The sequence below is a fragment of the Melospiza georgiana genome, chromosome 12 (assembly GCF_028018845.1).
Source record: "Melospiza georgiana isolate bMelGeo1 chromosome 12, bMelGeo1.pri, whole genome shotgun sequence".
Taxonomy (NCBI): Eukaryota; Metazoa; Chordata; class Aves; order Passeriformes; family Passerellidae; genus Melospiza; species Melospiza georgiana.
The window spans coordinates 9,090,965-9,162,397 of record NC_080441.1 but is presented as its reverse complement, the minus strand read 5'-3'; the positions used below and the strand labels follow the sequence as shown (position 1 = coordinate 9,162,397).

Here is a 71,433-nt window from a genome sequence, read left to right as displayed (position 1 = left end):
AGGGACATATGGCTACCCTAAAAGGCATTTCACTGTTTTACTACCACCCTGAAATCAAATTACTCTCCATTACCATCAAATCAAGAAGAGTCCAGAAATTTCCAATACCACATTTTCTTCATAAAAATAGCTCTGTCCTACAAAAACCTATGCATTTGCAACATTGTCCATGCCAACACTACCGGCAGGATATTCACAAGGGCCTGTAAGCTAAAATGGTCCCAAAAATTCACAACTGCCTTCTCCCCCAGCAGACTAACAGAGGCAGCAAAGTCCTAGAGGCTTGGATAATGACTAAACAAAGAACTTTTTTTAAAAGGCTTAGAGATCTTTTTTTCTTTCAGAATTTTCTAGACAACTACTGAAGTCGGCAATGGCCAGGAAATAATTAAATGCCTGTGGTGTGATAAAAGCTGGATTTGTAGGCACAGCAAGGTGGAGAGAAGATGCCCAGATTGAGCATTAATCCACTGGGAGCCCCAGTTTAAATCCTTATGTCACTGGTGGTGTCATTTGGGGGAGACAAGAGCTGCTGTGTGCAGCACTGCCCACTCCTGGGGACTGCCCTGCACCTGCAGAGCACGAAGCAGAAATATTCTGGACACTGAAGAAATTCAATAGTGTCCATAGGGCACAGGAGCCCTCACAGGGATGAATGCTGGAACAAGTCAGGAGGTGGTGTTTCATAAGGCAGCCCTTTATCTGAAGTCAGAAGACAGCTGAAGCCACAGCTGACAATATTTACCCTTTTTTTAACCTTTTTATTGTGCCCACACTGAGTCATTCCCACACCAGCTTCTCAGCATGCAAGGTTTGCAGCAGAGAGCAGTTTGTCCCAAAAGTTTATGGAGGTACAGTGGATGATGAAAAGGTAGCTCCTTGCAAGTTGTATTTCTGCTCTACAAGTATGGCCACCCCTGGGTGCCAGAAGGGCAAGTTTGCTCTGGACTTTCAGGTACTTAACAAGAGGCACAGGATGAAGCCCTTCCAGCCCAGCTCACAGACACCACAGCTCCCCACTGCCTCTGGGTGCCCATGTTTCCCAAAGCCCAGTAATAATTGTCATTTGCAAACCAAAATATTGCTGGGCACTGTCCACCTGTCTTGAACAGCATCTGTGACATGAAACTGTTAGTTAAAGTGGTCGTGTCTGAAGAAGTGACAACATTTTGCCTTATTTTCCTTCCCAAAATTCAGATAGCAAAGTCAGGGACCAGTAACATAAACCCTGCTCTTACCATTTAAAAACATTCCACTAACATTGTTCTGTGAAAGATTACTTAGGCAAACTGCACAGCCAGTAAACAGCACCTTTATTTTTTGCTCACTGGTAAAATACCTGCCTTGGAGAAGGCTCTGAATGCAGATCAAACTGAGGGAGCTGCAGGCAGGTCTCACCTATGAGCTGTAGCAGAGGGGGAAGGACTGGCTGAACACTCAGACACTCAGTAAACACCACACAGCAAACTCCTTCCACCCCTCAGCACAGGCAGGGTTGAAAAGAAAAGGCTTTTATAAAAAAAATACAACCAGCTGAGACTAGTAATGCATTCCTTTGATATTTAAGTGCATAATCTCCACAAATTAGGCTTTTTACTTTAACACCTGCTAAGGGCAGAGCTGTTAAGCACCAGCAAAGCTACTCTCAATTGTCTCTGCCACATGTGACTTTCTCAGGTCTCGGGATGGTTTCCAAGGACTAAGGATGGATATGGAAGTTACATGAAAACATTATTTATTTCTTCTCTGCAGCTTCACAGTAACATCCTAGATTCAAACCCCACTTATTGGCAAAAATAAATATACCAAAACATTTAAATTGTCAAAAAAATTCTCAAAAAAAGCTGAAAACTGAAGAGACAATCCATTAGAAGGACAGGTTTTTAGGATTTTCACTTTGGCATGGAACAAAACTCTCCTATCTCAAGATAGTGTGAAAAGATTCTACTCTTCTGCTCAGCCTCCAGAACTCCAGTTACTCACAGTGCCTGTGATGGAGGCTGGCACTGCAGGCTGCCTCTCCCAAGGCCCAGCCTCCAACAAGCCATTGCTCACGCTCTACTGCCAAAACCTGTTCTTTGTGGCTGGCAAATAAAGCAGAGAATCTCTAGAGAGAATTACTGTGCTGGTGACCTGGTGAGTTCATAACTCCCGCTCTTGCACACCATGTTGATTAACAGCTCAGTCATGCCTAAACTGGGCTGGTCTGCATGCACATCATCCTGCAGCCTGATTATATCAGCATTTGTTCCATCATGGCAGCACTCATTGGAATATTAATGCATTCTGACACATACCACATCTATTGCCAACTACAACTGCAGAAGAAAACAGGTAATGTTACCACTCTTTGGAAAGAAATGGATGGTGAGACAACATTTGCATTATCTGAGCAAAAAGCTTTCCTGTACAGAACTTCTCATTTTATATCATTCCAAATATGACTGTATAACAGAAGGTGCAAACTTCAATCTGTTTTAATTAACAGTTGCAGGGTTTTATAATGGGCATACCACATTTGGGATGACTATCCTTCAAAAAAAGCACTTTAGTAGGAAACTGTTATTGATCTAATGGAAAGAATGACTATCCCTAAGGATTACTGCAAGCAAATCTAATAATATTATATCAAATATACATCCAACACAGTAAGAAAAAAGTCTGAAGTACCTAGGAGCAAGCCACAAGAAATTGCTAAGTTACATTATTTCAAATTAACAATTCTTTTAATGAAAATCAGCATCATATCTCTGAAGTTATCCACTGGCTTAACTTTTAAAGTTATTGTTCCAGTTTTTTAGAGAGATGATGAGATTGTATGCAAGTATTTCAAGAGTTCTTGTCCAGCCTTCGCCAAGACAAAAATGTTATGTAAGGTCAAGTCAGCACTGATTTGCATCATACTGTCCTGCTTACCAGGGAGTTGACCCAGCAACATAAGTCAGGTTACAGCTGCATTTCAAGCCTGTCCCTATCACTTGATAAGGGCAAACTTCCTTGGGATTCAGAGGGAATAATTCCAGAAGCAAGTTCTTCACCCTGCTAACAAGATTTCAGGGTGAGGATGAACCAAACAAGGGCACAATTTCTTTACTGCAGATAAACTACCTGAAAACAGGCATCTATTGAGCCACCCAGAGGGCAGAGGTGCCTAGAAGAGAAAGCTTTGAACAGCCAGCCTGCCACTCTTACTGTCACCTGCCCAGGATGAAGCCCTTCACTACAGGAGCAGCTCAGCCCTGGCACAGAATGTGCCAAGAGATTTGAGTGTACTTGTTGCAACAGACAGTACCTGAGCACAAAGGGAAAAGAGCACAACCAGTCCAGAGGTGTTTCTGCCTGCCTTTGGGACTGGTTATAACCCAGCAGATGATTGGAAAAGTCAAAATATCTTCTGAGTTCTGAGCAACCCTAAGAATCCAGCAGATGAGATCCTGTTTCAGCTGAATCACAGCCATGCAGATTGTGCCAATGAAAGCCTGACCAGGTGTGATTGTAGGAGGTACTGAATCACAACCAGCTCTCACAGATGATTCACAAATGCAGAACAAATTCCTCAATGCAAACAGGATGCAATTAGTGTTTAGGGATCATGATATCTCTTCCAGCAATACAGTTAACTCAGCAATGTTTTTGAAAGGGAAAAGATCATTCCATAAGGTGCTGAAGTACACATGATCTTCAGGCTAAAATTAAATTTTAATTCAACATGGACACATTCGACATATCCTTCCTACAGGGAAGGATCTACAGTGGTCCAAAGCTTGGATATAACTCACAAAGTCTTTCCAGAGAGAGGAATTTTCCCTTTATTTTTCTCTTTGTTGTGAAGCATCTTCCCAGGGAGTTGCTCTATACAGATCAATTGAAAGGGGCTCCTGGAGACAGAATCGTGGCCCAGGCAGAGTTCAGTGTCTGTGTGCAGATACACTCACAGGGCAAAGACACTCCACTTAAATTATTGGCAATTAGCGGCATGGAAAGAGAGCAGCCTCTGCACAGGGGCTTTCCCATGGTCCATTTTGCACCTGCTTTAGAAATCCTTGAGCTGCCCATGTTGAGACAGCAAGACAGGACCCTACAAGTGTATTCCATTTGTCAAAGACAAAAAGGTCCTTGTGCATCATAGCCAGCCTGGTCAAAGGGCTGGTCTGACCCTGCCCTGAAAGCTGCTCTAAAGGACCAGAGGCCCCTTCATTTGCCAGTCCTTTGCTGACTGATCTCCACCTTCACCACTGTGGTTCATGTGCCACCACTGCCCTTGGACAGCAGCACTGGGCTTTTGCTTCCACAGCCAGCAGAGCAATGGGGGTTTTATACCCCTGCAGAGGCAATAGCCTTTCCTTACCAAGGAACTAAGCTTCAGCTGGTCCCCAGCTGGAGCCTTCCCCCGCCTGATATTTATCTCCTAGATATATTTACAGGCAAACATATCCCTCTCTTGGCCTTTGCAATACCATGCTAAGCAAACAAGCCAAGCTCTCCTAGTCTCCTCTCATAAAGCAAGCTCTCTGTTTTCCTTATCACACTAGCAAGCTTTCTTTGCACCAGTTTATTTCCTTGGACATGGGTCATCGGATCTGTACACAATATTCCAGGAGAAATCAATTCAGGTCCTTCTTAAGTAGCATTTATGCTCCCCACTGGAAGCAAATTCCAACCACTCAGTCTCCTGCAGCCAGTCCATTCCCATTTTCTGCACTCTTGTCCCCACAAGTGCAGAGCCCAGCCACCATTTCCATACCCAAGGCACAAGCCTCCAGAGAGCAAAGTGAGGATCTCAGGGAAGGCAACACCCAGCTGACATTCCCCACTCTGCAATAGTCAGGGACATTAGGACACAGATGCTAAAGTGTTGTCATCTTATTGCAGGGGTTCCATACTGCTGTCTCCTATCACAAAAGTTCCATACCTTCTTGGTGTTTCTCGTGGGCACCTCCTCAGAGCACTGACTCTTTCTCCTTCACAAAGCAGGCAATGACTGCAGTTCCCTTCTCACCCAGCTACCCAACTCTTTTATAGCACTCTTCTTCTCATTGCTTACACCTGTGGCCTGTTAAAGTCAGGCCTGCTCCTAATCTTTGATAATTAACCCAGCTGCAACTCCTTAGGGGTGAGATTACTTTCTACACTCTCTTTATTTTCTTATATTCTATCCCTCTACAGTAAAGTCCTGTCCCAGCTGGAATTTTGCAGCGTTTGAGAGCTCAGTCTGGCCAAATCTTCCCCAACTAGGAACCGTGACATAAAAACTGCAACCAGATGAATTTGGTTTTTTAACATTTCCTCCACACCAGATATAGAAATAGCAAGACAAGTTAAAGGGCTGCCCTACCTATCTCACCTATAGCATTTTCAGAGTTTCTTATGGATAAAAATATTACCAACACCTTTCTTTCACAAGAAAACTTCTCTATAATATTTTTACTGGAATTCCTCATCTTTTTGAGTTACAACTGACAATATTATTAACCTGTTTTTTAAATTTTAACTAGAATGCTGGAAAAAAAAACCACTGAAGTGAGTATGCAGCAACAAGCACTCTGCAAGGTTTTACTTCTGGCACTGGGCAGCCAGAGCATGTTGCATTCAAGTCCTATTTACACCTTATTCCATTGACTGAAAGATTTCACTGGGTGGATGCAGTTGCCTGGAAGACCAGAAAAAAATGCAATGCCTGCTATCTAGAAAAAAATTAGACACAGGAGTATCAATTAACTGTGTTTTACATTGTAATACACACAGCATACCTATTATTGAAAGAATATGTACATGTTACATATTTTATATTTTAACCAGTAGCCGTCGCATAATTCATTTCTACAATTGATCATATGCTCCAAAACTTGATGATTCTAACCCACTTTCATTTTCAAAACAAAATTTGGGTTTGGCAAAGGAGAATCTAATTAGAATGCTCAGTGCCCTTCAAATCAGACTTTAAAAAAAAAATCAGCACTTAATGAGACTATACAATTAAATACATATATTGTTCAAAAAATTAATGTATTGTTCATCATGTTCTACAGTCATAGCCTTTTGCTATTAACAGGAGCCTTCTTTGACCTTCAGTTATCTCATAAAGAAACATTAATTGAACTATACAAATCCTTGGTCAAAATACTATTTATAAACTCAGGAAACACTAAAAGCATGCAGAGCTATTCTGTGCTTTTCGTGAATAAAATATGGCAATACAGTATGGCCACAAGTCAAAAAGAACCATATATAGCAGGTATTTACAAGCCTGTAATTGAATTTGGAGGGTTTTTTGGTGGGAAGATACAAGGTCACAGAGGGAATTTTGTTAAGAATGAGGAAAAAACTTGCTATTGAATCAAGCACTACTCCTCTGAAGTATACAAGATGTCTCTTTTCAGGCACCAAGTCCCAATTTGGAAAGCACATTTCTCCCCTTGCAGTGAAAAGCCAGAATCAAACTTTGACTGAAGCTCTCAGCAGAACAGTCAGCAGCGCTGTGCTAGTTAAACACTGACATCTACAGTCGTGTCTTGGGAAAAGTCTGGAGTAGGATCCAACAAAATCATCGCCCCTACTCACCCTCAGCAGGCACCTCCCATCCACCACTGCCGGGTGTGAAACTGTGCCCAGGGCGAGGTCACTGTGACATCAGCCCTGCCACTGTCACTGTTGGTGGCAACAGTGGAAGGACAGACTCGCACAACACCCGCAGGAGGCAGGAAAAACACACACGGATCAAAGCCAGCCTTTAAAAACCTGATGCTCCTTGTGTGCTGGCACTACCGAGAGGAGGAAACACCTTGCTCCAAATGTGGGGTGAGGGTTAACCATACTATTGATTAGACCAGTAATTGCAATTAAAGGGAAAAATAGTCAATTTGATCAATTATATAGAAGCAGAATCCCATATGTATACACATATATAGAAGCAGAATCCCATATATATATATATGTATTCATATACTGCCAGCATATACCACTGTTGGCAATATACGAACACATACTGCCAACAGACCTGTATGAGAGGTACAAGTTTAATAATATTTCATACTGAAAAAAGAAAAAAACAACATTCACAGCCAGACTGCATCATTAAATTAGGTAACTAATACTGGCTTGACCTTGAATTTTCCTCAGGTGAGGCCAGATGCCTGGATCCACACAAACCCTTCCCAGATACATGTCTTTTGTTCTAACTGCTACAGAACAAGCTCTCAGCTTTTTTAAATATCAAGGAAAAATAAAGCTCTAAGAATTCCAGAGCAACAGTTATTCCCAGGCTCTCTTCATCCCATGCCATATTTTCACTCCACTGTCAGCTCACCATTCCTTGCTTTGTCACTCCAGCAACACCACTGGAAGGATCACAGAAGCATCTCAGATGTTCACTCCCGATAAATTCTGGTAGCTGAAAAAGTTGTTTTAAATATCTCTAAAAGCCAGAAAATAATGCTGGATAAAGGACTATTCTTGATGTTATCTTACTACATCATGTCAGAGGCCATGCTATTTAAACAAAAATTCATAAGATAAGAAAAACTTATCACAAATGATGTAGGATCCAGGGGAGCCAGCTTAGAAACCATTACTCTCTGAGCAAGTCTCCAGATGTATGAGGGGGCCAGGCACTTATGTTCAGTTCCTGACTGATGAAATTGGTATGCACTGCAAACCCACAAGACAAACTATAGGCAAAGTTCTAATTGCCCTGATTACATTGCTCTACAAGAAGCTTCCAACAGAATAACACACAGCAGTTTTCCTTTATTTATATCCGACACTGAAGAACATCACAGGCAATCCATTTTTAAAATCTCCCCTGAAGAAGCTATCAGCAGAAGCAAAGAGTAATAAAAACAGGAGATGAGAAAGCAGTGATCTAGTAACTACCTTGAAGTATATCCTGTCTGCTTTAATGCTGCTATTTTGCTTTATTTATGAATGTGTAGGTTTCCTAAAAAAATGCATAACAGTTTTAATGACAAAATAGCAATTTGTTATAATTTTTCGATGACATAATGTAGCATGAAAATCTTTCTTGAGATATAAAGAAATGTTTTCTCTCACTAAATAGGCTCACAAAGCAGGTGTGCTGAACAAACATTACTTCTAACTTGAGCTGAATTTCCCCCACTACTTCTGACATAAATATCAACTTATTCAAAAGCTTATACTGAACTGTCAAAGTCTTTTCCACCCTTACTTTTCCTTCCTGAACAATTGAAGAGCAAGAAATCATATGAGCTACCTAAGCCAACATAAAGCCAAATATTAGAGAGAAGGGTAGGAGGGGAAAAGGTCCTTCTAGAACCTTCAGAGATGAAATTCTCTCCTAGCTCTCTTCATGCTGCTGTGCAAAGGAGAGGTGGGCAGGGCAGCAACACTTTGACCCCAGTCCCACAGGCATCCAGCAAAAGCAGGACACAATGTTATGTCTTGCACTAAGGAAACCCTTCCTCTGTCACAAAGGCCTGTTTCACCCCTGGTTCACAAGGTGTCTGCATGAAGAAATTCATATGTGCACATGGACCAGAACAAGTACATAGAAAGCACTGACACTTTTAAATTTTAAAAACTATTATTCATATACTCCATTTGCCAGGTATCCTACAGCACAAATGGCAATGTATTGTCCTAAGAGTCAGTCTTGTCCTAAGAGTCAGTCTTGTCCTGCCACTTCAGAAGCTTCAAGTACTGACCACTCCTCTCACCAATAACAATGGGTGGACATCTTTCAGGTATTTGTGATCTTCATATTGAATTATGTATCATACTCACCAACAGCATCACTTGGCCTATGTAACCAATCTTCATTAAACACCATCACTTTTACCACTTTAACAAACTGACCAGTGAAATATAGCCTGACACATGCTAATCGTTTGGAAGCAAATAAAAGCCTAAAAGAGACCTTGATCAATATGCAAATTATGACCCCAAATTAGCAAGCCAGAGCTGGCACAGCCTGGCCTCCAAATGGAGGAAGTCCCCAGCTGGAACACAGAAATCTAGATGGAAATTCCTGCTCCATTCCAGATTCTGTGTGATTTGGAAAAATGCACCTAGCCCATAGATGATTTTCCCAAATAGTACTTGGTACTTCTTGCAGCTTTCAGGCAGGTCACTCACTCCCAAAGGAAAACACAACTTCCTTAGCCATTTGTAAATCCACATGGGTATTGATCTGCATAAATAAGTGTCTGAAAACAGCTTCGTTTCCCTGTCTTGACTGTCTCCCACTGAAATGAGACAGAGAGACTGAATCAGAAGCTCTGCTGGCATAAGTCTGGCACACATTTATTTGGCATAAACTTAGTCCAGCAGATTTGTTGTCTCAAAGTTTAAAATAAACTAAAAACAAAGCTGCTGAGTCAAAGCTTCATACTTCATTCTTGGAAGCCTAAGATAGTTCTGGAGAATTACTGTGAAAAATACAAATGGCAATAATACATTTTTAATAAAATTGCTGGCTTAAATCACTTGCTTTTAACATCTATTTTGCAAGTCTCAGAGGAAACCAAAAGCAATTTTGTGGCAGCTTCCTCATTTTTATATATTATGAAAAATCTCCAGCTATAAATATATGTTATGAATGGAGTTTGGTACTGAGGACAATAGCTGGAAAATAATGCCTGGGGGAATGAAAAATATACCGAGGCTTTGATATAATGCTGACAGGAAAAGGCCCAATGCATTATTTCAACATCAAGGTAAATTTTCTATTCCAAGGACAATATTTTACACAGTGATTGCTTAAAAAAACCACCAATATTTCTTTTATTACACTTGTCAGTATTTTTCTCCCCCACACATGCATATTGAAATCACTATAAATCCTATTTGCTCTGGGGAGCATTACCCATTTTCATTCATTTGAAATGTTATTCATTTGAATATTTTTTTCCACTCTTCTGCCCAAGTTTTCAAGAAAAATCTGCATATTGAGCTGGTTTAGCCAGTTAAGTACAGGGGGGAGAAATAAGTTGTTCTCCACACAGTTTTAGTGATCCTGACCAATTCTGCCTGTGATATAGATCCTGTGCAAATTGCCAGCTGCAAACATTGTGCAGCACAGACTCAAGACACAGGCAGGAATTCTTGTCTTTCAGGAGACACCAGGAAAAAAAAAAATACTTTACATACTCTTTAAGCACACCCCCTCAGCAGTGCTGTGATTCCCCACAACACCAGGCCATGACACCACTAAGAGCAGCTTGCTCTGTGCCCCAGAAGGAAACTTTTCAGACACATGCGAGGAGTCCCTCCTGCAAGGCTGCTCGTTGAACAGCTCCAACAGCTTTTGCACAATTCTCCAAATGCAAGAGGCATTGAGGGAAGGCCGGTCAGCAGAGGATTTCTGCCAAGAAAGCAGAGATCACACTGGAACCCAGAGCCAGCTGGACACAAGCTGTACCCTGCACTCTCCAGCTGCACAGCAGAAGGCTCCTGGGCTCAACCCCATTCCCCTCTCACCCTTTCTCAGTTCAGGAGCTGCAAACAACCTTGGAACGTTTTCATCTTGTGATATTTCCATACATGAAGACTTTTCCTAACCGAGCACTTTTCTAACTATAAACCCATTTTCTCCAATTCCCTTTTGCTAACACTGAAACATGCACACATGAAGAACACACAGCAGGTCTAAGGGGCAATTTCAGAGCCACAGTTCCTCTGAAAGGAGGTTAGAGAATTTATATTTGCCAATGTTTGTTTAAATTCTGACTGTACTCCAGTCAGGAAGTACAAACTCCCTTGACTACATTTCTCAAATTTGCTCCATCTTGAGTTTTAGTCATTGTCATCTGTGGGTCTTTTCCATTTCCATCACCTGCAGAGTAACATCTGTCTGAACAGGCAGAAATGACAGCAGCCCTGGGAAATGCCACTGAAACTTTCCTGCTTCAATCCAGGAGGAAATTCCCACACTCACTGTTGCTTGCACTGGCACAGTGGCCAATAAAACAAATTGGGACAAGGAAGATTGAGTGCTTTTTGTGATCAAATTACAAAAAACAAAGTCAACAGTAGCTGAAGGGAACACAGGAGATACAATATCTTGACTTTCATCGAGCATCCACTACAATGCCTCGCAAATTGCTTGAATCAAATTGGTTTGGACAGAAACATTGTCAGATGGCTGGAAAGTTAACTGGAAATCATAAGCAATGAGCAACACTGGGCAGCAGTGTTTTGAGCAAGAATGGCATTTATAAGTGTGCTTCCACAAAGATTAACATTAGAGTCCATTTTATATAACATTTCTACTGAAGCATCTGGAAAACAAACAAGTAGCACATTAAATTTCTGAATAGTAACTGCATGGAACAAAGAGAAGCCAGTTTGAATTGAAAGTATAACCACACAACTATTTACAATGCAACAAAACCATGCTATTTTAACAAGTATGAAAGCATTACAGCAAGAAAAATAGCACAAAAGCAGTAAAAGCAAGAGATGCCTTGTCATTTGGCCAGCAGAGTAGCAGAACCATGACTAAGGCCATCTGTTTTCCAAATATGCTGCCATCTTCCTGAGCAGAGGAAATCAGATCACAGTAGACATGACAGCTATTTATGAGATGCGCCATCAGTTAGTAATATCTGAGGACTGACACCTCTCAGTAAAGGTGAAAAGTTTTAAAGAAAGGTCTCTATGTTTATTACATGTTGGGAGATGTTTCCTGTTAATTAGCAAGCAATTTTTCCTGAGCAGCAAGGAAGATGGAATGCAAGAAAAGCTGACACTTGCCAACACCAGGCAAGAACCAGATGGTCCTGCACTCAGTCAGAAGGACCAGGCTATGGACTTGGTCTCTTGATGTGCAAACACTATCCCCTTTCTCTTGCATTATATTCATCTGGAAATATTCATCTGGAAATAAGGTTCCGTAATATAGGCTAGGCATCATGCTCAAGCTGGGTTTACTGCTCTCAAATTCACCTTCTGTCAAATCTGTAGCTGAAACACACAAATGTTTCTTTGATTTCTGTCTGCTGTCAACATATCTCAGGTCTTACCAATATCAGAGAAATTTTCATTAACAGGCTATGACGTGTTTTGCACAGCCAGTCTCACAGCTGATTAAGTCACCAGATAAAACACACTAAATTTTCAAGTCCTAATTCCTTTTAACAACTGTAAGAAAACACTCCACATGATAAAATAACAAGTCTTACAGTTAATCTTCAGGAGGAGCCTGGGAGGGAGTGGTGGTGTTATCTGTGATGTTCAGGGTTCTCAATCATTACAAGCCTGACTCCTGTGGGTAAGTAATGGGAACTTCCAAGAGCACAACAGGTCTAAGGCTAGCAGAGGGAAGGCACCAAATCACAGAAAGCTCATTTCTCCAAAGTGCTTTCCTTTTCAGGTGCAGACATGGACCTCAACACAAGCCAAAAGGTCTCACTAATTTCTGCAATGAAAAGAAGCATTTTTTGAAGCACCACTCCTTCCTTCTTGGTTGTTCTCTGAACACCCTTCCACCAGCTATTGTTGCAACCTGCAATGGTTTCTACTAACACACAAAAAGCTGTTGACCTGGCCAGAAAAGAGCAATTACAGAGTCACTGGGAACTTTAAACTCTGCTATAAAAATGCTCAACTAACCCTGTGACTGAGTACACAGAAAGTCATAGGTCCAGACTCCTCTTTGCCAGAGGAAACTGAAGCACACTCTTTCCAGGATGATGTTTCATCAACAGGCTGCTTGGGGCAAAGAAGAAAAAGCATTGCTTGCTCTCTTACAAACTGAGGCAGATCTACTCCATGTTGAGTAGTCAGAAAATCAGTGACCAGAGAGGAGCACAGTACACTAGCAGAGCAAACAAACTCAGATTACAGTCCTTCTTTCCTTCCTCTGTAACTCCCTCAATTTATTTATATTCTATATATAGCTTAAGATTCCCTGTTTTCCCTGGGTTTTTTATCCCAATGGCACCCAAATCCCAAAGTGAAAACTTTGTACTCACTCTGACTTCTCTCAGCAGCTCCTGGCTGGGAACCATCTGTTCTCCTCTCCAAAGGGGATGTGGTTCAGCATTCAGAACACTCACCCACAAGCTGGGTCAAATCATTAACATTAATTCTTCCTTAATACCACTGTTCCTTCCTACAAGGCAACAGAGACCCCATGCCCAGGCTCTAACAAATCAGATCAGTGGCCCAAATAAAACCACCCAGCACAGGTGGGGCTGATCTCTGAGACAAACAGCAGAATTAAGGGCACCTGTGGCACTTCAATAACAAAACCCAGAAACACCTGAAGACATGAGCTCTCCAGGGTTAATAGAAGAATTTTAGCTTTGGACTTCCAAGTTGCAAAAGTAGTATCTTGTCCCATAACTGCCTTCTTGACGATCTAAGCCCAAGTAAATTCAGAAAGAAGGGAAAAAGCCTTTTCTAGACACCACTGCTTTCCTTCAGGTATTACTCATTTAGGGCTTGGTGTGAATGTGGTGAAAGCTCAGACCCTCAAGGAATAACCACTATCAGCCCTGTCCTGCATGCAGAGACCTTGATAACTTTACACCACCAGTGATGGATTAATGAAGACTGATTAGAACCAGCTGCACCCCATCTGAGTACTTGCTCTGATCTTCCTGCTGGCATAGCTTTCCATTTTAACTGGCTCTGCCAGGGATGAGGCTGTTAAGGCAACAAAGCACTTTGCCAAAAAAAAAAAATTAGTGCCAAATTTCACTACTACTATTAAGGTATTTTTCACAACAGTGAAAAGACTGACATGACATAACCAACTTTCTGTCAAATGCTTGCATGTGCACATGTTATTGTGGCTTCAAAAACTGAACTAAAATTTTAGGGTCAGCAGACTAGGCAATACAAGGAGAGGCTTGTGCCACAAACAAACTCACATCCATAAAATATTATTGACAAGTTTCCCAGCTCTTTCTGTGCAACTAAGAGCTTGCTGTCTTTCAAGAAAAAAATTGAGTATGCCTCAGGCTGCATCATGTACTGTAATAGTTGCCATAGAAATGCATCTCACTGCTTATCTGTCACTAAAAGCACATTTTGTGGAGATCTGTATGTCCACAAAGCCTAAATCTAAAGCTAGTGTTGGAGGCCCATCAGAAAAAACTATGATTAAATGATAGCCTCCAGCAGGTGACTGAATGATGGGGCAGATCAGCTGCAAGAGACAGCTCTTCCCTCTGTGACCCAGGCAAGGATCAGCACAGAAAGAAAAGGAATTCACATTTAACTGATAGTCATTGCAATATCCAATATCTCTCTGATGAAGGAGATGTGATGAATACAGTCTCTTCTAGCATATTAATGTGCCCACCCTGCTCTTTTCTTGGTTCATTTGACTGGGGGAGAAACATTTCCTGGGCACCATCCAAGTCTTCATGACAATGTTTTGAACTAACCCATCATGGTAGAAACACCTTCAGTCCAATGCTCTCTAATACTTATGTCAGGAATAAGGCATTTATTACATGCACATCATGATTTGGACATTAACGTCTAAGCCATAAAGAGAAGAGACATTTAAATTTAAATTTAAACAAGAGCACAGCTTTTAGGACACAAAATAGTAGCTTCCAGAAGAGAGGAAAAAAGCTTTAAGCAGCCTGTACTGTGTCCCAGATTGATCCTTGGACCTAGTGCTGAAAGCAACACCTGGGCAAATGCTGCAATCCCAGCAGCCATATGAACCAAGACAAGTAAGTTAATCATGCTGTGCCTCCATCCTCTCATAGGAATAATGCACAGCTGCTTCACTGGGGTAATGCAAAGCTGATTTCATTAGCATTCACAAACTGCTTTCTGCCCAGCAGAGGAAAGTATTAGGGAAATGTTAAGAATCTCTACTGCTGGGCTTCTCTTCTAAACTAGCTCTTTTCATAAGTTATGTTTTACCGAGCATACAAAAATTTCTTAGAACCTTCTTAATCAAAAAAGCAAACATACCCTCATTTGCCAAATGCAGCCTTGTAATTATGTGGAAATGAGGCAGAAACAGCACATACATGCATTAACATTGACATGATCAAGAGATAACAACACCATTAATACATCCTTTTGGAAATGACAGTTTTCAGCCAGACAAACAGTTGGAAAATCACAAGTGGGGCTCATTAAACGTTTTCTTTTTCAAAATTAATTAAACAAAAAAGAGAAAATGCTGCAGTAACTCAAGGGAGAAAAGGACCCATGGTGCTTAACTGCATTAAAGACATTATAAGCTGTCCATCCAAATGGACCCACAGGTCTTACATACCCAGAGCAGACATTTAATGGACTCTTGAATAGCTGTAAACAACCAGGTGACCTTGTGTGAGCTCCTTCACCTGCTTCAGACAGAAAAAATCTCATTAAAATCATTAAAGATAAAAAACACAGGCACCTGATTAATCAATGCTTGCACCAAAGAATGGTATGGGATCAGGAAGGCAAGCAGCAGAACTGGGCATAGAAACAGAGCAGTACATAAAACATTTGTCATTACAACACAGGTTACCTGAAGGAAAGCACTGTGGAAATACCTGAATCTCTGTTGGAATCCATTTAAAAGTGAGTGTAAAATATAATCCACTCTCCATTTGTAACACTGAAGAAATTCCTACTCATACCATACCATAGACACCCATACAATTTCATAATCTGTTGCCATGTGCTGAATTAATTTATTTTTCTTCTTGTGTATTTTTTTTAATTAGAACAAGTTTATCATTCCAATTATCATCTTTCAGCATCACAAGTCACCATCAAGTTGTCATTCTAACTCTCATTATTTTCAACTATGTTGACATTGAGAAATAGAGGAACAGTCCCTCTGTTGTTTCTTTACTTCCAAACTCCATTGTATTGTAACCATAGGTGACCCTTTTTTTTTTTCAAAAGTGACATATTTGGTAGATTTTTCTCTGTGAGACACAGAAGACAAAGCACTTTCATTTTAGCAATGTTAAAGATTGCATTAGGTTAAACAAATGCAAAGCACTTGGATCATTTTCTAAAACAAATTAAGGATCCAATATACTTTATTAGATCTGGGAAATACCAGATATTTCTCTACACTAAAAGCTGTATTGCTTCTGTTGGGTGATATTGGTACAGCTCAGGTGCTCAGAATTTGTATTAGCACCTTCCAATATCTTTACAGCTCCAGCATGTTGTGAAGATTTAATTATCTTTTTGCCATTTTATCATTGAAGATCTGCTACATTCATCACTGTACTAAGTCACAGAACAGAGATGTGACTTGGGCAAATAGTACTGATGGGGAGTTCTGGCAAAAAAAATAATCTCCTTAGTTATATTAATAAGCTTTCCCCATAAGGCAAACTCAGCTCAAGCTGCTGCAGTCTTGATTTCTAAATTGTTTGGAATCTGGTTTGATTTTCTGCCTCCTGTTAAATATAATTCTCTTCTGGGCTCTGTTTTATGCATTGATTTTTGCAATTGCATCCATATTACATTGGGAGCCAAATCCACAATTCTCAAATTCATGTTACACAGAAAAATTTAGACAAATAATTACAATTTTTTAATTAGACAGATACTTTGCCTCTTTGAGCAAAGGTGGGACTCATAGTAGTTACCAGCACCATTTTTCTCCACAATCAAGGATATACACGAGTAGGTGATGGATTGTTGACTTCTTAAGAGCACACTAAAACTTCTCTCTAGGCTATACTTCCTATGGGAGAAATTTACAGTTTAATGAGGTGAAAGTATTATTTTAAATCACTGTGCTCCAGAGTAGCAATCAGTGCTGGCCTGAGAATACAGAGAATCTCCTAAGACTCTCTGCAAAGGCTCCATCACTAACACACCACATGGTGACTATTTCCAGTTAAATAATCACAAGTGGGGCTGACATTTTCATTTCCAAAAAGTAATTTTTATGATACTGATTTTTATGGCTACTAGGTAAGTTTTAACATGTGTTCATCTCCAAAATACACGCAGAGAAGAGAAACATCATTATCAGAGCACACACTTGGTTTCTATTCCTAGCAAGTCATTTAGGGCTTTCTGGGAAATGTAGGTGCAGACAGAGGCAAAGTCTCCTATTCCTGCTCTCAGCTGAGTTTCTTGTGCCAGCACAGCACCATACCCAACCTAACCCAGTTGAAACCTCTCTTAGGAAAAGCTTCTCCAGCTACCCTTGTCTTCAACTGGAATGTAAGAAGGCAACAGCTCTGATAATTACAATTCAAAATAAACTGAGCTTGAGACCCTCCCATTTGAAAGGGGCAAATATTAACAACTACTTTTTGGTGGTTTTTTTGGTGGTTTGTCAGTTAAGTCACTTGGAGCTTGTAGAATTACTTTGTGGGTATGAAATACAGAATGATATATAAAAGTTGCGAACCACGAAAGTGGATTTTGGTTTTAGATGTTTTGTCTGTTTTACATAAAAGCAATTAAGAATTCTGACTGGCAGCTGACAATTTCTGCTGCTAGAAAATACTGTATCAAAGGCAATGAAATCTTTGTACCTACACACCCTTTCTTCACTTCCTTTACTCAAAGGGTGTGATCCCCTCAGTTCAAATAAATATTTTCGAACTTATTTTATATAAACAATGAGAATATTGACAAAAGTCTCCTTTCTTCTCTCACCTTCAGTTTCTTCCTGCAATGAATATGCCACAAGATAGACACCCATGGCACTATTCCACTAATATTAAGACATTTGGTTTCCTTTCTCTCAAAAACCAGCTGATTAGAGCTAATTGCATGACAGACTGTTTGCTTTCAGAATAGTCAAGAAATAGCCTGTCTGGGGGCTTGGTTTTGATAGGCTTGGGGGCATGAGGAAGAGCTCTCTTCTCACTCCTCTTCAAGTAGAGCATAATCAACAATGATTTTCTGTTCTACTGCTCCTTGTCTAAGTTTACTCATCACATTGACCAAGGAGCCTGGAATGCTTTAAGTACCTTTATGTGTTCTCATTTTCATTTCAGACAGTGCCTTCCCCGCCATATCAGATGGAAGAGAGCAGAGCAGTCTGTGATGTGCTACTCTGCCATTGTGCTGGCCACTTTTTAGACAAGAAGACAGTTTTCTATTGCTCTACCAGAGTGATCATTTTTGTGCCTCATTATTTCAAACCCTTTCCACTTCATTATAAAAACACCATTTGCTAGAGCTAAGGTAAGTAGCACAATAGCATTTCAAGGCAGCATGAATTAATCAATACAGCCTGCACAGCTGAGAAGTACAATGTCACTCTCACTGGAAGGTGTAGGCTTCATTTCAAGTTGCTCTCCATCCTTCTAATTAAGTAGTTTATAACTCATCTTCCACAAAAAGCCTCAGCTCCAGGTATAAAAACAAACATCTCTGTTGAGAAACAGATGTGAATATAACTAAAGTAGAAACAAAATAACCCATCTGTAGGGAAAAAAAAAGAGAACAAGGGGAAAATTGAGTCAAGCATGTTAGTCCCTGCTCCATCTAGAGCAGTTAGGCTTGACCCATGCACACCTGCTATTTTACAGTGTTCTCAAGCCTCAGGGTCATTTATTTGATCTGGCAAGAAGAAAGGAAGCAAGGGCCAAGAGAGCTTTCCTGCCCATCCTTTTCACTGCCTAACACCTCATCTCATTGTCAAAGAGCACATTTAGCTTGCAGCCTGGCACTCACTAGAACTCAGACTGATATTTATTTCTAGGGCCACTATTGAACCAGGAGCTGTCAGGGTGGAAGGCTCATGATGCTATTTCAGCTTCCCTGAGTGACCCATGTGGGCTCTACATCTAACTTTCAGTCCATTAGCTGCACTTAGAAAAATCTGGCTTTTGTTCTTGAAATAGGCTACTGTGCTCCATTGTGTACTGGGAGTGGAAATAATTTCCACCACCCACACAGAGCAAACCAGACCAGTGGGAGCCAGCAAAGCCCTGGGTTAATTGCTGTAGGAGCTGCCTACCAAAATCCTGTACAGCCCCACCAGCACAGTCATCCTCTGTCATTCACAGCCCCTCTGTCCATGCAGCTTGCAACTCAGCCTCTCGAGTTAAGAGAAATGTTCTACAGCAAGAAAGTCAGCCCTGGTATTTTCTACTTTCAAGACATTATTTTAAGATGTAGAAGAAGCCAGGCTCAGGGACTGTAGTCAAATAGTAGATCTTTCTAACTGCATGACTAGGAAATGGGAGGAGTAGCACCAGTCCTTCAGTGCAGGAGGAGTTCATCCCTTCCTGCAGTACAGCAGCAGCACTGTCATCTTCTCCTTCAGAAGGCTCAGAGGCACTAACTAGGAGGTAGCACTCACCTGTTTGCACCTTACCCTGCTGAGGTGGATCCAGCACACACTTTTACCTCCACTGATCATACAGAAAAAGCAGAAAAATGTGAAAACATCTATGCCCTTGTTACTCCCAAATCTTTTATCTGTTCTGCAGTCAAGCTATAAAGCAAAGACTTTGAAGCATAGCCAGTTTGTTCATTAACAAGAGGTCTCACCCAAGTTGGTTTTGTTCAGCTATGCCATGTACAGATCTGGTTTGAAGTCTTGTAGAAGGCAATGCAGATCTGACAGAGATAGAATAAATTATTTGAATTAGGAAATGTTGTGCAATTGTTTAATTTACTTTGTGGAAATCCTCCTCACAGACCAAGACTAATACTGTGCCAAGAGCCTTATACACACAACACTGCAGCTCATGCTGTATCATGCTGCTATTTTCCACTGTAATTTAATGTATGGGATTTTATCACCAGTCTTTCAGGTACAGACCTCAACCAGAACAAAATGGCTTACAACATCTCTTGCTGGCAAGAGTTTAGATGGCAGCTTGAAAGGGAGCTGGAGTTAAAATATGACAGGCAGCAGACTAACCTTAACCAAGGATGAAGCTTACAGACAGCTTTTCTCTCCCCAAAGACAGACAGCTCATCTGGGGTCTGCTTTGCCTCTGTGTTATAAAGGCTGGTAACAGGGTACTGATCCAGCCCTTGGGGGTGGCTCACAACAGAGGTAGAGCTGAGTGCAGGCTTAGGAAAGGGCAGCACTCTTTTGACTGAGGTGAAGCTGGCTGGCTGTTATTTACTTTCTGCCTTATGAAGACATTTGCTTCAAAACAAATACAATCATGCATTTGACCAGGTGGTAGATGGAAAGCAACTCAGTTTTTAGTGACAATACCCCAAAAGAGTTTCATTTTTGTTCAGTTTCTAAGTCTATCTAAAACAAGACCCAGTAGAAACTAGCCTCCACAAAGTTAATCCTGAAGGAAGATGCGCTGGTTTTGCCTGGGGTACAGTTAATTTTCTGCACAGTGGCTGGTATGGGGCTGTGTTTTGGATTTGCTGAACACAGGGCTGATAATATACAGATGCTTTTGTTATTGCTGAGCAGAGCTTACACAGAGCCAAGACCTTTTCTGCTTCTGTACTGGTGAGGACATTCCCCCAGTCCTGACTCTGAGTGCTCATCAACCCAGCCTGAGCACAATATTCTGGAGCAATGTAAATGGAGGGAGGAGAGCTCAGCATGCAAAGGCTCTTTGCAAGTCTGCCCCAAGCTGCAGCACAGACACAAGTGCTGTCTTTGATTAGCAGGGTCAGCTCCAGTTCCCCAGTTTCAGCCTGGGAAGGGTCAGAGAGCACAGGGACATCTCCCACTGTGCTGGGCTGACACAGCCCTAACACCTCCTGAGCAAATTGCTTTGTTCTGCAAGTGCAGAACAGCAGCTTCTGCAGCTGAGGGAAATGTGCTGGGCTTGCTGCAGAGCAGAAGAAATGCAGACAAGTGCAAATGCTGTGGGTGCCTGGCAGCACATAGAATGGTGACTGCAAATGCACAGCACTGTCCTCCCACAGCAGAGATGGCAGGGTGACACTGCACAGGCACAGGGCTGGGCTGGGCTGGTACCAGCACAGTTCACTTGTTCTGAGGACAGCTCACACAGGGAGGGTCTGAGCCACAGCAGGCCTCATGTGGCACTCTGAGTCTAAGCCACAACAAGCCTCATGTGGCACTCTGAGCAGCCCTGCCCTAAAAATGGGAAGTGCCTCTCTATCACATCACTCAGCAGGCACACACCAGGCAGGATATCTATCCTGCTGGCAATGCTCTTCCTGATGCAAGACAACATCAGAGCTACTCAGCTGAAATCCAGTTTTAGTCCTTTTTCAGAGTGAGTTTACAGAAGTCCAAAAGAGAGTTCTCTATCATTGTTACAGACTTTATCTCCTGAGACAAGGTGAGGCAAGTTAATCAAAAGATATTTGGTTACTAAAACACAGGAGAAACTGGTGCATTGGGACTGAGGTGGTTTTCTAACTACAGCTTTGATTCACCTATTTTTCTCAAGCCTGTCTCATCTGTTAAGCTTTCTGAAGTGGTACCAATTCAATGCCTAGCTGAGCTATCAACTTTCCACTATTCCTCTTTCACTTCATGCAGCACTCAGCCTCTACACTAAAAACACTGGCACCACACGGAGAGAATAGATAGTTTAAGTTTAATGCTCGCTATGGCTAAGAGTCATTTATGTTAATAGACATTTTTGTTCCTTGGAATTAATCTTCCTCTGGGTTTTGGGGGGTTTTTGGTGGCATAAATCAGAACAAATTATTTCCCTTACAATTTAGAATACTCTTTTTCAGATACTAAGAGCAGAGAAAGATAATCAAAAGCAATCAAATTACCATATCCTAATGAACTACCATTTGTCAGCTGAGCCAGGGTTACTATTTCCTTTAACATAGCAGGAAAACATCAGAGAGGCTTGAGGATGGTGATTAAAGGCAGTACGTTTAATTCCCCATTTGCAGGAGGCACTCTCAACCACTTGCCTTCGAATCTCCATCAATTGCCATCTCTTGTCCTTACTCAGCATTTTCATTTCAGCCTTTTCCAAATCTCCCTTGGATTGGGAGATGCTACTTGCTACTCCAGCCAGTTCCTGCTGAATTCCCCACTGGCTTCTGAGTGCTGGACAGAGGCTTTCCTTCATGAGCTGCAAAACTTCTCACTTTTCTTTAAATTTAAAAGTTGGTGTGCCACTTCCATGTCCTGTTTTCCACCATCTGTGTTCTGCCCACTCCATCTGAGGGCTCTCCCTGATTCCCTTCTCCAGATCTGGGTCCCCTCTGAACAGCCTTTCAGTTGAAGCAGTTGGGACAGGAAAAACAGACTCCTCTCTTTTCATTCCCCATCAGCAGTGCTTCCCCCTCTGCCCAGAAAATTGCCAGTGCAGAGCAGCCCTGTGTGCTGGGGAAGAGCTGCTCTGGGTGGCACATCCTGGACCTTGGGCAGGTGAGAGAGACAACAGGAGAACCAGGTTCCCTCAGGCTGCTTCACACCTGCCCCCAGTAGAAGGCAGGTCTCCAAGGGCACATCCTGACACCTTGCAAAAAGCAGAGCAGCAGGAGCTGGGTGCAGCAAACAGGGAAGTTTCTGACACCCTGTCTAAAAGGATGAAGAATATCATCACTGTTAGCAAGATGGTGTTGCCTTTGTGCTGATATTTGACATACAGACCTAGCAAACAGACTCTCCAAAGCAAACAACACCCTTATTGCAAGCTGACTTCTGCAAGCTGCAATTTCCTGTCCTTGGCTGGCAGTTACAGGAATACTGTCAGTATATTCATATCAAAAAGTCCAACCAAAAAAGCAAAAAATTTAAGAAAAAGGACATTGCCAATGAAAATCTGACCTTTCTGAGACTGACAAGTACTGTAGATGTTGGATGGCTCTGACCTGCAGTCAGCCATTAAGTATTGCACAATAAAACCGACCCATACTGAAAGTTTTACCCAAGCCTTAGAGGCCACCCATCCTCTAGAGAAGCATTTCCATTCAGCAGAATTACAGGACCACCACAGACAAATAAAACAAATCTGTTAGCAGAGAATTAGGTGACCTTCAGGAGAACATCATCTTCTAAGAAACTTACAGATATAAAACTCAAAATGAGTGGGGTTAAAAGGCCTCACAGGCTTTTGTGTCCTTGATTGCTTCCTTTGAGCCAAGTCATGTATGGAGATGAAGCACTGGGCATATTAATTTCCATGAAAATCATGTCCTGGCTGTATTTCTTACTGATTTGAGTAATTTCTTAGAATTGTTATTCTTTTAGTGATAATAATCTTGCAGGAACCCTGGCCATAGGGTAGAAGGAGCCTCATGGATGACAGAAACCAGCCTCCTTTGCTTGAAATAGTGCCATATAATCCCAGTCACAAGACTTGCCAACCCAGGCTTTAAACTAGTGAGGCATCCTGTTCTCAGTGCTCTGTGGATATGGCTTTCCAAGAGTGCCCTGATGCCTAACTGGTTCTCTTGTGGTTTTAGCAAGTTTTATAGAACACTTACAGTCTTTACAGCTCTACCTGCAAAGCACTTCAAAAGATTCTGTTAAGACTTACCACAGTAAACCTGCTGACTCCATAATACAAATTCAAAGTAATTCCAGGTCAAACCTTTAATCAGAGAGACCTCTGTAAGCTGCTTCTCACCCTTATTAAAGAGATTTAGGAAACCATGAAGGAGGTTGGAGAGTTACTGCTGTGCTATTTAAAAAGGCTCCATTAAGATTTGGGTATTTTTATCTTTTAGAAAAAAGCATTTGCACATTATAACTCTAAGAAGACAATTATAAGAGCATTCTGAGAGTCTTTTCATTTTAACTATATGGGGGGGAAATGGCACAGCAAAGTATGGGAAAGAAAATACATTGCCTAAGCCTTTTTCTTGAATAGGATCCTAACTAGCCATGTCACAGCTGCAGTGAAGTGTCTCATGTTCCTGTGATTTATTACTATAAGGGCCACATCATCTGCCAAAGTGTGCTTGTAAGAAATTAAATGGTTTCCAAAGGAAACTTTCAAACAAGACAGATTTTAGATTTGCATTTTCACCCTGATTAGTGTCTGTGAAGCTCCTTTGAAAACTTTTGTATCAAGCACAAATATAAAATTATTTCCAAATGCAGTTTGAATGGGGGAAGTTTTCAGGAAGGAAGCCCAGTTACCCACAGAAAGAGATTAAGAGACTGTTTAGAGGAGTGAGAAGGCAGAAAAGCACTGAAAGAGAAAGGAAGTGGCAAAGTTCCAACATGCTGTGCCTTGGACCCAATTGCTTTCTGTCTAACATGATGAGTTGCTCACAGGCCTGAGTTACTCTGTTACCCTTTTAGCTTGACCATGGACAATAAGCCTCAAATCAAGTGTAAGAAACTAAGGGCTTGATCCTACACTCCCAGTTCCCTTTCACTTCAAGCTGAGGAGGGAGAGCAGTATTAAGATCTATATTAATGTTGATCATGGTGCCATTCCTGATGGGCATCCATCCAAAAAATCCCAGAAAAGAAAACTCCCACAATTAGCCCATCTACTGCAGAAAGACAATTTCAGACCACAGCAAAAAATGAAGCAGCAACATTTCCATTGATCCCAATAGCATCAGAGAACCTCAGAGTCAGCCTTTCAAGACTCTTGTTTGCATATGAGTGTTTCTGCCAACTTGTATCAAGTTCTCATTTTCAAAGCAAAATAAATTTAACCTCACAATATTTGTCCACTGCTGTAAGACAGCTCTATTTTCTTGATGTAGGTCAGCAAAACTGAGTACATCTGTAAAGAAGTCCCAACACTTTCATTAGAAAGACTTTGGAAACATAAAATATGAATCTATTACATCTAAGGTATGGAAAGAGCCAAAACAAAATAGAAATACATGGAAAAGGAGAAAGTATGTAATAATCTAAACAGATTGGCAAGCTGGAACACTGGGTATTCTCTGTAGAATGTCCAGAAGTTACTACTCAGTAACAGGCCAAACAAACATCTTGGTCAGTCTTGACATATGCTATATAAATTACCAAAACTGCAGCAGTGAGGAAGGACTGACATCTTGCTGGCCTGAAGAAGTGACTTGATTTACAGATGTGCCAGGAAGTTCCTGAGGGTAAATTACTGTTATGTCAAATGACATGCACTCTGTAGAATAAATGCTTTAAATAAATAACTTTAGTTCTCTAGCATCAGAATCAAAAAGCACAGATAGTTGCCATCAGAGGGGATGTAACCAGATGCAGGGAATAACCAGATGCATGAATAGATGAAAATATGTAGCTAAGAATAAAAACAGAAGGGTTTTTTTAACTTGGTCTCCCTACTTTTATCTGGTAGAAAGGTTTTGCAGAGCTTCTGCAAGAGATTATTTCTGATTTTGAATTTGCAACAGCTGCAGTTGCCCTCAGTAGTACCTCCCTATAAACCATGAATACACATTCAAGGAGCACAAGTTGCACCACCACAACACCTCAATCCATTTGCTTTAGCACCAACCTGTAAAAGGATGACACACAACTGTTCAGTCCTCTACTTGCTTCCTTTTCTTCCTCCCAAGATAAAACAAGTGTTTCATCTAAACTACTGCAAGTGCCTTGGGGAGACAGGATTTCATTGTAATGAAGCCCATCAAATTTGTTTTAGAACTATGAAATGCTGGGATCAGGCCAAAAGAATCCCTCCAGGCATATGGCATATTTCTCTTCCTATGCATTGTATCTACAGTCTCATTCCAATACCATGTACCAAAGTCTTTTCCTCATGCAGAGAAGCCAGGTAGCACAGGACAACCCACAGAGGACATTTCTGACAGATTGTTTGACAGATGCTCAAGACATGCTGTTGACACTGTATTTTTTACCTGGTTCAGATTAATAATTAAAACTGATTCAGCACTGAGAATCTTCTGACTTTGTACTGATCAGGAAAAAACATGCTCAACTATGAGATGACTAGAATCATTAAAATTCTATTTCAGAGAACTGCTGTTAAGTGATAATTTTGCTCTTCAAATTGCAAGAAAGGATTAATAATTGAATCCAAAGACTTAGTTATATATATTTGGTGGGTTTGTTTCTTAATAGAAAGAATGACTTGAGTAGAAATCCATTACAATTTTTAGTATTCCCATGCTAGTCTGATTCTAAGCTTTTCCATTAAGCAGCACAGTTATAATGGCATTAACTACGTAAGCAGCAAAAACAGCACATAATTATCACTTTTAATTTAATCTTCTAGCATGTGAATAGATACTGCACATCACTGACAATTCACATTCCTAAAGAGATTCTTCTATTCTGTCATAGCAGCTTCACCTCCTCTTGTACTGATATAACTGATCCAAGCATGTATAATTTTTTCCTCAATTAAAATTCCTCAGATTAATGAGATAGCAAATTTAAATCCAAAGGTGTAACAATCAGCTACTGCTTTATTTACCTTTAGATAGATGTTTAGATATGAGCAGGAACTAGGGCACAATTACCCATGTACCAGCATATCAGCATCTCAAACCATGTGTGTACTCTCCAAATTGCACATATTAAAAACAAAAGCCCCACATAAAGAGTATAAAGTATATGGAAGCTCTAGAGAAATTAGGGGAGAAGAGAGAAGACTTTGCAGCACATACCATCCCATAATTTTCTGCAGAGGGCCTTTTTCAAATAATCCCAGACTGACAACACTGAGCTCCTTAAAGATGCCACAAAATCACTGCATCACTGTTTCATGCATTTTCTTTTAAAGGCCTATTAAGAACCCATTCCTTCTAATAGAATGGTATTTTCATCTCAACTTATTTTTTTCTTTTGGGATCGTGAAAATAAGATTTCCCTATCATTTCCTCTTTTTTTTTTTTTTTCTGTTTCTATTTGATCAATGATGATTCATTTTTTCCTATGCTTCTAAGAGAGTTGACATTAAAATGCCTAGTTTATATTCTCTTTCTGTTGTACTTTTGCATTGGAGTCACTCACAATGATGTCAGCCCAGCTCTAGGCATTGTCTCTGATAGTTCAATTCCAGCTGAATTGCTGGAGCCAGCAGGACATTAGCATTCACTTGATTGATTTAGCACACTCAGAGAATGAGTTTTGTATTCAGTGACACACATGAAAAACTGAAGAAATTATAAAGCAGTCTAAAGTTCTTTTAGAGTCACATATCTTTTCCTTCTCACATACCTTCCTGTGCTTGAGGGCACCATCTAAATAACAGCCATTTCAATGCCAAGCCCTTCCCTGACAGTGCTCATGGAAGAAAGAGGAGAGAAAAGCAATTTAAAACTTGTTTGACATAGTTCATCAATTTAACAGATTTCAAGTCTAAAAGATCATATTATGCATTACCTCCTATAAATACAGGAGAATTTCCACTGTAATTTCCACATTTTGTCCAACAATTGGAGAGAACACTTTTTCAAAGGTAAATACTTCAAACTGAGTTCTGAAATAAGTATTAAAAATATAACATTTGATGGCTTTAAAACTTTCTTCCTTTGTCCAGTGCCTACCCTTATGACAAGGTTTTGGTGTTGTATGTGACTCAAGATGCACATGACCTGCAAAGAGTTTGTGTCTTTTCAGATTCCAGATTCTTAAATCTGGAAAACTGAAGTGAAAAAGAGAATGCAGGCCAAAATTTTCAGAAGAGGTGGCTAAAGTTTGGCTCAGGAATCCATCTGCCTCAAAAGAAATGCTGAGCTGAGCAGGTGCCTGTGAACTGAATCAAGAAATATGGCTTTATTTTCCTGCAAACTAGAATCTCCACCTCACTATGTTATGACTTCAAAACAGGGATTCCCAAACTTTTTAACAATAGGACTGAAGACCTCAGCAGACGTGTTTGTTCGATTACACACTTTATGGGCTGCATGAAATGACTGGAAGGGCCATACTGTAATAGAACATAGCTGACCTCTTCTTAAAAGTCCTTTTCCTGCACTATCTCTGTGGGCTCCAATGGGTGTTCAGCTGCTCAAGGTGAGTTTGCAGCCTTCAGACCACAACCATACTTGATCCCTTTGACAGGACTTTTCACATCCTGATACTTCCCCCATGGCTAAGCTAGGCCAGAATGGTTTGTCTTGGGATGAATTGCCTCAGCTGAAAACACCTTCAGCCAGCAATAAACATCCTTCCTTGAGTGGTGGGAAAGGATAAGCCAGAAATATATGACTGACAGACAAGCACTTTTTACAGCTACAAAAGACCACTATGATTTTCATGAAACCAGAAATCTCCTCTAGACTCTCTGAGTGTGTAGAGAGTTCTCCGTGATGTGGTGACATTCACATCGAGATACTTGCCTGGGACTCAGAGGAATTAGGAGACTCTTTGCACACCACCATCATTTGTTGGTAAGTGACATTGGCTCTAATCTATACTGTTTCTTTGCTAGCTGTAACATAGATACCTTTATTACTGTGCACTGTGTTTTTATCTAGTAGTAGTTCTTTTGTTTATCCTGTGTTGTAAGTAAATCTGTTAAAGCCTTGAGTGTGTTTTCCTTATGTCTATTCAATAAATAATTCATGTTGTAATAAGCCTGATTGGTCATTATGAAGGACTTGAGAGAGAGAGTGGGTTTTGGGGAGCTGGCTGCCTCAATAAAGCTACTGTCTAGTGCCAGAGAGCTGAGCAGAGGCAGGGACTTGTCTAAACTCTCCCCTTTCATTCATTACAACCTCCCTCTTCTGATGCAGTCAAATGGACAGGTAGAATTTGTGCATTTTCCAGTAGATTCAACATTATAAACATATGGATGGTGTGACAACAACACCAGCTGTCCCAGTTCAACCTTACCTTTGCATTTCTCTTCATTCCAACAGTATCTCCTAATTAGGGGTCCTTTCTATATGACATGTAGCTCAACTGGTGTTTTAAGTGCTCAGAAACACCTGCAATAACTCTCCCTGGCTTCAGTTACCTGTTCTGAGTGCAGCTGCAGGCTCCAGCCCAGCCTCCCCCTGCACACACACGTAGCAGGAAGACAGATGGGTCTGGACACTCATTTGTGATCATTAACAAGCAGTGCCTGTAAAAGATGACAAGTCATGTGTCAGCTGAAACATTTCACATTAATTGGAACAAAGTTCCTATCAGATATATTTTGATAATAGCCAATCTCTCAAGCATATTTTGCACCACACAGCGAGAATATGTTTGATGTCTTTTCTTGGAGGCAAGAAAGAGAACCAGAAGGCAAATGCAGCTACAGCCAGTGAAGAAAGACAAACAGAAAATAACAAAGAAACAGTTCTGTCTGTGGAGATAAGCAATGAACCATGGAGCCTATCAGCTCTGTCAGCAGGGTAGATCCTGACACAGGTCTGTGGGTTGCAAAGGCTGCTATTGTCCCAGAGACACTATGAAGGATCAGTAAGAAGTAGGAGATGATGTTGCAGCCAATGAACATCTCCATGGACAGTAAGTCAGTACTCAAAGATGAAATCTGGCAATACTCTCTATGAATACAGGAGTGCACATTTTAATACAAAGCTAATGCAAGGCCATTTGCAGTGATCTTAGAGGAGTCAGCTCTCCTGTTCATTCCTACAATGTGACTGAGCATTTCCCTTGACTTTTCTCACTTAACTTCCATGTTAGGGCTGGCCCTTTCTCGGTTACAAGATTTGGTTGGTTCCCAGCCAATGGCAGAGTCACTTCAAATACTTGAATAGTTCAAATCCCCTGAAGTTCTTAAGAATAGTTTCTTGTAGTAATTTGAGATGGATAGTTAACAGGACTATATGTGTGTCTGTCTAAATGAGCTCCAAAATACTTCACAATCACTGTGGTGAGACCTTATGCATTACTATGCCATTTTAGTCTTTTTAACACCAAGCAACAGCTTCAGAAGCCAAAGAGTCCCTCTGGGTTTGTAGCATGCTTTCCATGTTGCTTAGACTTTCTCCTCCCTGATCTACTGCTGGATAAAAGCAATGTTGAAAAGACATTAAAGCAACAGTCGAGATCTGTAGCTACATTAGTCATTCTGTCAGAGAGCTGGAAAGAACCTCACTGAAGTTAAGCAGGAAAACAATTTGTTGAAGCATCTGCTGAAGCAGTGAGCCACAACTCATTCAAATCTCTCTAAAGTACCTGATCAAGCAACTGCTGAAGCCCTGAAAGCCACAATTGATTCTGCAAACAGGGGACACTAAAAAAAGCTTTGAACTCATCTCTAGTCTCTGGTATGTGATAAAAACCTGACTGTCCACATATTTATTCCTTTAAAGCAGTCAGGTGGGGAAATACAGGATGAGTGATGTTCCCCTACCTGTACAAGCTTACAGTGCTCTCCTATCACTGTGTGTAATTGGCATTAGTTCCACTGAACTGAGACATTTTGGGCATGCACTGGGCCAACCAAAGGAATTATTTTGTAACAGTTTTATCTGAACCTCAACCAATTGTTCTCCTTAGCCAGAAGAGCTAAGGAGTCATCACAGGTCTTTTTGCCAAATGTAACATTGTTGAGCATTGAATTCTACAATAGAGCCTTAAAAAAAAAAAAAAAACTTACCAAATAACTGAGGCATCTGACGCACCCAGACAGGTGCCATAAAATCCAGAGCACCTCAGCTGTAAATTGACTAATATAAAACCTGCTATATTCATCCAACCAGGATATAACTTACAAGATAGACAAAACCTGTATAGGGCTTTATCCTAATCAATGTCTTGGCTTAAGGGTATAGTTTATCAGTTAACAAAGAGATAAAACTTGTAAAACCTCTTTCTTTTTTTTTCTTCCCCAAGAAGCAGGTGGAAAAGGGGAGCAAACTGTTGTTCTGTGATGCTCGTTCAAATCAGGTGTCAACTCCAAGTTCTTGACAGCTGATGAAAAAGATTCTGACAATCTGGAGATCAGAACAATTATCACTGAAGGAAATAAAAGGTTGTATCAGTTGTAAATAAGGGTTTTGGTTTACTCTAAATATTAACTAACTTTGTGTGTGTTGTGCTATCTGCCAGGGAGGCAGAGCAACAAGTGAAATGTGCCATGCTTTAAGCACAGTTTATTGTATTGGTTAGGAAATTTATGGCAGTATCTCTGGGATTTGTCCCTGGATATACCTGAAATACTGATATACTTGATATATATTTGATCCTACATATACCTGGATATATTTCATTTGATCCTGGATACAGTTTTAGGCTAGTTCTGCTAGTGAGGTGGATGGACAGAGAGACTGGGACAGGGGCAGGGGACTGAGGAGGGAGAGTGACATTTGTGAGAGGGGGCGACACTTGTGACACTTGTGGCACTGTGACGGGATAAAAGCCCAGGGGTTGTTTAACTGGGATTCTCCTCGGAGGCACCACCTCGAACTGTTTAGATGTTGCTGTGCCGGGAATAAATCCCTTTGTGTGACGGGACACCCGAGACTGAGCTATGGGAAACGTGCGGTCGAACGGGTGGGGAAGCCTGGTGTGACTGTGTCAGTACGGTGTGTGGGGAGCCAAGCGGGGCACCCGGCCTGTCCCTGAGGACGCCGTGAAGAGCCTTCTGTCCCAGCAGCGACTGTCCCTGGCGCTGGGAGCGCGACTGTCAAGGCTCAGACTCTCTAACCCCTGCGCTGGCACAGCAGGGCCCGCGCCTGTTCCCCTCCCTGAGGGGAGCTGAGGGAGGCAGGGCCGTGAGGGAGGCAGGGCCAGGCGCGCACCGCCAGGCGGCGCCCCCGCCCCACCGAGCGCACGGAGCCCGGGGCGGCCGCGCGGCGCTTCCGGCGGCGCAGGAAGGGGCGGCGCGCGCGGCTCCGGTGAGCGGCGGGAGCGGCGGGGCCGCGGCCGGGGAGCTCGGGGAGCTGCGGCGGGAGCGGCGGTACCGCCGGGGCCGCGGGTCGGGGAGTCTGGGGAGCTGCGGCGGCTCCGGCACCGAGCGCCGGGGAGCGGGGCAGGCGGGGACCGGGCTCCGGGAGGGCTCCCCGCGGGCCGCGTCAGCGCCCGAGCCCGTCCCGCCGCCTCTCGGTGCTGCGGGCGAGGAGACGGCGGGGCCCGGGCCGTGCGGTCACGGCAGCGGAGAGGGGCCGGGGCACAGGGCTCGTGTCGTACCCTTACCGAGAGCTCCGACCGGGAACCTGGATATCGCCACAGCTTTCACCAGCCTCGTCCCGGTGCGGGAGATGAGGGAACTGCAGCGGGGTTTAGAGATTGCGGACTGCATTAGAACCGTATGGAACCTGCACTAGTGCACTTATTCCTGTGAGTTCTTACAGTGCGTCTCTTTTCTAGGAAAAATGATTTCTGAAAGCAGCTCCTTCATCAAGGGTGTGGTGCTTGGAGGAGTTTTCTGCATGTTGGTTACGCTCCTCGGACACATTAAGGTGGGCCATGGGACCAAAGCACATCACCACGAGCATCATCACATCCAGGCTCCCAACAAGGAAGATGTCTTAAACCTCTCAGAAGGGGAACGTGTGGAGCTTAGTAAAAACATCAATGTGTACTGTATCATCCTTGTCAAACCAAAAGATCTGGGGCACTGGGCTGCAGCAAGGGAGACCTGGAGCAAGCACTGTGACAAGGCAGAATTCTACAGCTCAGAAAAGGTCAAAGTGTTCGATTCTGTGGCCGTCAACACAAACGATATGTGGGCGATGATGCGCAAAGCTTACAAGATCGCGTACGAACGCTATAAGGATGAATTCAGCTGGTTCTTCCTTGCATATCCAACAACATTTGCTATAATTGAAAATCTCAAGTATTTCTTACTGAAAAAAGACCCCTCTCAGCCTTTTTACATAGGCCACACTGTGAAATCTGGTGACCTTGAGTATGTAGATGGCGAGGGAGGGATCGTCTTAAGCATTGAGTCACTAAGACGCCTCTCCCGTGTTCTTGAAGACCCTGACAAGTGCCCAGAGCAGGGAGGTATGATTTGGAAACTGGCAGAGGACAAACAGCTGGCAATCTGCCTGAAGTACGGCGGCGTGTTTGCCGAAAACGCCGAAGATTCCGAAGGGAAAGACGTCTTCAACACTAAATCCGTGGGGGCGCTCATCAAGGAGGCCATGTCCACGCACCCGCAGCAGGTGGTGGACGGCTGCTGCTCCGACATGGCCATCACCTTCAGCGGGCTGGCCCCCAACCACATGCACGTGATGATGTACGGCGTGTACCGCCTGCGGCCCTACGGCCACTCCTACAGCGACGCCCTGGTGTTCCTGCCCCCTCCGGGCTCCGACAACGACTGACGGCGCCTCGGGCAAGGAGGAGCCCTGGGGTGGCTCTTCTCACAACACACAGTTGTGCTGACACGTTCTGGTACTGGTGTACAGGTTCTTTTGCACATTGAGGGTTGGGAAAGCTCTTCATTTTAAAAGTGGAAGGAGGATTTTTTTCTAAATCTTTTATAGAGAAATGCTTTTGGCAGTGCTGGAATGAAATTATAAAAAGAAGATGTTAATGTTTATTATAAAAGGAAATTAAGTTTATAGGGGGGGGTTTGTACATGTAAATATTTATTAATGAAAATGAAATGGACTTTAGTCTACTCTTAAAAATATATTTTTGCAAGACTTTGATTATTTCAGTTCTTCCAGGCATTTCTAGAATGTCTTTATACCTTTCTAAGTTGTACCAATAAAACTGACTACAGATTCAGTCTCAAAGACTGTAACTTTAATCTATTTCTTTTACACTCAATACACACTCAATATCTTGAGCTTATATAGCACCTTCCACCTCATGTACAGCCTTCTAACAGCAGGAAGCAAGGTGACAAGAAACCTTGCAGCAGAGTAATATCAAGTGCCCTTTGGACTACTGTTTCTAAGCAGACAAAAGAGAAAGATAAACTGTATTTGCATAGGTATTAACATGGTCAGGGAGTCTGTTAGCACAGGATTAATTGCTCATTTAAAATTTCACTCCATCTACAAGCAAGTTAGAATAAAGATTCAGTATTATTTTTACTCCTGTTAGTGGATGGTAATAGTGTTTACAAGGAAGAGGTTGGTTAATTGTCAGTAGAATTTGGTGTTTGGTTTGGGATTTCTTCATGCTTTTTTTTTTTTAACAATAGAGGGCACTCAGTTTTACACAAGTTGCTGGGTCACACTCCTATCCACCCACAGCCTGTGTAAACAAAGAGCACTTCAGTACTTACTCCATTTAGAATTCAGTGACCTGACATGGGTGTTTCAAGACTTGAGAAAGGTACTACATCCCTCTGTTACATTTGTGACTGTCACAGGCTTTGTTGGTACTACAGTATTCATAAAACACAGGAGCAGACTCTGTTCTCTCACCTTTAACCAACCGGTTGTAACACCCTACCCTGAGCTGCAAGTGGGCAGGTGGGGAAGTGAAACAGCAGCTTCAGAGCTGATGAGAATATCCACATCTTGGGTTTTTTGTTTTAAGCATCAGGTTTTTGACAAGACAACTGCTCAGACCCCCATACAGGCTCCCACAGCTCAGCTGCTTTTTGCAAGGTGAGACAAGAAGCACCTGCTCATCCCCTCATCAGTGAGAGCTCAGCTGACAGCAACACAATTGCTGCCAAAACCCAGGTAGAACTTGTACTTTTGATGTTTTGCTAATCTGGTTTATAAATTAAGCCTTATTTGACTTGTATCTCCTTACAGAATAATACAGCTGCAAAAACTTCGACAAAACCAGATAAAGCAAGCAAAACTTTCAGTGTTTCTGATTATTAAAAACAGTTCTGACCCCCCTGCAGCAACAGCAGTCATTGAAGAATGAGAGTGAACAATTCCAACAAGAAAAAAATCTTATTTGTCACAGACTTGAGGTGCTGTAGGACAACAGGAAGAGGTAAGATGGAAACCACAAAAAGCAAGATTAGCTCATTTTACAACAAAAAAACCCCACCAACACTGAAGCATTAAGTGATTTCCCATAGTACCAGAAATCAATACATTTACAATGAAATCTTTAAATGTTCACCAGCGTTCTGAAATTCTGAGGTATGATCAGAACTCTTTCTGCAACACTGCTTAAATTTTGTCTTCCCACATTGATAGTTTCAGATTTACCCTGTCATTTTCAGAAGTAGAGTCTTGTAAATAATTTTACAGAATTTTAAAAGCAGCATTCCTTCTGCCATGATTTAACTTGGCTTTAGAATCAGCTGGAGAACACCTTGGCTCCTGTCATCTGTAAAGGTCCAGGGTGGGGAAACCAAGCCTGCAGAACAGCACCACAAGGCACTGGCACACCAAGTTACATTCTGCTGCTGTAAAATGCATGTGTTAAAGACTTGAAGTATTAATAAATGCTTCCAGAGACAGTTATGAGTGGTAGACCTTAAAAGTTTCCTTAATTTATTACAGTATTCCATTTTTCCATAGGCATAGCTTTGGGTATGCTGAACAAAGGACTGGGTTATCCAGACAGACACACAGTGCTCCTGAACCCCTTCTGTAGCTGTACAGAGACATGTGGCAGTGTGCACAAGCTGAGAGCTCTTCAAGTTCCACCTGAAAAAGTTGCTCCTGGCTATACTGAAAAACATGTTTTGCTGTCATGCCTTTATTTAACAGTGACTTTGTTTCTGCTCCTAAAATAAGGCGGCACACAGGGAGTAGAGAGCATCAGGCACCAGGGTGGCACACACTTCACTGGCAGTGTGCCCACCAGTACTACAAACTCCTCTAGAAGGAGAGCAGTATCAAAGTGTTGGCAGGTAGAAATCTGAACATACATACAGTCTTCAGATATGAGCCACCACAAAAGAATTTCTAATCCACATATCAGTCTGAGTTCATAAATCCTATACAGATAAATGCGTATTAAAAAGAGAAAATCCTTAAGTAAAATGAAGTTAATGCTCTTAATAAGTTAAAAAATAATGTCAAAAAACCTGATTTCTCCACATTCAAGAGACTAGGTAGACTAACAAGATGTCAAGAAAAAATCTGAAATGCTTCAGAGGTTTTGTAAACCATATTTATATTTCACACACACTTTATATTATGCTTTTAGAAGAGCACAAAAATGTAAACATTTCTTGGCTTTTTCCTCCTTTCCACTTGAAACAGTCTACTCACAGTCCATGCAGAATCTTTCATCAAATATCTTCAGTCACTGAAGACTCAGGTTTAAGACAAAACAAACTGTAATAAAAAGAAATCTAGAAAACTATTGTAGCCTAACAGTACTTTTGCATTCAACTGATTTATTTAGCATAGCCACAGAACAAAATAATTTGTACATTCAGTCACATTAAAAACAAGGAATTACAAAGCAGTCCACATTTAATCTAAGTGCATTCCTTTGGAGTAACAGTTCCTGTTGTTTCACTTGTATGTCTTCATATGCCAAAGGCCATCATTTAAATAGTGGATATTCTCAATACCAATCCCTTTGTTGACCTTCTCACTGTAGGAGGAAGAACATACAGCAGTATTAGCTAGGTTAAACACGACAGCACTACAAAATGTTAAACACGACAGCACTACAAAAATTATTTCAAGTAGAAACTGCAAGATTTGTCAACTGGAAGAGGAAAGCTACCAATCACAAAGTCATTATATTCCACAGCAGGTGGACAAGAAACAATATTTGTTATTACATGTGCCCACATTGCTGACTGATAAGAGGACAATATTTGCCTTCCACGTCTTTTCAACAGCTTTCCACAGCATTTTTACTACTTCTTTGTGGGACACAGTTCTTTAGACAACACTTCTACTTTTCTCCATTTTACCATTTCTGCATCAAAGTAGCACAGCAGTTGTGCACCTCCCCTCCAAGCACAGGATGTGGTACAGGATGACTGGAATGTAGAATCTAACAAGTTCAGGTTCCAAGTGTACCAATGACACAATCAAATGCAGGTGAGCTGCCTCACTTCTAGTTGCAGGTCATCTACCCACTTCATAAAGAATTAAAAATGCTAAATTTACGTGCCAAGGACTTTCAGCTTGTTAGAGACATGCTATCCTCCATAGTATTGACTATCTTTTGATTCATGTCATCTTTTAAAAATTACTGGTTTTTGTCTGTTTATTTTTCCAGTTAAAAAAAAAAAACACCAATGAACTAGTTTTGCCACAATAAACAAAACAAATCTCTTTTTGGGAGTGAGAACAAGTTTCATTCCCCTGGATAATATCATTTACTCTATTTACACCAAGTGTTCTATTACCTACACAACCTGCCCAAAAGTATCAGGAAGGGAAATGCTGCTAACACAATATTAACACATTATATGTAGTAATTACACCAAGAGATTGAAATCCCACTGCCTAAACCAGAAAATTGTGGAACAACATCACACAAAAAAAGCAGTTAACAGGCTGCAGAGAGGAGGATCACTTCATCTTCCTCTCCAGTTCATATTGCTTCTCCCAGGAACAGGATATTCAGCTGCAAGGCTGGTGGATTTGAAGTTAGGTATACAAAGGACCTTGGTTTGCAATGACCACAGCGTGTCACTGCTCTCTAAGGACTGGGACACAGGTAGCTTTTCTTTCTACTTACTCTTGGAGTCTTTTGAAGCACCACAAAGAATCCTGAAGAACAGAATTCCTCAACAGCTACAGCAGGTCCAAATCCAGGTTTCTGCAGTCCCTCTGCATCCCTGTCCTCCAAGACATTCCCCCCTCTCTGCCTTGTGCTACTATTATGACTTAGGACAGGCTTGTTGACAATTACCCACACAAAGAGTGACTTGTTTTCACCAAAAAAGCTTCCTCACTGCCCCAAGTGACAGGTCTGGAAACCAACACAGCCCAAACCTGCTGGGTGCACCTCACATCCTGCAAGATGTTAATAGAACTTAAAATGACAAAGTGATTTAGCTACTTATGATTTAGCACTATCTGAAAGCCAAGAACAACTAACATCCATTTCCATTTTCTGTATCTCTTTTCCTTCTCAAACAGTTTTCTGTTTATCCTGAGCAGAACTCTAAATTTCACAAGAGGCTCAGTTAAGTTAGTCAGCACATCAAGCAGGAATGCTGGGCTGCTGTGGGTACACCCTGAGGAAAAAGAGCAGGCCACAGAGAAAAAAAGCCTGGACAGGCAACCAAGATCCAGCAGGACTTTGAGTCTCTGCAGACAAAAATCTCTTCAATGTTTTCAATCCTCTCAAATCCAAATTACACCTCTTGCCTAGCCCAGGTATTACTCTGTACCCAACACATGCTGCAACAGCAGTGCAGTAACCCTGACAGTGGTGCTTATACTCCAAACTAACACAAGAATAATAACATGGGACAGGTTACATTTCAGCTTTTAAAACACTTACATGTCCTCAGCTGACATCTTCATTACTCCCACACATAATGCATGTTGTTTCCCCTCTGCCATAATTGCCTACAAATTACTGCTAAGGAAAACAGAGTTCTTTTTAAACTGTTTCAGAAAAGTCAAAGCAATATAAAGAAATTACTTCCAAAAACACTTTCAAAAGCCAGTGTTGAACTTTTAATCTTTTAGTAATTCTAGAGTTCCAGTTCTTAAAGATAAGCAAAACAGTGCACAGAATTTAACAACTGAATCAGTGTGCAGAACAAAGCATGCATTTATGAACTTGGAACAACAATTACAGAAAAAATCTCCCAGTACTAAATTTCTTCCTTTGTGCCTAACACAGAGATGACAGTCTCTGCCTTTCTGGAACAAAACAGCACATGTTTGTGGGGCCATTTTAGATTCCAAGGCACAGAAGAATTGAGACACCAATTTAAAAACCACAAGTACTGAAATCACATGTGTCCTTTTCAGAGCTTAGCACATGATGTTCACTGCTGATCTTTTCCTATAGCATCCAACTAACAACAAAAACAGCACAGCTTGGTGCTGTAAATGCTGTATTTGTTCAGGGTTCTTTTCTCAGTAATATAAGGAGTGAATTAGCACACTTTCCTCATTTGACATACACTAACTTCATCAGACACAGAGAGCAAGTCCTGACTGCAGTAAAGCTGATCCTACTCACCTTTCCTAATTCCCTATGAATAGGAGAGAATTCTTCTGAAGGGAATACAAGATTGACTAAGAAGGCAGGGCACAAATTGCACTGTACCTCATCTACTTTTAGCATTCTGCATAAAATCACTAAGGAGTTCCACTTTACCAATGAGATTAATGGAACAGAAGCCCACCCAACAGTACAGCAGGAATAGTTCTGTGGTTTGGAACATACAGTAAGTGAAAAAATATTAACAACTTTAACCTTGCCAAGCAATATCTAAACCTCTGCATCTCCTTTCTGATTATTAGTTATTTCATGAAATCAAATTAAAACTCAAAGTACTACAGATAAAAATCAACTGAGAAAAACACAAGAACAGAAATGTAACTCATCCCACAGTGAGATGAATTCATATTTAAAAAGGATACAACAACAGTGTCAACAGCAGCAGGGTAAAGCTTTGCTCCAGGAGATGTCAGGCCAGGGCACATTATATTAGCTCCACTCAGGACGAATTTAATGGCGCCTTTATCAACCTGCTGATGCGGGAGAATAAATGGGTCTAGGAGGGGAAAGACACAGCATTGCCATTAATACAGCACCAGACAACATGAACAGCTCATTGTAAAGTCAGTTTAAACAGGGCAGTGAGATCTAGAGGGTCCTGCAAGGGTAGAAGTATGAGAAACAATTACCAGAGCTCCTGCTGGGTGGTACTGTCCCAAAAGGACACAAATATTGACCCCAAAGGACACAAACACCGACCCAAAGGGACACAGGTACTGTCCTCCCAGACCACATCTTTTATCTGAGAACCAAAGGTATTCCAGCACTTCAGGCTATGGCTCCTGCACACTCTCAGACCCACAGACTGAGCAACAATTTTCCACTAGGGAAAACAACCACACAAGTGCCCATCCTAAGAGATTTTAAAACCAAGGGGTCTTAAATCCTGCAAACTCCATGTACTCTTACAAATTACTCCAACGTGAAAGAAAAACAGTTTAACGTTAACAGAACAAAAAAGGCAAACACAGACAAAATTCATGAAAGCTGTCAGCTCTCCAAGCCATCCTTCAAGGGCAGGCACCCTGCTGAAGCATTTCCAACACTGAGATCTGACTGAATAAGGTTCTTTAGGATTCAAAACAGAGTAACACAATCAAGCAGAACAGCAAGAAAATATTGCAAGAATAAATTGTGAAAAGTAAAAAGCATGCAGCCTAAGTTTCTACAGGAGACAGATATATATACATCATTAAACTCAGGAAGACAGAATATTTTTCTAGTAAGAACTTACAAGTATTTGTATAACAAAAAGACTTGAAAGAAAAAAGATAGGGACCAACAATAGCAAACTTATATCTCTGTTCTAAGAGAGCCTTTCAAGATTTTTTACAGAGCTTTACACAACTTAATTCTTACTTAAGTTCAGATTGCTTAGCATATAGCATGGAGGCAATTAGCACAGACATGTGAAATAGAAAATTAATAAATTCCAGTTAAGAAAGTATACTGTGTCTTTAACATCTATTCTGGAACATGCATTTGCATTGAATATATGGAATGGAGGCTCTTTTTAATTTGTTTCTAGAGATGTCCTGTGGAATCACACTGTCACCCTGCTCTTCCCAGCACAGCCCCCCTCAGAAAACTTACATTTGTGAAGCAACCTTAGCGTCGGGTAAAAAATCCCTTCTCTTTGCCTGAAGAACAGCAACTCCCCATTCACAGTGAGGATTTCTATATGTTCATGACTGCAAGATTAAAAAAAAGAAAATCCAAGAGCTACTTAACCCTTCTACACTTTAAATACAGTATTTTACTTAATGGAGTCTGGTCTATCTTAGCACCTGAGAATAAAAACAGTCAATTAGCAACAAAATTTAAAACTAAAAATATTATCTTTTTTTATGACTTGTTCTTCAGCAGTGGTCTCCTTCTTCCCCCTTGGAGAAAAAAGAAACCTACTGACCAAATACACAAACTGCATTTCCTTGGCACTGCTTTTTAAATGCAATACAAAGAGCAAATAATGAGGATTCAGGAAAAATGTACTACCCTCTATTTTAAAAAAAAGTAAAATAATCGAGATAATACATGGAAGCCCAAAAATAGTACAAAATGTTACTGACAGGAATCCAAACAATTTTGAGCTTCCATGTGCATAAAGCTGAATACTTCCCTTCAACAAGAGGCTGATCCTTGGAGAGACCCTGAGTACACTACACATTAGCTACTAGGAAGCATTTTTAAGCTCCTCAAGCATCCTACTAGCATGTGCCTTTAAAGCACAACTTTCTAACTAGCTATTAAGAGATGATGAACGCCTATCAAAGGTGGTAGGTTTATTTACTATACAAAGGAAACATACAAAGGAAGCAATCCTAGCACCTTGAAAGCAAAGTTGAAGAGAAGAGATACTTACCATCTTACTATTTTGACTGGATCCTTCTTTGGCATGATTTGGTTTAGCCATGGTTCAATAACAGGAAATTGGTCTATCAGTTGATTCTTGATACCTTTAATAACTGAAGTCTTCAGCTGGATACAGTTTGATACATTCTCCTTTTCATCAAATCTGTCAAATGAAAGTGTTTTAGAAATGCAGTTTGTTCCTCAAAAGATGTATTTTTCAGGAGCTGTCTTCAGAAGTGTTTATAGATTCACTATAGAGGTCTAACAGCAGACTGACTGTCCAGCTTTCAAATGCAGGATTTCATTAATGTTAAATTTGTCCCTGGGGAACACCTGGGCTGGGGGAAGGCAGGGGGTCCCCCCTAAACTTTCCGTACGGCCACAGCGCGTGTTCAGTGTCACAGATAAACCCCGGCCCACTGCGCTATTTTACCCAACTCCAAGAGAACTGTGCCAGCAACACAAACACCCACAGCCCTGCTCCGAGGCGAACCCTCCACGTCCACCACAGAAACACGTCCGGCGCTCTGCACCAGCCCAGGCTGGGATAAGTTAATGACTCAGCTCCATTTACCGAGCGAGTGTCCAGGGCAAAGCCGAGGGCTCCGGGCGGCGGGGCCCGAGGAGGCCGCGGGGCCGCTCCCGCCAGCGCAGCGCCGAGCCCGGGGCTGAGGGGGCGCCCGGCCCCTTCCCCTCCCTTCCCTTCCTTCCCCCGCGCCCCCAGCCCGGCCGCACTCACTTCTTGAACATCCTGCGGGCGGGCAGGCCGGGCCGGCGGCGGGCGGGCAGCCACAGCCTCGGCGCTGCTCACACGCGGCTCCGGCCGGGCCGTGCCTCGCTCCGCGCCCGCCGGAAGCGCCGCTCCATCCCCGCGGAACGGGCGGGGCCAGCCGGCAGCGCCGCCCGCCTCGCATCGCCCCCTGCCCCCCGCTGCCCTCCGCGCAACGCAGTATTATTGCTATTATTGCTATTATTGTTGTTATTATTGGGCTTTCACAGCCACCGGCTGCTTGGTACTGACAGGCACGGTGCTGTTTCCCAGGTAATGTATCGATTTTTGGTAAAATAAGAAGAGCGAAGTGCTAATAGCTACTGGCATCATTTAAACACAAAATATGTTTAACTGGAAAAAACACAGCCATCTTCAAACTAGCAGAGCAGAAGCTATCCTCACGACAGCTTCAGAGGACACAAGATACTGTCAACAGCATTCTGGGGGGGGGGGAAATAGAGTTCTTGTCAAACAGCCGATACTGGAGCTGGGCAGGGAACCAGGCCCAGGTGACAGTGCCACATCTTCAGGGTGGGGAGGGAGCAGAAGCCTGGCTTGTAGAGAAGATGTCATCCAGACAGATGGATTCTGGTGGAGAGAGCCATCCATAGTGTTTTTTAGAATCAAATTAGGTCTTGCCATCACGATGCAGCAATTGTGAATAGAAAGCCATAAGCAGACCACACTGCTTTTTCACTCTTTGAGGAGCAGACCTGTGTTTGTTCTTTAGGCTGGTGTTTGCTATATAAACAGGCATGCAGGTGATTACCCAGTCTCTTTTTAGAGTCAGGGAAATGCCATGATTGGCATAAAGGGGAGGGAAGAGAGGACATAAAACACCAGGTTATCATTGTGCTAACAACCGAGGTTTTTTTCCATACAAAACAATTTAATCACCTTTGATACTATAACACGTAATTAAAATCTAATACTTAAAAGTTACATCAGCCAAACAAAGTAAAATCAAGCTTTATACATGGTATCATTCAAACAGTGCAGTACAGCTTTGGAAACAAACACACTAATAACTTTTTAAAAGGATAGGAATTAACTATAGCATTACATAAATAGTCAAGCATTTCATTCATGAATGCCACCTTCATCTACTTTGTAGCATCACTAAAAATACTGAGTGATGATCAAGAAACACAGTGATACTGCTAATCCCCAGGATTAGAAAATAAAAATGGGAGTTAATCATACTGACAAACTATTTCTTATGTTCTGGTGATCCTCAGAAAAACTTTCATCAAATAATACTTTGCTGTGCAAACAACATCTTTTAAAACTATAATGAAAAATTCATCATATCCTACCTCAAATGATAGAAACACAAGGTAAACTTCCACCCTTCTGAGAAAGACAGCACATCTCACTGAAGTCGCCTGAGCCACTGGTTTCACACCTGCCTAAAACAGCAAGACTAGGCCCAAATTTTCAAAAATTGCCTTTGTCAAGATGAAGGTCTTACTTCTACACTTCTGCTACCTTAAAGCAGTGTTACTGTTCAGCCTCAACACCAAAAGGCTGGAGACATTTGCTCTGGTTGCAGGGTCACTTTTAAGTACCAAAATTTTAAAAGCATGGTACCTGCACAAGACTGACAAGGCAAGGGGAACATCCAGCAACTGCCCTGACAGAAACCACACCTCAGGATCACATGCTAAATAGAAAGGACTTAGGATTTCACCCCTCCCATAAGTATTGGTAGAAAAAGGGGGAAAATCCATCACATCTGGCTTCTTCCTGGATCCCCAGAACTAACATTACCTTGCCTCCATCTGCTCTCTTATATCCAAAAGCCAAATATTCTAACTGATGGGACAAAGTCATTGACTGTCAAAACCAAACTGAAGCTTTGTTTTGCTGGGGTTTTTTCAAATGTACTTTTCTACACATTACAAGCATGACCTTCCCGGCCTCAGGAGTTGTCTGACAGTGACTCTGTCATAAAACATACTCCAGAAGAGCCTCAGTAACATTGCATTCCTATATCTCTGTGTACCAGTTTCTGTCAAGTTTCTGTCATCTTTTCCTATCCAACATAAAAGTGCCACTAGACTTCCCCTGAGGGAAGTCTAGTGCTGAGGAGCTCTGATGTCTGGTGTATGAGGTATGTGCTCTAAGCTGAAGTCCACGGAGAATCTCCTGGAACAAAACCTCATCACTTGGTTTGATACTTTTTCCACAGCCATTTGTCAACAGTGTTTGAATCCTAACAACATTCCTGGGGAGTTTATTGTCCCTTTGGTAACAGACCCACCAACATCAAAAAAGAGACTCCAAAGGCCTACAACTTCTGTTCTTTCTAAAAGTTACAAAATAAATTTTAAAAAAGCAAACCATAGGCTGTAGCCCAGTACAAGCCCGCATGTATGAAAATCATATCAAAAAGCTGACGCTAAATTAATGTTTATAAATAAGTGTAAGAAAAACCATTTCCAAACCAAACTAACAGGCCTCGGCCTAGGCCGCAGGCTCCGGGGGAACGAGCTCCCGCGAACGCCGCCGTGCACCGCACGGAGCGCGGCCGGAGCCTGCGGCGAGCCTGAGGCGGGGCCGGGCCGGGCTGGGCCGGGTGAGGCAGGGCGGGACCCCGGGGCGGAACTCCCCGGAACGGAACTCCCGGGCCCCGCACTCCCGCCCCAGGAGGCGGCCGCACGCCGGCGCGGGGGGCACCGAGCCCGATCAGTTCCGGCGGGCCCGAGGGCGCTGGCGGGGCCGGGGGCGGGTCCCGGGGCGGATCCCGGGGCGGTGCCAGCGCTTCCCGGCAGCGCTTCCGTGCGCCGCGCCCCGTCATGCACGGCGGGCGGATGCGCCGCCATTTTTGCGCTCCCTCTGCCGTGCAGTGACAATAACAACCCGGCCGGGCCGTCCCCCCTCAGGGAGCGCGGGCACAGGCGGAGAGGGGGGAGCGGGGCCCGAGCGGAGCGGCCGCGGGGCGGAGCGGGAGCCGTGTGGGGCGAGGGGCTGGAGCCGAGGCGAGAGAGAGCCGCGCTCAGCCCTCCCCGCTGCTGCTCGGCGGAGACGAGGCGGCCGGAGCAGGAGGGGAGCGCAAGGAGAAGCCGGGGCAGCGGGCGGCTTGCCGTGGGGAATTCTGCGGCTGGAGAGGAGAATTGAAAGGAACTGGTGGGCGGCGAGAGGCAGGAACGGAAACGCTCCGCTGGGAAAGGAGTAAAAGCAGAAAGGCAGCGACAAACTACGAAAAGAACCAAAGAAATAAAGAAAAGGGGAAGAGGAGATAAAGTGATTGCTCCGATAAAGAAGAACGCGAAGGAGAAGGAATACGGAAGGACTCTGCTGATGAGAAGGAGGAGTTGAAAGACCCCCCCCAGAGACAGCAAACAGAGACTGACTCTCAAAACTCTCCCCCTCTCTTTGTCACACCACAAGGATTTGATGCCCCTCAGCCTGTTCACTTCTGTGTGTTCATGTTTCCCACAGGTTTCTCTTCCCCCAACCCCCCAGCTGCAGCCCAGGAGGTCAGACCTGCCACTGATGGTAACACTAGCAGCAGCTCCTCCTGCAAGAAGAGAAAGTTAAATAACAGCAGCAACACTAATTCCGAAAAAGAAGAATTTGATTCCATTTCGTCCTGCACCTCTTCTCCTTCCAAAAACACCTCCTCATCATCTTCCTCTGTCATCACCACTTCCTCGTGCTCCTCCTCAGGGGTTGCTTCCTCCAACCATCACCTCCAGAAGAAGCTGCGCTTTGAGGACTCCGTGGATTTTATTGGACTCGATGTGAAGATGGCTGAAGAGTCTTCTTCCTCCTCCTCTCCTGCTGCCTCTTCTCAGCAGCAGCACCAGCAACAGCTTAAAAATAAAAGCCTTTTAATTTCGTCAGTGGCTGTGGGGCACCATGCAAATGGCCTGACCAAAGCTGCCTCCTCTACTGTTTCCAGTTTCGCCAACAGTAAACCTGGCTCTGCCAAGAAATTAGTGATCAAGAACTTTAAAGGTAACAGGCCATAATTTGTCACAACCTGTGGGGATCTGACACTCGACTTTGTGTTTTGTTTTCAGCCTGGAAACCAGTTCCTTTCAAATAGCCCCGGGTTTTGTGGGAATTGCTTTTCTGTGGTGAACATTTCTATACTTATGTAAAGGGGAATCATGATTTCTGATGTGTGCTTGCCTGGTCATGTACACATCCTGGGCTACACTTTGCTGCTTGGAATTATTTTTCAGACTCCCTTCACTCTATCTCTTGAGAAGGCCTTAATTTGCATGTTAGGTGTCGGGTTTTACTGCCTAAGTGTGTAAATCTCCTTTGTTTAAACTTTTATCGTCTGATAGCTCTTTTCTATTAATCCCGATTCAGAGCTTAGTGTATATTTTAGCCCAGTTTATGATAAGTCTTTCCAGAGAATGTGGGGGTGTTTTTGTTTTTTTTTAATTGGCCTTGAATCTGCATGCCTTGTCTCTATCCCTGTTGTCTGTTTATAGGATAATCTGCCTGTGCTTAGTTTTAAATGTTGAAACTAAGGTGATTATCGGGCTATTATGGTGGATTTCCTTTCTGGTTTCCCCACTTGCCTTTAAAGTAGGTAGTTCAAATGTTTGTAGAGTTTTTTTCTTGTCATGTTCTCACTGTAATTTTTAATTGCAGTATCTTTTCTCTGTTTTAGCTTACTCTTACTTTACAAGTTTGCATTATTTTATAATTCTCTCCAAATATGTATTTGAGATTTTTGAGTAGTGTTACTAGAGACCAAGGTAGAGAAATTAAACTTTTCTGATGTGATGCTACTTCATTTTCTAGTAAATAAAAATACAAATAGGTAGGCAGAAAGCTTAGTAAAATGCTGCCATTTTTTCCCTGTAAGGATGAGGCTCTCATGGGCTTTTTTTATTTCCTGCTTCTTGCTATCTTCCACCATAGCCCACTACCTTGCTTTCTTGGGTTGTTTCTTTCTCCTCATGTGTTTTGGTTTGTGGAGGGGTAAAAGATATTACCGAAATTAAAATTAATTTCTAAATACACAATTGACAGAAATGTTCTGTAGACATATTGCATTAGGTAAGGATTAGTAATGTTTTGCAGGAATTCATGATCACACTGTAACTCTTTGCTTTAAGGTTCCAATTCTAAAAATGTTCTCTGCCCATCAAAGCATCATCATTTAATTTGACTGATTATTTTAAAATAGAAACCTATGATGCATTATAGGCTGCTCTTCACTTGCTGGTGCACTGTTATCTTTAAGGGAAGTTAACTTCTCACCTTTAAAATACCTGTTAAATGTCATGGATTGCACAGTGCTGTGATCATCACTGCCTATGAATTGATATTTGAACCTTGCTTAAAAAGGATGTCTTGGTATTCTGACAGCCTTGCTTTTTCTTTACTCTCAGATGCTAAACTGAATAATGATCTTAAGATTTTTGTCTTTATCTTAATGTGATAGCAATAATATCATTTACAACTTAAATAGCTTCCTAAAACCCATTCCCTTGGTGTTGCCTGCTGAGCAGCAATCAGGAGCTGCTGGTGAAAACAGGCAAGTCCATGCTCAGTTGTCTCTAGATCCAGATCAGGCAGCTGATGTTGGGATATTGCAAATATTGTAGGGAAATGCTAGGAAGAACAAAATAATTGCTTCTCTTTGTTAGTTATTTCTAAGGAAATCATAAAGCTTTAAAATTTGTTTTTGTACTTTTAGGTGTGTAAAAGTCAATTTGAATAGAGTATAAACTCTGGGCCAGTTTCACCTGTTGGTAGCATGAATGTGCATGTGTCATCTTCCTCCTCAGGTTTTCTTCTTCTGTCTTCTCCATTTAGGAATGTCCTTATTAGAACAAAAATGTTCACTTTGGGTAGTTACAAGAATATAAAATTTTTAAGTAGTTCTTATATTCTGAGGATGTGACTTGGGGAATATCTCAGCATGTTGTAAATGCTGTGGTCGTGCTGAAGGTGCTGCAGAGCAGGGGCATCTCAAGAAAAGAGCCAGAAAAAATAATGGAGAGGATCAGATCTGGAGCTGTTTGAGCATTAAAAGAGGCTTAACTCTAAAAAATATCCACTGGCCAAACCCAAGAGAGACATAAATGGATCCCTTGAAAATTGGAAGGTTTTTCTTGGGACCATAAAGCCTGTACAGTAATTACAGTGTTTCCATGAGTGTTTCTTGAGGAGCTCTTTCCAACTGCTGATACGGAGTAGAATTAATGAGCAGTAAATTAAAAACTGAGATACACACAACTGTGTATCTTTTAATGCATCATTTTTGCCTTTTATGTTCCTTTCTTTTGGCTCTGCTGTCCTGGTAATGAGAATATAAGGAAGGTATAGATAATTCTGGCTGCTTTTAGCCCTTCTTGGGCTGCTCAGGCACAGGATTGTGATTTTTGTAAACCACAGGTTCTGTTTGGGCTGCAAGTGCTGTGGTGTGTACGTGAAGAGCAATGCTGAATTTCTTCAATATGTTACTCTTTCAAATGTGAATAAGATACTGCTTTTACATAAATTATTTCTTTCCATGTAAGTATAAATTAAAAGCTGGACCATCAGCCCATATCCCTCAAAGCTACATCCTTTTAATTTCTGTTAAAGGTTCTGCTTTATTTAAATACATTCTCAAACATTGTATCATTTATTTTAAAGATAAACCCAAATTGCCTGAAAACTACACAGATGAAACCTGGCAAAAGCTGAAAGAAGCTGTAGAAGCTATCCAGAACAGTACTTCAATTAAGTACAATTTAGAAGAGCTCTATCAGGTAAGTGCATTAAGTACAAGTAATGGGTTAAGGCTTTTCTGTTTTCTTCTCAGATTTCTTTGCTTAAATTACTTGATATGGTGGTAAGAATATGGCATTTTGCTTGATAGCTGCTTTTGTCATTGAAAAACTTGTCACCAAACAGTTTCTTCATTTTTCCATAATGAAATACAATTTCACAAGACCTAGCATCAAACTAATGTATTTTTTTTTTACTTGTCTCAACAAAACCCAAGCTATGGTTTCCTTTGCAGCAGTTGATGAGAATTAACGAAGGCAAGGAGCTATATTCCCTTTTCTTTTTAGGGGATTATGGTGTTTATCTGCTAAAGCTGAAATCCTCAAATATTGGTGTATAAGAATAAGGTGATTTACATTAAAATATAATTTCTTTTCTGAATAAAGTATCTGTTCACAATCAAGTATCACAAATCTCAAAAGCTTTCTATTGGCTTCTAGTAGGTAAATAGAACATCATTTTTCTTCATGAATTGTATTATTTTGGTTTGATTGTAATTTTCAGGCATTGCAGCATTTGTTCTATTCTAACAATTGAGAATCCAACTTTATTGCCAGCAACAGCTCTGATTGTATTCTCTTAAATACTTTAGGAAGTGATCAGATTGAACTGCATTTCCTGATGTTTTTTATAAGCTCCACTTCTGCTTTTTCAGCTGAGTGTGCTGGGGAGATTTCCCCTGCTCACCTTTTCCCTACTAAGGTCACTTGCAGTTTTAGCAGCATGGCAGTGGTGCTGCTTTAGCTGCGTGTTAAGAAGCTCTTGAACTTTTTCCTCTGCTTCTAAAGCCTTTATTGCCTGGTTAGTTGTTTAATTTGTTCCTCTGTGTGTGTATATAGCCTTCTCACCACTACTTTTTAGTGTCTCCTCTTCCCCTGCCCTCCCCTTTTCAACAAAAGCTGATTTGTATATGAGGACAAATCCTGTTTCTGCAAGGCTTGGGGACACATTTAAGGAAGAATTAATTGCTGTTCCTCAGTCCACAGCATTCTTAAGATCACTATAGTCTTTTGAACTCTTCAATTAATTAAATAAAAATACTACTTTTTAACAGCTTGTCAGAATAATAGATAGTATTGTTATTTTTGCAAAAATTGGTGGAAGTGATAGCAAATTACAACCAATTGTACTGGGTGGTATTGTAAATTACTTACTCTAGACTAATGATGCAAATAACTGTTAATTAAAGTGCTTGAAGGCTGTCCAAAATTGTTAAAAAATACAGAGTTCTATTGAAATACTTGCTTCTGTTTAACAGTGTTGCTTAATTTTTTGCTCAATCTTACCCCAAGCATAATTTAATATTACTTAGGACCAGAAAACAAAAAATAAGCTTTTTTGTTTTAAATCTCAGTGTTTCAACATTGTTATTACTTAGATACTTCTCAGTGAAATAGAGTGCAATGAAGTACGATTTTTTTTAATATAAATCTAAAAATAAATGTCTTGATTTAAAAATAGTAAAAGGAATCACTAGTGTTTTTAGATGCTAACTAAACTAATGTCATTTCTGAACAGCTGCTTGGTAAAAGGATCTGATCCCAAATATGCCTTGGCAGACACCATTATCCAACATAGAGGGGAATTAGAAAAGAGTCTCCAAAAGTTCTGCTCTGCACCTCAAAAGCAGATAATTATTTTTTTAATGGAGTTAAACTTCTTGCTTTTGGTTTAACTCTTGTCTGTGCTAGAAAAATCCCACTGGGCAAATATTTTGAAGCTTTATTTCTTCGCAGGACCCAAGCCTCATACTTGCTTTGTTCTTCTTCAGCAAACAAAATTATTCCCATCCTTGAGTAGCTGAAGTGCTACAGAATTGAATGCTTTTTTCACAGAATAATTTTCCTTATATTAGTACCTGAAAGTAGAGATCTAGATCTTTGGTACCTGATACATAGCTATTTTTTAAAATCAGAGTTAAGTACTTCAGGAAAGTTCTGATTTTCTCTTATAAGAGTTGTGTTCAGTTCTTTTTCTGTACCACAGACACCCAGGTGTGGATGCTGCAGTTAAAAGGGGAAAAAAAAGTAACCAAAAAAAAAACCAAGGAGAAAACCAGAAAACCACATCTAACTGCATACATGTTACACAAAGGAAGTAGGGCTCTTCAGATTTTCTCACCATCATTAGGTGAGATTCCCTTAACAGAAACATTTTTTCCACTAATTCAGAACAGGATCATTTTGTCAACTAGAGGCCCTAAAGTTTTCACATGTGTTGATGTTGATACATTTTAGATACAATCAGTATTGTCTAGCACTAGTAATTAAGCAAAGCAAAATGTTGCAGTAGGGGATTAATCTCTTAAAAATTAAAACATTTCTGTGTATGTCATCAAAAAAGATGCAGAAGTTTTGTACTTTGTTCAAACACCCAATCCTAGCAGCCATGGTTAACACTTTGGAATTTCTGATAGACAAATGTAAAAGTTGAGCTTTCTATGAACACTCCATCAAAGTAGGTGTATGTTAATACATGCTTATTTCACTCAGAGTTAATTGTATGCATTTGTCCATCTCCAGTGCAGAAGCTCATTCTTTTAGGGATTTAGAGCAGCAGTTTAACAGTGTTGGGATGAGGTGACCAGAAGCCCAGGACAGAGGCTGCTGGTGTCCTGAGCTGGTGGGTTGAAGGCAGAGTAACCCTGGCTCTGCAGGTGACAGGCAAGTTCCACCCAAAACATTCACCTTCCCAGCTCTCAGCTGGCTTCTCCAAAGTGGAAGAAGTTAAGAAGCCTAGGAAGATTGCAATTGCTGAATTTCTAATCAGGCTCTTCAAGCTCAGTGTTTTTCATCCTCTTGTTCTGCTGAATTAAGTATCAGGTTATATCCTGGTTATATCCAATAGCAGAACAGACTTGAGCAGTGCTATAACCTCCTCTGAGCAGTGAACTATAGAACACATTTTCCTATCACTTTATTCTATGTTTGGTGATTCTTAAGTGTTGAGGCTGAGAGTCAAACCTGTTGCTGTTTCCAAATATTAAGATATGTACACTTGGGTGATAATTTTGGCTTTCCTTACAGTCTTCATTCAGACTTGTTTTGGTTAATTGGCCCTTTCACTCTCTTGCTCTACCTGTTTACTTCTGACACTAAGCTCATGCAGGTTTGGGGAGTTTTGTGGTTATTGTGTGGGATGGTTTTGTTGTGGGGTTTTGGTTTTCATGGAGGTTTGGTTTGTGTTTGGTTGGGGTTTATTAACTCCTCAGTGTGCTAGAGCCAGTATTAGATGCAGTGCACTTGCACTCAGAATGATTCCTGCTGGTGTCCTGGGATGACCCCAAGAACTCTTGTTTAGCTGTTTGGGTTGTTGCTGTGCTTTTAGTGGTGACTGCTCACTGTGCTTCCATTTGGACTGTTGGGAAATATTCTGGGGTGATGGCACAAATCTGCTCTGTGCACTCCTGAGCTGTGCTGTCCCTCCATGGTTGCCTGCAGGTGCTGGGGAACAAACTTTACCTTCAGTCCTTTTTTCCCCAAGGAGTTGGTCATACTAGCAACTGAAATCTTTTCCAGTTAGTAAATGATGGCACAAAGCATTGATTGAAAATCACTTAGGCTTTTCCTCTAGCTTCTACAGATGTTTTACAGAATAATCCCCTCCTGTGTCTTTCACCACCCTGCAAAGAGTTAAAGTTGTTTAGTTGCTTTTGAATTCTGGACAATGGGTGTGAATTTTAGAAGTCTTGAGATACACTAATGGACTTAAGAATTATTGTTTTCTTGATCAGTCTCCAAGACATGGCCCCATTAAACTTCTTTTCACTTCTTACTGTGAGCACAGTGGTAATTCTTCTAATACTTGATGAGATCTAGAAATCTGGGATTGTCACTGTAAATGTAGTCATGCTACTAATATTCAGGATTATAATTAAACTTATTCAGACAGGGAGTTGGTGGATGGATAGATAAGATAGATAATATATGTATACATATGTACTTTTGGGGATGAGGGAAGCTTAATCAAGGAAAGGACTGCAAAATTAAATTAATCTGGCAGTGCTTTTCCACTAATATCAGTGTGACATGCAGAGCACAGCAGTTAATAAAATTATACTTTAGGTGACTGCTTTGAGGTATGAAGCCAAGCAAGCTACTGGAGGATATTAAAGTACCATCCTTGTTTTTAGAGATGCCAGTCCTGCAGTTCCACATGAGAGACAAAATTGGTGGTCTGTGAGCTGTTCAGGGCACAGCCTGCCTTTATCTCCTGTCCCATTGCAGTGCCATGTCTGTCTCTGGTGTTTGCATGCAGCAGTTCACTGGGTTAAAAGCTGGGAGAAGCAGAATCCTGGTCTGGGAAGGGGTGTCCTCCTTTCTTGTAAAACCACATGTAAGATTATAGCAAGATTTCTTTCTCTTTCTCTTTAGGCTGTTGAAAATCTCTGCTCCTACAAGATCTCTGCAAATTTGTACAAACAATTGAGGCAGATCTGTGAAGACCACATTAAAGCACAAATTCACCAATTCAGAGAATATCCTTTTCTTAGCTGTTGACAAGCCAAAATTGTTTTACCTGCAAGTATATAGTGATGGATTTCTTTGAACAGTTCATCACATTAGGCCATGATAATCTGAATTCCTAGGCTTTGTGTAATTGGTTTTGCTTTTATTTCTTTGTGGGAGCTAGGGGAACATTACTTGTTCCTTTATGCCTGTAACCATTGAAAAGTTTCTGAGAAAGTTTCACTGGTATTTCTGAAACATTGACATCTTACAGAAATCTGTGTTGGATTTGCAGCAAGGTTTAAAAAGCCTTCATTGGCTGTATCATGTCAGGCTTTTTTTATATTGAACTTGCCAAGCTTAGATAAAGTGAAAAGTCATCCAACAAGTAGCTGTTGGGTTTTTTTTGGAAAAGTAATGGGGGTCTGGCGGCATGTCAGAGCTGAATAAAAGATTTATTTGAAGGACAGAATTTATTTCTTAATGTTAACTCTTAACATGACCTGAAATTACAGTGTAGTGGTAAGCTCTTACATGTATTGGGTATTGTTGGTTTTTGAGGTATGGGGATATGTATGTTTGTTCCATTCCCCAGGGATGGGGATTAAACAAAATATTCAGAATTATTTAGATAATTTTTTATTTGTTCTGATAATTTTGATTTCTCATTATTAACACAAGGACCCTTATTAAAAAATAAAAATAAATGTGTTACAAGGAATTATCTGGTAGTTCTTTCTGAGAGTAGGTGAGTTTGTTGTGCTCCCTGCTAAGTGTCTTTAAAAAATAATAAAGTTGGTTCATTTCATTGTTTACACCATCTATTAATCATGGTTTTCTTAATGATTTCTTCACGGATTCATTGGATAGTGTCCTTTTTCTAAAGAAAATAGACAAATGCTGGCAAGATCACTGCAGACAAATGGTAAGTTTATCTTTTTAAGGAAAACCAGTTGCTTTGTCAGCCTGTTTTGCTTAACTTTTATTTTTATTTTTTTTCAAATTTCTAAAATGTCTTAAATTTATGTAAGGTTTCTTTGTGATATACAGCTGTATCTAGTTTGTTAGAAATCAAGCCTTGAAAATAACTTGCCTGCGCTGTGTTTCTTGGCATATGGGTCTGATCTTGGACACACAGACACCCCTAATTCCTCATTTTCAGTTTTATGCAAACCTTTCTCCTTTATACCTATTTTTAAAGGAGCTGTTCTGTTATACAGAAATATGCAAAGTGTAACATTGATCACCTTGCAGGGATTGCAAGGGATAAATAAATAATTAAATTAGCAGTGTCCAAGAAAGAACTGCCTGAAACCAATTGGTGGGATTTCTTGTTGTTGTTGAGCATAACTGGTGTTGCTTTTCAGTTTCAAGAGTAAAATGATTGTGGCTGTTTTATTCCTTCCTGTGACAGATTATGATCAGAAGTATCTTTCTGTTCTTGGATCGAACTTATGTCCTGCAGAACTCAATGCTGCCATCTATTTGGTAAGGGCACAAAGAATTAAATTATTTGGGGGGCTAGAAATAAAATTATTTGGGGATGTGTTTCAACTATTGCTTGTATCTTGCTGATTTTCAGATGGATTTTTTTAATACAAACCTCATAGTGACCTTTAAATTACATGGTGAAAGCATGAGTGCTTGTTGCAAAGGAAGACTTTGAATTTATTTGCCATAAATTATAGGATTGTTCTAGAATAGCTGTGATCCCAAATTTCAGTGAAGTAAATATCAGCCTCCAGTTTGCACAGTTAAAGGAAGGGGTCTGGTCCACAACTGAAGTGCAAGGAAGGGTTTGAGGTGCCCAATAACTGCCTTAGCCGGCACAGTATTTCAAGTTGGAAAGAATTACTTAAAATAAAAGCAAGATATGCTTTTTTGGTCTTCAACTTCTGCTCCTCTTATTATTAATAATTAGTATATGCCTTACTGTTATTTGGTCCATGAATTACTTTGGAAGAGATTGATGGAGGGCCTGACTTTTCCTAAGAGTGACCATACCCATAGTTCCAAATTCATGGAAATTATTTAATTGGGATGGTCATTGCAGAGATCCTTGTCTGTCACATCACTGAGTTCTTCTAAGCTGTGCCTAAGAATAAGAGATGAGTAAGTGATGGACAAAAAAGGAATATTGTCCAGCACCATAACCATGGAATTTGAACCCAGGATGATTTTTTTTTTCTCATGAAGGTTGATGTTCCAACATCCTGCCAACCAGCTGAAAAATAAAGATGTTGCAAAAGTTACATGGTTATTTAGGAAAAAATATCTGGGTTGGTATTTAAAATATGTAGTTTCATATTGGTGCAGTGTCATGGTTTATTCTAGTGTTCATATATTTGTTCATCTTGAGTGATTTGAGGCAGAGGAATGAGGAACTGAAAGAATGCTGGTATTGGCCTCTTTATTAGATCTAGATCATGGTTAATAAGAGATATCTGGGATTTATTCTTAAACAATTTATTGAACAGTCTTTGCTTTCTTTTTAGGGATATGGGACTAGAATTGTTCAGAACTCATATAATCAGTGATCAGAAGGTTCAGAACAAAACTATTGATGGCATTCTGCTGCTGATTGAGAGGGAAAGAAATGGTGAGGCCATTGACAGGAGCTTACTGCGAAGCCTTCTGAGCATGCTTTCTGACCTGCAGGTGAGTACACCTGTTTCACCTTAAAACCAGTAAAGAGCTCACATTCTTACTTGGTGCTCAGTAAGCTTTACCCTGGCTTTGTGTCACGTTGTTTCCCCAGATTTATCAGGACTCTTTCGAGCACAGATTCTTGGAGGAGACCAATCGCCTGTATGCAGCAGAGGGCCAGAGGCTGATGCAGGAGCGAGAGGTATTTGGGATGTTTGACAGTGTTTGCTGTGCCTACTGTCAAAGCAGTGTCAGGGAACAGAAATACTCTGCTGCCTTAGGGTACAAGGCAGTAATGGGACTTTGTTTTATAGTATTCTGGAAAAGGAAATGCACGTGCAGCTGCCTTCAGTCACAGTGCCAATGATTTTTGATTAAAAGTGAAGCTGCTACTTCTGTCAGACCAGTACTGTCTCTCTTTTTCCCTTTGTTGTTTGTTTTTTTTTAAACATACAAAACTACTCTGGCATTTTCAGGTTCCAGAATATCTTCACCATGTCAACAAGCGCTTGGAAGAAGAAGCAGACAGAATAATCACTTACTTAGATCAGAGCACACAGTAAGTGTAATTTCTCTTTGCCTGGTGGTATGAGCTGTTTGGCTCCTCTTCTGGTGAGGGCCATTTAAGTAGCTGCAATTTATTTCTGTTATTGACTGACCATCAGATGCTTTTTGCTTCCCACATTTCCATGTTTACAGTGAAGCACTGTCTTGGCTCACACAGCTAAAAGCATTTTATCCTTCTAAGTCACTGTTATTTTGGCATAAATGTTAAGTATTTGCATGAAGAAGAATAGGCTGCCTCTCCCAGCCCAGATGTCTCCTTCCTGCTGAAATGTAATTAGTCAACTGTTGTCCTACCTGAAAGTGATAAGACTTGGCATAGAATATTCTTAAGGTAAAACCTCTGAATATTTGCAAGAAATATTTGCGTGTTGAGTCTGGGAAATTTTTAAATAATGTCTTTCTCCCATCTTTTGTACTTAGAGGCAGGATTTCCTCCAACACAGTCAGGTGGAGGCCTTCTAACACAAAGCTACAGCTGTTGTGTCTGACAGAAAATGTAGGTCACCGATATCAAAACCTCTGAGAGAGAGGTGTTTTATTACATTTTGATTTCCTTCCTCTTTCAGCTGTTAAAAGCATTTAGCTTGTTCAATGGCTTTCTTCTTCCACACCAGTATTAGTGGGCAATTCCCTGTTTTAATACCTCCTGACTTGAGATCTGTCCTTGGTTTGTCTCCCAAGATATGAATGTCCTTCCACAACACAGGATTAGGCAGATTATTGGATGAATTTTCCCCAACTTCTTCACTGATGGAATCATTGTCCAGCTGCCTGCAGGTCATGTACAACAAGCTTACTGTGTGAATTAAAATCATCAGTCAGCAAACAGAAAAAAATATTGTTTACTGGGGAGAAAAAGGATAAATGTGTGTAATCATTTTAGGTCTTTGGCCACAGATAATTAGAGCACTCCCAATGATAATGTAATTAACATAATCTCAAAAGAAGGATTTAAAACTGTCGGTAATGGAAAAAGGAAAAGTAATTCTAATCTAAACATTTCTTCTGTAGGAAGCCACTAATTGCTACTGTAGAAAAGCAACTTCTAGGTGAACATTTAACAGCCATTCTTCAGAAAGGTAATCTTTCTTCTTTATGGAAATGTTTCTAATTACTGCTTTGGGGCTTTCAGCTCCTGTGCTGAAAGAAAGCCATGGGTGCTGGGGGAGGACAGGCTGCACCATTCCTTAACTCCCTTTGCTCCTCAGTGCCCAAAATAGCACTGGCCATTCTGGTTGCAGATAAGGGGACACTGTGCTGTCTTCTGATAACACAGCAAAGCAAAAGGAAAATTAGAACAGGAGACTCAAGCTCAATGTGTTAAGTGGCATTTTGAAGACTTGGAGGTAAAGAAAGGAGTACACTTTGAATTATGGCTGTAACAGAAAAGGGAGATACTGAGTAGTTGCTGCTGACAAAAAGCAGCTTGTTTTAAAATTGTAGTATAATTTGAGCTGTGGAATACATTTCCTCAGTTCTACAATAGTCTCTGTGGAGTCAAGTGACCCTCTGGTTATCTCAGAGATCATCTGGAAATAGGAACAAGATGCAGCAAGAGTTGAATAATAAACAATCAGTTCTATTAGAAAAAGGCTCCTTAGTAGCCAGATTCTGAATGAAACAGGTATGTGAGCATCTTCCTGCACATGTGTAACAAATTGTTCATTGAGAGGAGTATCAATGTTTGCCCATCTGTTTTATTAGAACCTTGCTGTAGGGCATCAAACATTCTCCAGAAAGTTAAAAAGTGAAGGTTAAGATATTTCTTGAAGTTGATTGCCTTCAAGCATCTGTAAGATTTATTTTACAGCTGGAGTTGAAACTCAGAGCTGTCTTGCCAAGGAATTTTTCCTGCTGATCAGTACAGTGTAAACTTTTCAAATCTTTAGGGAGTAGTAAAGCAGTAAGCAAAGATGTAGAGATAAGGTTGTTATATAAAGCACTTGTATCCTAAGTGCAATAAAATCATGTGCAGTAATAAGATTCTTAAGGTTTCAGCCAGATATTTTGTGTTTCACAGTTAAATTAGGTACTTTAAAATAAAATAAAAACCCCAAAAATACCACCACTAATGGTTTGATTAAAAATACTTGTTTTGAAGAGGCCTCACTGTAGTAATAAGCTGTGTTTTCTTTGGGTTACTCTGGTTTTAATTTCTATTGAAATTCTCCCATTTGCAGGTCTAAATCACCTTCTTGATGAAAACAGAATTCAAGACCTGTCCCTTCTGTACCAGTTATTCAGTCGTGTGAGAGGTGGAGTCCAGGTTCTCTTGCAGCACTGGATTGAATACATAAAGGTACTGTTCTAGAGCTCTGCAACAGCTACCACTGCTGTATCACTGGGGTTCATACACACATACTTGAGTCATCTCTGTAAACTATTGCATTTTTCTAAAAATTGAAGATACTTGCTTATGTATTTAATAGACAGCTTTTGAAACATCCCAGGAAGGATACAATAACTGTTCTAGCTCTCTTGAAGAAAACAGTGAACATTCAGTTCACTGAACTCCAAATACATTTGGATTTTATAATCTTGCTTTTAGTTAGTTTGTGGGACAGCCATGTTTCTTCAGTTTTTATTGGCAGAATGTTTGTCTTCTTCCTAATAAAATTTCCTGTGAGAATGAGTGGTTGTTCAAGTTACCAACCAGCTGAGGTTCAAAAAGCACTTGAATATCAGTTAGGATGATTCATTTTATTTCTCAGTGAAAATGTCACAGAAAATTTGGTTGTTGTGAAGGAAGAGTACTATAAAATAAAACTCAATTTAGTGGGAGCATTACCTGTGTAAAACCTGAGGATATAGAGGATTAAAAGGATGTGTTAATTTTGTCTTGCAAAACTTCATTTCTTTAGACAGAAGTTCTCAATCAATTCACTTTTTCATCAGTTGTTTTTGAATCAATGTGCAAGGCCTAGGGATGATTTATATAGTAAACACTTCATAATACAATAATACATAATAAAGTAATACTTTTGTTGTTACTGGAACTAATATGAGTACCAGAAACAACATATTACAAAGGTAACTTAAGATTTTAGAACTCTTGTCATTTAAATTAATTATTCAGGCTAATTGAAAGATATGTTTTATTTTGCAGGCATTTGGTAGCACCATAGTAATTAATCCTGAAAAAGACAAAACCATGGTCCAAGAACTTCTTGATTTTAAAGACAAAGTTGACCATATTATTGATGTTTGCTTTCTCAAGAATGAGAAGTTTGTAAATGCCATGAAAGAAGCCTTTGAAACATTCATTAACAAAAGACCAAATAAGCCAGCTGAACTCATAGGTATTTTCCTTCAATTTCTTTGCTGTGAGAATTTGGGTGCTGAGTTGCTGATGCACTTACATCAGCCTGGGATCTGCTGTGCCACCTGATGCAAGGGAATTGTTTGGGAGGGTAGCATCAAACATTAAAAGCAAGCTGGTCGTCACTTAACTGGCTAGGCTTTAAAAAAGTGCAGAACATCAGAATTTGGGCATTCCAGCAATTGGCTACTGTCCAGACATGAGAATACTGCTAATAATTAGAATTTTTCAGAAGCTTACATAACTGTGCCACCAGCATGTGTGCACAGAGCTGTCAGGGGTTTGATACAAGGCAAGAAAGCTGGGGATGCACTGAAGCTCTCATGGTGTGGGGAAAGAGCCTTGGGTTTTCAAAGAATGCTACTCACAGATTGGTGCATTACATGCCTGGTACTCTGCATTGGAATAATTTCCCCACACAGTGAATAATAAATAAATAAAAACCTGCTTTGCAATTGGTTGTGCTGTTAGGCTTGTGGAGTGATACTTTCTGCCCTCCTTTTTTGTATTAATTCCCTAACTGTAATGTGCTTACCAGCCCATTTGAAATTAAAACAAACAATCTAGTTTGATTGAAACTGGAAATTAAAACAAAATAATGCTATGCTAGAGAAATTCAGCAGTATAGTCAACATATTTAAATAACTGATTTACATATTTTTATCTGATTTTTTTGCTTCTATTACAGCCATGCCAATCTGCAACAGCAGTGACTTTACTTTGAGATCACAACATAGACCAAGATTTTTTTTCATAGGCAAAATGTTTTTAGTTAAGATGCAGTCATTGCTTATCTAGAAAAAGATACTAGGCTGTAGTGTTTGTATAACTTTATAAACTCTATGAAAATGTATCAAGGTAGCTGTTATGAGGCTGATAGAAAGTGATTTCAGGATCCTTTCCATTTTCAGGATTTCATATTAGATTTAGAGGTTTTGTTTCACTGTGATATTAAGCATGTGCTAAACTCTATTCTTCAACACTCTTTTAGCTAAATATGTAGATTCAAAGCTTCGTGCAGGCAACAAAGAAGCTACTGATGAAGAACTTGAAAAAATGCTGGATAAAATTATGATCATATTTAGATTCATATATGGTAAGTATTGGGTGTTTTTGGTGGGGATACAGTTGTTTACCCAGTAACATAAAGGTACTTTGAAATTATTTTTGCAGTCTGGTTACATTTTCAGTTGTTTGTTCTCTGTGGCTTTGTTTTGTTGGTGTAGTGCTGTCTAACTACTTTGCCAGTCAAATTGCAAATAACAAAACATGTGGAAATCTTCATATGAAGGCCCTTTTTGTTTTTTCTGAGCTTTAAATTGGGTCTTTTTAGGTAATGTTTGTTTAAAACCAGCTGTGCTTTGTGTTCACTTTCAAATCTCATCTCTTACAGGAAAAGATGTCTTTGAGGCCTTTTATAAAAAAGATCTAGCAAAGAGACTATTAGTTGGGAAGAGTGCATCAGTAGACGCTGAAAAATCTATGCTTTCCAAACTCAAACATGGTAAATATCTATCTATCATTTTTATCTATCATTTCTATCCATCAGCTTTCCTTTGAAAGTAGTTGTTTTAACAGGCCTTCACAGAAGCACTGTTGGTATTTCCTTTTTCCATGAGGGCAGAAGCCTCTGTGCAGGTCCTGAATGACTGGTGGGTTTTGAGGAGATTCATTTGCTTTTAGTTTTGTAATTATAACAGGAAAAGCCAAAACCCAGGAACTTAAAGTGCACAGTGTATCTTGGCCTGTGGGATAGGCTTGATTTACCCTGCTGGGTAAATCAGTGATGTGCTCAGAGAAAAGATGACTTCCAGTTGTTATTCACTGCCAGCTAGTTGTTCTCTAGTCTGGTCTTTATTGTTTCATTGGATGGAGCCTTTGGGTGATAAGGGTGAGATTTTTAGAGCTTGATCTAATTCTGCCATCAGGACACAGTTTGAAAGGCAGCTGATAGGGATTAGAATTTCATCTGAGTGACCAGTGGCCACCATAGTCAGAGAATGAACAGTCAGATCCATGTGGAAAAACAACTGGGTTGCAAAATAGCTACCACATCAAAACATCTTCCTTTTTCTTGTTTGTAACCTTATTCTCTTCCTTAATTAGAATCCAGGTCTTTATGTAAGAAAACCTGGTGGAAAAGGTCATCTTGCTTAGAAGTACATTCTGGCACTGAGAATAAGTACTCTGAGGTGTTGAAAATAAACAGAATAATTTCTAATACTTATGTTTTCTCTTTTATAGAATGTGGAGCTGCTTTCACCAGCAAACTTGAAGGAATGTTTAAAGATATGGAGCTTTCAAAAGACATAATGATACAATTCAAACAGGTACTGGGGAAAATCCTGTCTGTCCTATCTGTGCTCTTGAAAATATTACTGAATTTATTAAAGGTTTTTCCTCAGCAAAAAAACTGAGACAAGCTTCTTCAAACAAACAAATAAACAACCCACAGCAATAAGAGAATTGCAAACTTACAAAACATTTTAACACCAGCTGTAAGACCATTTTAACATCACTGTATTCTGGTGCCTGGCTTGGAAGTTTTTGCACATTTAATTCTGGTGATTTTGTAATGTTTTGATTACAAGCAATTGTTAACATTCTTTCCTCTATTCACACTTAATAAGATCTCAGCCTGCTAAAACACTACATTTGCTGTTTCCTTCTTTTATGGAAGTGCCTTTTGAACTTCAGACAAGTGCTTGTTCTTACCTTCATTTTCTTGTATGGAACTTGCAGTGTATACAACAAACACTTCATGTGGTCATTTGTCTTTTCTGCTCTTGCAATGCCTGTTCTAACTTTTCAGGTCTGTCTGAAATATGTATAATTAAAACAGCTCTATTTCAATTTATTTTGTTTCTCTTTGCAGTATATGCAAAATCAGAATGTCCCTGGCAACATTGAACTAACAGTGAATATTCTGACTATGGGATACTGGCCAACCTATGTGCCTATGGAGGTCCACCTGCCCCCAGAGGTAATGAACTTCATGGGTTATACAAGTATTGGCCTGTCAGAAATGCAACTTGACATCCACTGACACTTGGTTTTCAATGTGCATAGAGAAAGAAATGCAGAACTATCTTTTTTAAAATGAAGTTTGTTTTCTTGCAATTCCCTTTATCATTCTAAGCCTTGATTTAAGGCTTAATTGATTGTGGAGGAGGGAAGGATGCTTTTAAAGTAGAAATTGTGTTTCAGTGTTTTGGGATTTTTCTTTCTTTAGATGGTAAAACTGCAGGAGATTTTCAAGACCTTTTATTTAGGAAAACACAGTGGTAGGAAACTCCAGTGGCAGTCAACACTAGGACACTGTGTGCTAAAAGCAGAATTTAAAGAGGTGAGTCTATTGTTTCTGTTACTACTGTTGTGTTGTTGATTGCAAGTCTGGGTTGTACCTTAGGGATGGATGGGGAAGCGTTTTTGTGCTGTGATGGAAAACTTAACACTGTTTCTGCAATTACTTTTAACCTCCTGCTATCTTTTCCAGATACTGATAGTTTCTGAAACTGATGTGTTAATGTCTAAGAACATGCACCTGATTTCTGTATTGGTGGGGAAAGAAAAACCTGTTGGGGAAAATATCCACTGGCTTAAGATCCAAATTAAAAACTGCCCTCATTTTTTTAGTGGGGAGAAAAAAAAAGGGGGCTGTGCTTCTTCAATTGCCTTACTTCATCTGATAGCATTAAGCATCTTCACAGTAAGCTTTTCATCACTGAAATACAGAAAAATTCTGGATTGTACAAGAACACAACCTTTTTGAAAGGGTTTCCTGGTATTCCCCTTCAGTATTTCTGTGGACACAAGATTCTCATGAAATAGGAATGCTTACCATAACAATTTTCAGAAAAAGTTAATGGTAAAACAAGTATTATCAAACCTGATTGTTTCAAAGATTCTATGGGTCCTTAAACTGTGTTCCTTAAACTAATGTTTGTGTTAGATTTTGACTTAAAGGCCTTCTAAATTGTAATTTTAAGTACTCTGTGCTTTAAGTCATCTGATGCATATCTTGGGTGAATTTTGTCACTGGATAGAATAGTCCAGCCTTGTAGCCTCAAGCTTGTGCTGCATTTCATAGTAAATAGAAGTGACCAGTAACTTCTATTGTTCCATATTCTCAAGTGAATAAAATAACACTCTGTTAGTGAAACTACTGACAAGCAAGAGTGACTTGTTTCTCATGTTCCTTGCATTCCTTTCCCTCCACTCCCCAGAAAAAACAGCCTGGTGATATCTGTTTATTTCCCTTATGACAGGGCAAAAAAGAACTTCAGGTCTCCCTGTTCCAGACACTGGTGCTGCTCATGTTTAATGAAGGAGAGGAGTTCAGTTTAGAGGAGATAAAGCAAGCCACTGGGATAGGTTGGTATCAAAAACAACCGAGTACTTCCAAGTGTTCTTACTAAAGAAACCTAAACAACTTGTTTCTGCTTTAGAGGATGGAGAGCTGAGAAGGACACTTCAATCTCTGGCTTGTGGCAAAGCCAGAGTACTGACTAAAAGCCCCAAAGGCAAAGATGTGGAAGATGGTGATAAATTCACATGTAATGATGATTTCAGACATAAGCTCTTCAGGATAAAAATCAACCAAATTCAGATGAAAGAAACGGTATATTTTTTTTAATCTCTGGGGTTTAGATCCTTGGGTTAAGAACTTTGTTGCCTGCCCTTTTACAAGCTTTTTTTCCTCCTGGTTGTCATGTACGTGCTGATATCTCTGTCAGAGTTACACCTGTAATTTGGATGTCAGCACATACCTAACAGTGATTTAAATGTGTGCCTGTGTACTAAGACACCAGTGATGCTGGATGTCTCTAAGTAAAGTTAAGAGAAGTTCCAGTTCTGAAATGCTCTTTTTGTCCTTTATAGTTCTGTGGAGCTTTACTGACTGTTTGTGAACATGGAAAATACACTGTGGACTTGTTTCTCTGACAGCCATCCAATGTAAAAGCTGAGCAAAGGTTTTAAATCTTTGTACAAGTGTGTTTTTAAACAGACAATCAGCCTTCGTATTTGTAAAGGCTTTATGTCAGATATTTGACAGCAGGCACTTCACTGTCTTACACTGAGAATTGTCTTGGAGACTGAAAGAATTGTTTTGACAGTGCTGCTGTTCTCATTAAAGCTTTTCTGAATGGGTCCCTCAGGTGGAGGAGCAGGCAAGCACTACAGAGAGGGTGTTCCAGGACCGGCAGTACCAGATCGACGCCGCCATTGTGCGGATCATGAAGATGCGCAAGACGCTGAGTCACAACCTGCTCGTGTCAGAGGTCTACAACCAGCTGAAATTCCCTGTCAAGGTGCTGTGCTGATTTTAATGCTTCTAAAACTCTGTCAGTTCTTTTCATCTTCCCTGGCCTGCCCTCAGTCAAACAGTGCTTCTAAAATATGCATCTTTTTAGTATTAGAAAGGGCAAATACTCACTTTCAGGAGTTTTTAAAGTGCCAGTTGTTACTAAAATGTATTTCCAAAGGATTTCAGCCCTGGAGTTTGTTAGCAGTAAGGGAGCAGCTGGCTCTCCTTGTACATTGCTGTTCCACTGTTGGCAGTGTTCTGGCAGGGCATTCTTGAGCAAAGGAGAAAATGCTTCAGATCTCAAAACCAATTCTGCATTGCAATCTTAACTTGGCTGATGCTCTTGAAGTACAGTGTTTTTTCTGGATGGATTATACTGGTTAATATATATACACACATATATAGGAATAAAAATAAAGTAGTGGTGAATGTCTCAAAGCTGAAGAAGCCCACAGTTGCAATACAAAATGACTGGCTTATTGTGTACAAATGGAAATGGGATTTCAAACAGACAGTGATGCATTGTTGGAATTCAAATATATGGTGCTTTCTATCAGTGGAATTGTAAAACAAAAGGTCCTGCTATTTCATTCCATTGTATTAGCATGTTGAGTGCCTGCAGGTCTGTAAGTATTGCATAAATTGCAGTTGGGCTGTGTAAGATTATAGCAGATCATTTAAATAATTTTCCTCACTTGTTATCATGAGGCCTTTTTTATGAAGTTCCTCCCCCAACAAAATCACAGGGCAGACAAACTATTGCACAACTCATTTGCTTCAAGAGGAAATGAAACTTGTACTTTTACTGGCTAAAAGTCAGAAATAGAAACACTTCGGTACATGATGCACAAACTGCACTTATTTAGAGTTCAGTTCAAACAGCAGCAAGTATCTTCCCTTCCTGCAATATCAGTTTAGCTGCAGGTGATAGCTAACTTTGTAACTTTCTGTTCTATCAGTTACACATTGCAGACTTTAGAATCTCTGATACTTTAAAGGACTTTTTTAAAGTGGGATTTCTGTTTCCTCCGCCATGTCAAACAATATAGATATTTGGCTCAAGTGGAAAGAAAGAACCAAGAAGCATTGACTGCCAAGTAATAATGCTGACATGTGCTTTGTTTTACAGCCTGCTGACCTTAAGAAGAGAATAGAATCCTTGATTGACAGGGACTACATGGAAAGAGATAAAGAAAACCCGAATCAGTACAACTATATTGCATAAACATATGTTGGCCTTTGTTTTACTGCACACTTGGTGTCCTACACAGTTGCCAGTGGATAAAGTAGCCTCTTGATCCCGTTAATTGACTTTTTATACTACCGATGATTGAATGAAAGCAGTGTAATGGAAAAGTATAGTAGAGTGGACTTCTTTCAGTGGTTAACATGCCCATTTAAAGAGTAATATTTACATTTTAAGAAGAATGCTGTTGAACTCTTTGCATGTTATTTAGTAAGATGTGCAGAAAGCTGAAAGAAAGTACCTGGTCTTTCTGATTCCCTTTGTCTCTGGGTCTGAAGAGGAGTCCCTTGATATATGACAGATATCTTTCACGTCTTTAAATGGAAACAGAAGGTTCATTAATATAAGAAAATAGCCTTTAAAATGCTTAAACTGCATGCAAACTTTTAATTTACTGTACAGAATGCGTTTCAGTTATACATACCATTGGTTTGGTTGATGCCCACATTTGGATTTGTTTCTCTTGAGGGGGGAAAATGGGGAATAAGCCAAGCTATGCTTATTGCTGATCTAATGGGAAATATTCTTGGTTGCAATTAAGACAAAATGGTGCCATTATAAAAGGAGTATAAAGTTTGCAGTGTGGGCATATGTACTGTATATACAAACACCATTCTTAAATAACTGCTACAACAAAACAAGTTCAGATTAGATTTATATGGCTTGCCTATGAGACTTGGTGTTCACCTTTGAGAATTTTAAGCATAAAACAGCCATAATGGAAGAAGTGACAGTTTTTACTAGTCATGGGTAGGAGGCCTTCACCTCTTGGCAGCAATACTCTAGAATAAAGATGACAAGCCACACTGTTATTGTGGTAAAGCTGTAAGAACAAAAACTGCAAGTGGATTTTAATACTTGTTTTGCTTTGCAACATTCTAAACTTGAACTAACCTCAAGGTTTAGACAGGGCAGCTCTTCTAAGACTGCCCTGCTTTGGATTGCTTTAACTTAAAGCTTTAAGAACTCAGCCCTAGAGCCTAGCAGGCCTCCTAGAACCCAGAAGCCTACCTCTCATATAGTAAGTTAAGTATTGCTACAAGGCATCTAAAATATATTTTCTTAGATGGCCAGAGAGCATTCTTTGCATCTTTATAAGACATGGGAGAGTAAGTCACTTGAATGTAGAGCTTTGTTTCAACAAAATACATTTTTTATTGCTTATAGCAGCATGTACCAGGAATATATGGGAAAAAAAAGGTGTCAGCAGAAAAGGAACTCCTCCACGTATCCCAGTTCTTCCTTACCCAGCCAGGCTTTGTACCTATGATCAGCTGTGTTGCAGAGCACAATGAAAAACCTCATCCTCTTTCAGGCACTGATAGTCCTGGGGAATACCAGATATCTCTTGGAAGCAAGATGTTACTTTTGTTTAGTGGCAGTGTAACTTGGCTCTCTCTGACTCTAACTTCTATCACTGTGATCCCACATTCAGGGGTGTGCATGTGAGAGTATGTGTGTGTGTTTTCTATCTGACACATCCCATCCTTAGTGCTTTTTTTTATCTGCTGTTTAATTCCATATATTCTCCAGCCATGTTTTCTCTCAGGCTCTTTTGTATGCAGTCCTCAGCTGACAGATTAAACAAATGTGGGTGGTTTTTCCCCTACTAAATTATTTGCAGTCACCCTCAACTAACCATCATACAGCTCTTTGTGATCTGCAGAAAATCTGCTTTGCCCCTTGACACTATTGCAGCATAACCACTGGTAGACATCCAGGGCCACCCCTGCCTCTGTGAGACAAATACTGACAGTAGAGTTATGTGGGAAGAACCTTGGAGACTCCTCCTGCAAATCTTCAAGTGTTAGCTCAAATAGAGATCCACTGGGGAGGAAAGAATGCCTCCCACCATAAAAAAAACTTCTGTGTTTCGCATTCAATGTTCCTTTTCTTGTATGTGTTTTGTATCTTCAGCCAATAAAAGATTCCTTTTAAAGAGAAATGGAGAAGAAGCATAAGACTTAACTCTTTGGGAGACAGGAGCTGATGCATTGAGCTGGTTCCATTCAGTCTGTTGTAGCATATCAATCTAACACCACTCCATGTGTGAACACCCACTGTGGCGAAACCCTCCCTCATTACACAAGTGTCACATTCACTCAAACAAACTGCAAAGGACTGTAGGTTTATTTCATTTTTATCCTGTCTAATGCAGAAAATATTATACAGAAAATGTCCTGAAATCTCATCAGAATTCACAATCTGAGGCAGACCCTAAGCTCAATCCAGTTAAAGCAACCCAAAGAATGGACTTTGAGAACCCTGGCCAGGCCAGGAGAGGGGCGAGCGAGGGGAGGGGAGAAGGCTTCTCCTTGTAGCTCATGGGTTTTCCCCAAGAACTTGTTCATCTCTTCTGCCAAGGTCTGGCTCATTCCTGGTTCATGACAAAGCTGCAGCCAAGATTTGTCGTCGTACAACTCCGCAAATTCTTGCTGGGATCATGTGCCTGCTTCTTGAGCCATATATATCTCTGTAAGAAAAAACTGAAATGGGCTTGGACCACAACTCATCTGGCTAGAACACAGCTTGTCTTTTTGGCCACACATTTTTAATCTTGACTCTTGCATGCAGTTTATAGCACCTTGTTCATAAGAAATTGCAGTTTATTCTTAGAAATATATATTTTAGGTTTTTTAATCTTTATACCCATAAATGGACTATTTTTTTGTCTTGGCTGGTTTCAAAAGTGACCATTTTGTTTAAATGCTGTAATTGCAAATGTGTTGTAAACGTTGTTTTGTTCTATAGTTTACACAAAGGTGCCAAAGTAAATAGTTAATAAAAAAAATTTTAAAAAAATCCCTAGCAAATTGTTAAGTTGCTTTAGCTGTTCTTCATATTTTGGTCTCAGCTTTTCTTCTTTTTTTTTTTTTTGTCAGCCTTTCATTTTTTCCTAGACATATCATTTGCCCTAATGCTTTCTTTTAAAACAAAAAAAAAAAGTGCATCTAAAAAAATGTTCAAATACCACTCTTTTTTTAGTGCTCTCATATAGTAGGAAGAACATTTTCTTTGAAACGTTACACTAAAATTGTAAGAGTACAGCAGCATTCAAAAATGTAATATACTTTTTGTATAACAGTCTTGAGAGTGTGTCTGGAGTGGGGGGGAAAAACTAACCCTGTTACTTTTCAGAAGCCTCTTCCCTCAGCTACCAGAATATGAAAATGTGCTTTTTCACAGCATCAAAAACTTATAGTTTATGCAGACTTGCAAACAGGGCATGTATCACCGTTGCATCCTTCGATGCAAAAAGCAGCAAAACCTTTTTTATGTTTCATAAGTCTGATATGGGTACAGAGAGTCTTTCTTAAGTTGGTAAATAATGTAAATACATGTCCTCTCAGAGAGTGAGTCTGTTATCTAGGTATTTTGTGTCATTTAATAAATATTAAACAGTTTTGTGTTGATAAACTCTTGTGTGTAAAATGCCTTCTTACTCCAAGTTCTGTATGTTGGGCTTACTAATGTTTATGGCTTCTTTAAATTCTTTAGCTTGTGCTTTGATAGCAAAATACTTGTTTGCTACTTAAATATAATAAGTAGTTCTTTATTCATTCGGTCATTAAAATCCCTTGAGTTTTCTAAGTGGCTTCCATTCCTGAAGTTTTTATTATTTTGGGTTTTTTGCTAAGTCTTCTGTGGTTCTTGGAGGGGAAGGAAATAAGCATCCTCATAGACCCTGAACTGGGATTAGAATGTGTACAAGTGGCAGAAATGCACAAAAATACCAGAGGTGGTGCCTTGTTGCTCCTGAAGGAAGCACCTCTCCAGCTGTGAATATTCCTTGTCTCCCACTTATCATTATTTCAATGACTCTGGAATTATTATTGAAGTGTGAAGGACAGAGCTGTCCTTCATTCTCCAAAATACAGAATTTGCTTCTCATATGAAGAAGGGCCAATTGGCCATTTCTTGATTTTTCCTCTTCACCCTGAGAGCTGGGTTCCATCTGAGCAGAAGGGCTTTGTCCAGCCTGGCCCTTCCCAGCCCGGGAGCACTGAGGACTTGGTGGAGGGGGAGATGGAGTGTTCTGGATTTCCCTTTTGAGTCCTGGAAACTGGGATAGCTGCAGCAGAGCAGGAGCTGATCCTGTGAGCTGTTCTGGGCTGCATGGGCTGACCCTGCACTGCTAGAACCACAGAGTCCTGGGCCAGGTGGGTTTAGATGGGTCTGGGAAGCATCTGCCACCACCCCTGCTCAGCTGCTTCCTTCCTGTCTTACAGCCTCGAGGCATCCAAATGCATGGGAGGGTTTTTCCACCAACACTTTCTCCTTAAGGAGAATATTTCCTACATTCTTCACCAAAAAAAAAAAAAAAACCTCCTACAGGAACAGATGAGTGTTTGGAGACTGACAGATTGTCTGAGAAGAAAAACCAGAGCAGTAAATTCTTTCATTCCTTTTCCTATGTGAAGTGCAATATATGCCACTGTACTTTCTCCTGATTGAGAATAACTGATGACAAATCAAATTTAAGATGGTAGCTTTGGATTTTTGGATTTGCCTTTTTTTTTTTTCCCCTTAAAGGGGCCAGGGCCATACTGTGGACATACTGTGGAATTTAAACAATGAACACCTCAAAACTCACTGGAGTGATTGAGAGGCATTGAACTTTGTGCAAAGGGTATCTTGTAATACATGGAATTAACTGGGAAAAGAAACAATGGATGTTGATTAATCTACAAAGGAGCAGGTTTTTCTCCTGGTTAAGTGATTGTTTTCTGGTACAAGGTCACCTTTCAAATGACTCACAGCTTGTCCTGCTGCTGCTTATAGAAAATTAGCATTAGGATAGAAATTAAACAAAAAAAGTAACTTTGAAAGTGAATTTTCTAGAATCAGTAGGACATTGCAGCACTGCAAATAAACCTCTTAAGCTGAGGAAAAGTAGTTCACATCCAGCAAATACTAAATTTTTATCAATTGCTAGAGATTTAGACACAGTAACTGTGCCTGACCCTAGGATCCCAGTAAGAATGCCAAGTCCAAGTGAATGTTTCCAATTAGTCTCCTGTCAGTTCTTTGGTTGCTGCTCAAACTGGTGCCTCTGGAGAGGGACCCCTACCCCAATTCACACCTCAGTTATACCCCTGACACTCATCACCCAGGCCAAGTCAAACACAGAATTCTGGTCCGTGGATTCTTGATTTCTTGCTGGGTTCCATTGTTGCTGGGCTGGCCACCTTCTCATGTAGCTTTTTCTCTTGGAATTGTCTCCTTATCAAATCCCTTCTGCTTGTATCTGCTGAATTCCAAGAGTTCTGCTCCCAGCATTGTTACATTTGTTAGATCAA

The 71,433-nt window shown here is 40.6% G+C and overlaps 3 protein-coding genes across 5 annotated transcripts; 2 read left to right on the top strand and 1 right to left on the bottom strand.

Annotated features, from left to right (window-relative positions):
- Positions 1-31,487: 31,487 nt before the first annotated feature.
- On the top strand, positions 31,488-33,383 carry C1GALT1C1 (C1GALT1 specific chaperone 1). 3 transcript variants are annotated; one of them, XM_058032773.1, is made up of 2 exons: positions 31,488-31,533; positions 32,006-33,383. In XM_058032773.1, exon 2 carries the CDS (start codon positions 32,011-32,013, stop codon positions 32,965-32,967), a length of 957 nt encoding a protein of 318 aa, XP_057888756.1. In that variant the 5' UTR covers positions 31,488-31,533; positions 32,006-32,010; the 3' UTR covers positions 32,968-33,383. The 3 variants fall into 3 exon arrangements, with proteins under 3 accessions (XP_057888756.1, XP_057888758.1, XP_057888757.1); XM_058032775.1 differs by lacking the exon at positions 31,488-31,533 and adding an exon at positions 31,576-31,595; XM_058032774.1 differs by lacking the exon at positions 31,488-31,533 and adding an exon at positions 31,767-31,887.
- A 2,511-nt stretch (positions 33,384-35,894) lies between these two features.
- Positions 35,895-41,918, bottom strand: MCTS1 (MCTS1 re-initiation and release factor). The gene is made up of 6 exons (XM_058032776.1): positions 41,820-41,918; positions 41,091-41,243; positions 40,322-40,419; positions 39,091-39,224; positions 37,994-38,061; positions 35,895-36,118 (listed from the first exon to the last, which is right to left on the bottom strand). Exons 1-6 carry the CDS (start codon positions 41,828-41,830, stop codon positions 36,037-36,039), a joined length of 546 nt encoding a protein of 181 aa, XP_057888759.1. The 5' UTR covers positions 41,831-41,918; the 3' UTR covers positions 35,895-36,036.
- Positions 41,919-44,664: 2,746 nt separating this feature from the next.
- On the top strand, positions 44,665-69,550 carry CUL4B (cullin 4B). Its single transcript, XM_058032561.1, has 20 exons — positions 44,665-45,815; positions 48,465-48,580; positions 52,973-53,076; positions 53,903-53,972; positions 54,462-54,535; positions 55,543-55,705; positions 55,806-55,895; positions 56,170-56,252; positions 57,272-57,339; positions 58,441-58,559; positions 59,367-59,559; positions 60,571-60,675; positions 60,973-61,083; positions 61,824-61,909; positions 62,455-62,562; positions 62,812-62,925; positions 63,848-63,953; positions 64,028-64,200; positions 64,739-64,891; positions 66,017-69,550. Exons 1-20 carry the CDS (start codon positions 45,284-45,286, stop codon positions 66,110-66,112), a joined length of 2,664 nt encoding a protein of 887 aa, XP_057888544.1. The 5' UTR covers positions 44,665-45,283; the 3' UTR covers positions 66,113-69,550.
- The last annotated feature ends 1,883 nt before the right edge of the window (positions 69,551-71,433 follow it).

What these genes read in the sequence shown, in the direction of transcription:
- C1GALT1C1 (XM_058032773.1), top strand. Translation starts at nt 32,011, where the DNA reads ATGATTTCTGAAAGCAGCTCCTTCATCAAGGGTGTGGTGCTTGGAGGA.
- MCTS1 (XM_058032776.1), bottom strand. An exon ending in CCAGTCAAAATAGTAAGATG is followed by an intron (nt 40,420 to 41,090) that starts GTAAGTATCTCT and finishes TTAATCTTGCAG; the next exon opens with TCATGAACATATAGAAATCC. An exon ending in CTGCTGTTGACACTGTTGTT is followed by an intron (nt 38,062 to 39,090) that starts GTATCCTTTTTA and finishes AGTAATTTGTAG; the next exon opens with GCAATTATGGCAGAGGGGAA.
- CUL4B (XM_058032561.1), top strand. Translation starts at nt 45,284, where the DNA reads ATGTTTCCCACAGGTTTCTCTTCCCCCAACCCCCCAGCTGCAGCCCAG. An exon ending in TACTTAGATCAGAGCACACA is followed by an intron (nt 56,253 to 57,271) that starts GTAAGTGTAATT and finishes TTTCTTCTGTAG; the next exon opens with GAAGCCACTAATTGCTACTG. An exon ending in AACAGCCATTCTTCAGAAAG is followed by an intron (nt 57,340 to 58,440) that starts GTAATCTTTCTT and finishes TCCCATTTGCAG; the next exon opens with GTCTAAATCACCTTCTTGAT.